Source organism: Rhopalosiphum padi, chromosome 3 (assembly GCF_020882245.1).
Source record: "Rhopalosiphum padi isolate XX-2018 chromosome 3, ASM2088224v1, whole genome shotgun sequence".
NCBI lineage: Eukaryota > Metazoa > Arthropoda > Insecta > Hemiptera > Aphididae > Rhopalosiphum > Rhopalosiphum padi.
In genome coordinates, this window is record NC_083599.1 from 41836853 (window position 1) to 41897800 (window position 60948).

Here is a 60948-nt window from a genome sequence, read left to right on the forward strand (position 1 = left end):
GCACTAATCATTATTAACATTTTGTACAAATAATGTTAATAATGTAAAAAATGTGAAGGTATAACTATGTTACGATGATGTTGGTTGCTTACAATCTATAAATTATTGATAATTTATTTGGGGGAAGAGTATGGAAAGTAAAGGCCGGAATAGTATTGGCAATGTTGCCAAGAAAATCTTAAGATATCATGTATAATGTATATATTATTTGAAATTGCGTTATACTTGAAATTGTTTTTATTCATTACGTAAATTACGTAATTAAGGGTTATTATTTTTTTTTAAATCAATTTTCCTTTCATTCAGGCTTAGGACTGGCAAAATAATTGTATTTATATTATTAATTTTGTTAAAAATATTGGTTTTACTATTTATTTTGTTTATGACTGAAAAATGTTAAAAATTAATAGTTAAGTAACTGGTAAAAATGTGCATAAATGTATGGTAATTATCGCACTAAGTCTATACAAAAATCATTTTTTTTTTAATTCTTAAATTTTTTTCTCGATTATAATAATTTATGTATTTATTTACTTAATTGTATTTCTTTTATTCCTTAATTCTCCAAATTGACATATATATTACTTTATGTTTTTTTTTGTTTTAATTTCACGAGACACAATATACCTATGCAGTTTATAACTGTTTTTTTTAAGGGACTCAATTTAAATCTCTAGTTCAAATTATCTACCTTAAAATTTAAACGAAATACCCCCTTAAAATTTTATCAATTTTACGTTTGGTTTGCAGTTTGCACTTTCGTAGACGCTGATCACTTACGCAGTAAGTACGCGTATATATGAACATTTTTCCGAATAAAATCATCGTTATATTTTGATTTATTTGATGCTAGATATGAAATGAAATTTATATACACTTTCAATAATAACTTATATTAATATAATATAAGATGTTGAAAAAACCATATATTTTCTGCTTTTGGATGTACTCAAGTCTTATATTATTATAGTATGCATAGTTCTAGGTAAACTGGTTTTTAACGTTTCCAAATTATCGTTGTGTTCAACAAGTTATTTTTAATGAGTATAATAATTAAAAAATTATATTATTTATATACATTTTTATTATGTTGTTTTTCGATGTATTCGATGTTTTTGCATTAAATACAATGCTATATAGGTGGGTATATTATGTATTATATTATATACATGCTTCGTATGTACTTAACCATATTGCAGTTTAGTTAAAAAAACATTTTGGTGAATATTCATGTTCCTGAATAACAATTCCTTGATTATTCAAAGTATATACATACATTATGATGTATACACACATACATACATACATACATATCGCCATATATGTATGTATAACATTTGCATATATTATGTATACACAATATAATATTCGTTAAGATACAAATTTTATTTTATTTATCACAAAAAGGCTTAACCAAATATCTTATAGATAAATACAACTTTAAATTACCATAAAGTTTATACACATTATGTCATTACACACAAAAACATAATATAGTATTTAAAAAAACATTTTAAATAATGCCTATTTAAAATTAAAGTTTATTCGTTTTACGTATCTGTCACACTAGTTTTTTAAATATTAAACAACAAAAATACGATTAAACCCTAAATTATAATTTATAATCGGACGTAAATCGTAACATATAATAATATTCCAGTATAACTGACTATATCGAATTTATATAGATAGGTGCAAACAAAATTATTAATTTATAAACCAATCCATTATTTCTTTAAAAAAAAAAATTTTTAAAAAATACTTAGGTACCTACTATTTGTCTATTAGATACTCTATTATCGATCTAAAGCAATCTATTAAGCATTTTATACTTACAAGTTAAATATGTTAAATAAAACAGTTATTTTAAGATATGCATCTTATATATATATAATATTTAGGCATGCCAATTTACTTCGCCAACACGGCACAGGTGTTATGTGTATACACTGCATAGTGTATAAGTATATATATATATATATATAATATATATAAGCATTACACCACGTCTATCCCCGAATTGACCGAATTGAGCCATCGCTTAAAATATGGGGCGGATATGAGTATTTGGTTATAATATTATGTTTTTATGACTATGATAAATTAATACTAGCATTAGCAAAAATATAATATTAAATCAAATTATTAAACCATACAGTATCGTAGCTGTAATAAAATGTTAAAAATCCTTAAACTCGGTAATAGACCTTACCTATATGACGCTGATAAAGTCGATAACTGGACAACGTACATGACACTATAATAGCGCATTAGCGCAGTAAGGGATGAATAATTAGAAAAACGCAATTTTAATTCGATCAATTATTATAGTAATTAAATTATTATATTATTATGTATTTTAGTATTTATACCATCGACAAAAAAACGACAGCATTAAAAAAAGTTATTCTATTAAAATAGATTATTATTAAGTATTATAAAATTCATGAATAATTTTATAACATAAACACAATATAAAATAAAAAATATTTTAGCCGCTGATAAGTGATTAATAGTACATAACCACTGCAATTAGAGAAATATATTATATTGTATATTTATATTGTATAATCTACACTATGCTTCATTATTAAAGTTAAAATACGAGGGGGTACATATAGGCGTTGGTTTCAGGTGCAACAAGCGAAATCAAACCAGCCCATTTCCTATTTTTTTTCTGAAAATAATAATTAACCAAAAATTACCTTTTTACTTTATTTTAGAACCCGCAACGAAAACAAAATAAAAATGATTAATTAAAAAAAAACTAATGTACACAATATTATATTTATAAGTTATTATTATTTCATAATTATCATTAAAAAATACATCACAACAACACAACATAATATATAACTACAACTAATAACTACTATATAACAATAATAAATTAATAACTAATAAGTAAAAACAATTTTACATAATATATACTATAATGATATAATATACACGATCATATTATTATTTAATTTTCTATTAACATAATAAATCGATAGGTTGTCATATTTTCTCACTATTATATCGCGAAACTAACGAGTATACATGATTAAGTATTAAAAATACTTGAATACTTAATAATATAATAGTATTCCTAAAATATATACCGATACATACCTAATGCGCTTTTAAAATAAATTAGCTAAAACTAACTAAAATTTACAAAAATAATTCGTTGGTAAATTATTTTTATTTAAATTATTGTATAATAATCACATTAAAAAAAGTTATATATATTAATTGTAGAATCTGTAAATATTCCACTGTTACTTATTTTCTATACTCGATGATTTTTAAAAATATTAAAACTACTTTTAAGTTATTTATAGTAACTTAAAATTATCAATTATTTTTTAGTGTTTATAAAAATATTTAGGTTTGGCTAAAAATTTGAGCTATAATACAGGTTTCCTACACATAAATTGGTCTTATAGAAATTAAAAAATATTAAAAATACATAGGCACGGGTTTTTATAACCTTTTGGAGCTCAAATTTTAATCATCTTTATAATTTATTTATATTTATTTGAACATTTATAAAATGATCAATTTATATAGCTATAAAAACCTAAAAATCTCGAACAATATTTAAGCATAATTTTTTTATATTATAGACATTCTAATATCTCTCATTTGGACGGAATTACGATTTTTGTTATATTTTGTAATTCAAAAATATTATTCGTGGAGACTAGAACTTTTACGTAGATGTATTATTATATTATTTTATATTAAATATAATGAAATTTTTGAAGTGTTTAGTGCTTACCTTAATATTAATCTATATATACCTAGAACCATTCAACGATAAATTGATATTGACTTATAAGTTAACAATAATAATAATAAGCTATTATATCTATATGATAATAATATTTTCTATAATACAATAATTAAATATTATATAGCAATATAAAAATGCAAACTAACAATTAATTCAAGCTACTGTATAAATAATAGTAAATAAATTATTATAATAACATTATAAATTAAAAATACGACATATTATTAAATCATAAAATAGCTAGTGATATAGGCTGATAGTCTTTGCTCAGAATCGTTTTTCGTATGCAATTATGTATCATTTAATTAAAATATAACACATATCTATTATAATAACTTATTTAATTCGAAGTACACTCCACTCCTATTATATTTTAAGAATATCTATTTAATACAATATTAAATTATTGTATATTTTTACTATTTAAACAAAAAAAATGCATGTTTTATGATATATATATAAATGAAAGTAGTGTACAAAGCTAGATGCCATATCATATTATGCCTATAGTTTAATGTTCAAAAAAAAAATGGGCAAGTGGGTATCGCTCTGCTGTATAGTAGTGATGGAGAGTAGGTCACTATAATGGATATGTTAAATTTGAATGCAACGACTGAAATTTTTTCTTTATCGACGCTAGAATTTTTTTTTACAATTACTTAAAGAAAAACTTAGGATAACCTTGTATTGGATTTTTGAACCTTAAGTACAAATCAAAAAGATTTTATGAATTTTCAACTTCAAAATTCCTTGCAAATTTTCACGATTTTGATATATTTCATAAATATTTGAACTATAAATGCTTATAAACAAAAATTGTGACTAACGATTTTTGATTTTTTTTTTTTACTACGATAAGTTCAACTTATAATAAACCTTGTATTAAATTTTAAAGATTTTTTGGATAGCCAATTTTTTTTTATCGGCATTTTAAAAAAAAAGTCAAACATTTCAATTGTCTATAAGAAGCTTAAAAAAATTCTAAATATTTTAAAAATTGAATCGTAAATATATAACGCTAATATAAACATTTGATGAAAATTTCAAGTATTTACAATGATTTGTTTTTGAGTTACAGCAAAATCAAAAAATCGATTTTGTCAAAAAGTGGTTATGCGTAAAAATTCCCGTTTTTCCGTAATTTTTTCAGGGTTTTTCCCGAAGCTTTTGAAAACTATTGAAAATTTTTTACTTTTGACTCCTCAAAGTACCAACTAGATGAATTTTCCTTTTCAAAGAGGGGCTGAAGTCAAAAATCGAAGCATTATTACTACTCCAAAAAGTGATGACAGACACAAAAATAAAAAAAAAAAATAAAAAAAAAACACATCATTGTAAAATAAATACATTCATCACTCCGTTCAGAATCTAAAATAAGTCTTTGAAAAAAATTTTATTTAAAAATGATAAAAAAATTATTTGAAAGTAAGAAAAAATAACAAAAATAATTTATTTTACACAAATAGTAAATGTATTCTTTTTAAAATTATCAGAAACTTCTTTTCACGAAATGATAGTTTGAAAAATATTGGTAAATTCATTGTATAGGTATATTTTATTATATAATATATTTACTACATATTTTATAATTTTATGTTACATATATTATACATCCTAACTCTACAGAAATGATCTTGCTATTTTATATAAAATTCTAATTCAAAATTGAATAATCACAGCGTGATTTCAATTATATTCATGTTATTAGATGGATTTTTTTTTCATTAAAAATTCATTTTCATAAGCATTTACATAAAAAGTTTAATATTCGTATACTTAATATTGTGTTTGGTATACTAATCTAACTGTGCTAATGAGTAATGAGTAACGGCCGATTTTATGAAAATAATTTTTATTTACGTAGGTAAAATATATAGTTGCCCCTTAAAATAACTGGCAATTTTGATCAGACGACCCTCGAATAATTACTAATAGCAGTATTTGTTGCATGTGCTGCCGCCGTGCGCATGACTGGTGTAGGTAATAAGTACGCAAAGTGGACAGATTTAAAAATCGAATTCATAAATTTCGTTTAACATTGAGCTACAAATATTTTTTGAAAATAAACAAGAAAAACAAAAAAATATATTTACGAAACAGGTTTTAGGAAAAAAATATTAATAATAATATAAATATTAATATTAATATTTGTTTTTGTTGTAACTCAACAAAAAAATTAGTAGGTATAGAGATTTGAAATCTCAACAAATATATATATTTGAATTTACTAAATAAAACATTTTCAAAATATTTTGACATATTTATAGATATATTTTACATTTTTTTTTTATCAATTATATTATGAATAAAATGATTTTTCTCGAAATGCATTAAAATTGCCTACATAAAACTCCTTTAAAAGGAAGTTTAGCCTTCCTATGTGATAAATAATAATGGAACAAACTTAATTTATTAAATTTTGAAAACAAGCATGATTATAATATACATAATTATTATATTACTGTTAAATGTTTGCAGAAATGCATGAGAAAAAACTTGATCACAAAACTCAACTAATTATTGTGAAAACTTTTCATAATAATATCCTCATTCATACAAGGTTTTAAGACTAAATAATGTTGTGTTTGTGATTTTATTATATATAATTTGTTATGTTCTATTCATTAAACAATTATTTGTAAGAAAATTTTTTTTTTTAATTCCGTAAAAGCGGGTTACTCTGCTTCTAGAATTAAACTTAACTCTAAAAAAAATTATTGTACAATATTTTAACAAGCTTTAAAATATAATTATCTACAATCTAGAACTTTTAATACAATATCATAGAATAATAACTGAAATGCATAATACTTATCATAATCTACATGTAGTTTATCCACATTTCTTTAATTTTCAAATTTAATAACCAATGAGTGAAGTAATATTTCTAAATGATACTATAAATGATAGTTTAATAAGTTACTAACCCAAAAACCAAAATGAACTATTGATAAATTTATTTATATTTTCTACCACCTACTCATTAATTAAATTTTTTTTAATTAAAATGTATTTCTTTACAATTATATGATTTAATTCTTTCAGATTTGATCAATAAAAAATCATATCTTGAAATTGAAGATGACAATTATAATAATATTAATAAAATTGTAAAAGAAGTGATTAAACAGATCAAAATAATGTTTGAAACCTAGTGAATCTATTTAACAGATAATTTTTTAGAAATTAAATAAACAATGACATTTTTGAATTTATACTTTTTAGTTGTTATTATAGAGTCAGACACCACTAACAAATTTTACTTGGCTTAAGTTATGGTTCATCACTATAGAATAATTAACATATTTTGTAAATAAAATCTGTGATTAAGACAATTAAGTATCTACCTATGTAGGGTTACCACACGTCCGGATTTCAAACATGTGTGGATTTAAGAGATGTCCGGATTTTACAAAGTTAACCATTTAACATTGTTAAAACAAACTTGATACAAAAAGTTATGTAATTTCTATTTATGTTCATATTTTTTCCTGGAACATCTACATCACAATAAGCGACTAGGTACCCATTATTATTCCAAAAAAAATTGTTAAAATAACACCCTAATAACTCTTATGTAGACATTTATAGACCTAAATAAAATTGTATTAATGAAATAAAAATATTGTTTATCTTCAATTCCCCCCCCCCTATGAAACGGAACTGATGTTCAGACTTTGTCTAAAAACATTATGGTAATCCTATAAATGTGATTTGGTGCTAGACAATAGGTACTAAACAAAGCTTTTACTCTGCATATCAAGTAAGCAAAAAAATCTGTTCATTATTTCATGTAATACTGAAGTCTGAAAAATGATATGAATGACCTAAAATAAATATAGGTAGGAATATATCTACCTAGTTATAATTGTTTTCTTATGATAGTAATTCAGTTTATATGAGTTTATATTCAGTTTATAATATGTGCATATTATATGTTCCTTAACAATTAATTATTATCTTATACAATAGGTATACTAAATGAGTAGCTTTAAATAGTTAATTGTATTAATTTGAAAATATTTTAAAAATTCAAATAGTTTGCAATGAAAAATATTTTGGAAAAATGATCTAACTTTTTTTACTGTATAATATTAAAAAGAGGGAAAATAGGTAAACGTCATTCAGTAACTCTCTGTAATACATGTGTTAAATTTGAACTTAAGGATAAATCATTCCATATGAAAACAATTTTGAATGAAGACTGAACTAATTTATTAATTTTACTTATTTATTTATTTATTGAGCCTATAGTAGTATAGTACTAAGTATATGTCATATTTTCATGTTTTGTTTTTTGATGCTACTATTAAAGTAATTTATTTTACTATTAGTACCTATAACAGTAAGTTGATTTAGTTTTTACCAAAAACATTACAATTCTGAATTTATTAATACCTACTTAATTATTATAATAGTGTATTTTTACTAAATAAGTTCATCAAAATTCTATCATAAAAAATTATTAATATTACCTTTCATAATCCATACTTATTTACACAATTGATTCTACTTCTCGGCTTTTTTTATGTTTGCAGCATATTTTTCATGATATATTTAAAGAAATATTACAAAAATATATATTATAATATTATATTACATTATTTACATTAGTAGTTTAGTACCAACCATTGAAAAGTTTTTTACCATTTTCAAACTTCAAAATTGTATTATGTATATAGTTTAGAAAGATAATTTAGAAAACCAGTCTTATGTGTCTCTTTAAAGAAAAAAAAATTGAATTTGTATCCCTTTAAAGGGCATCAGAACTTTTTCTGTAAGACATGTTTTTGAGAAAAAAACAGGTTACGATTATGCTATTTAAAATGAAAGTTGTAACAACACTGAATCCAATAATGTTAAAAAATTATTATCAAATTATATTACAATTATATTATAATATTTGGAGATGCTATATTATTATATAGGTCCCAATCCATAAACCACGGGCAACGTGGAACTGAGCCATGGACCATACAATATTAACATTATTAAAGTATATATTTAAAATAAAATTATTATGTATTTTTATTAAATAGTTATCTAATAATATTATATATATCATATACATACGTATATAGGTGTGCTTTTAATCATTAGTGGGCCTCCAAGATTTGCTTACTAAAAAGGTTGGGAACTGCTGGTATAGATATTTTAATATAATTATTATATAGGTACATACCATAATGAAGATTTAATATTGTGACAAAATAATATTTTTCAATGTATTCCATATTTTTATTCAGAGTAGACGAGAATTTAGATGTTTCTCATATACCAATGAGTATTTATCTAAAAATGACCATTAACTGACTACCGATTTTAAATTGTATTTGTATTTCAAATTGATTATATAAATCATAAATGTCAATAATTGTTTACTAATTTTGCTATGACGCTAGTAAAATTCCTTAGCGGTACCAAACACCAAAAGTACATTTTTTTTAGCCGTTAATCATTAATGTTTTATGTGAATTAAAAAATAACGCAGATGCTCCACTTCCGAAAAATAAACGAGTTTTCGAAACAAAGAAAACTGCCATTTTAGCGTTTTAATTTTCTAGAACATTTAAATGTAAAATAATAATATCCTAATAAACATATTTTAAATACCTATACAATATTATTGTCAATATTTTGAATTCTATAATATGATAATCCGTATATTTTCGTGATAACAGTTTGTGATAACGGTAACATCGTTATCGTGCGTGCGTGGACGCGAAACGATAAGCGTCAAGCAATAACTGAAAATCGAACTGATTGCTGCAAGCCGCCGGTCTTAAGTCCCGTTTGCTACGTTCTGATGCATTGAACTACAAAGTCCTTTGGCTCCGATCATCCGTCGTGTTCACAGGACACTGTTCGTGCGCTTATGCAATCATCGTAACCGTTTACGTTTTCACTGGATACTGTGAAAATGGGTAAGAAGAACGTTTGCGTGGTGGTCTTGGGCGACATTGGCCGAAGCCCAAGGATGCAGTATCATGCGCAGTCTTTGATCCGCCTAGGTTTCGACGTTGACATCGTCGGGTACACGGACAGCCCCGTGTTGGACGACCTGAAGGAGAATGCCACGATTATAAGTGTCCGGAAACCGTTTCCGTTTGACGAATGTGAGTATGTCTGCTTAACTCAATGTTTTACTGCTGCACTGCGGCCCCATACTAGTATACAAATTCCAATTTTCCAATAGTATTTCACAGTTGCTTTCTACTTCTTTGAAAAATCGATTAAATTTGACCATGTCCGTCATTTATAATCCTGTAAGGCTCGTGACATGACTAAACATTCTGTTTGTACTCCACAGATGTTCCACGGATCATAGCATTCCTGTTTAAAGTCGTATGGCAAACACTGACACTATTTTGGGCCATATTGGTGAAACGTAAGTCTGATATCGTTCTAGTTCAAAATCCGCCTGCGATTCCAACACTCGCTGTTTGCTGGTTTTACTGTCTGCTCGTCAATGCAAAATTTATAATCGACTGGCATAATTACGCATACTCAATACTTGCTCTGACATTGGGTTCCAATGCACCTCTGGTAAAACTTTCCTTATTGTATGAACACTTTTTTGGCAGACTAGCTGATTTTAATCTTTGCGTAACCAAAGCGATGAAAGAAGACTTACATGAAAAATGGAATATTGAGCAAGTATTTTTATAGTTACAATGTACATATTTTTATAATTTGTCAAAAAAATATCATATTGTATATCTATTTTAGAGCTACGACTCTGTATGATCGTCCGGGACCACAGTTTAAAACAATAACCTTAGCTGAAAAACATTATTTACTTGAAAAAATGAATTTAAAAGATTTCACTGAGCTATCAGAATCTGGAGAGGTGCGATTAAAATCCGACCGGCCTAGTCTACTTGTGTCCAGTACTAGCTGGACCCCAGACGAAGATTTTTCAATTCTATTGAAAGCTCTACAAAGTATACACAAAATTACCTACATATTATATTACTGATTTATTTTAATCAATTGAATGGATGACTGTTTAAATGTATTTGTTATTCTTAAATTTATCTTGCTATTTATACTATGGAAGTGGTTCTGGGTAATTGTTGAGGAATATTTTACTATATGTGTACGTCTAAATCTCTATTTATTTTATGAAATAACAAGATCACCACAATATTATATACATTTTCTGTTTCAGAATACGATGAAAGTGATGATATCTATCCAAAACTCATTTGTGTTATAACGGGTAGAGGCCCATTAAAGTGTCACTATCAACATATGATTTCAAAATTAAAGTGGAATAAAGTTTTAATCATTACACCTTGGCTAGAGAATAATGATTATCCACTTCTTTTAGGTAAAATTGCAAGATTATTAAAATAAAATATATTATTTTCCATATAATATATTTCCTGAATTATTTCAGCGTGTGCCGATCTTGGTGTATGCTTACATGCATCCTCAAGTGGTTTAGACTTGCCCATGAAAGTAATTGATATGTATGGTGTTGGCTTACCTGTTTGTGCATATGATTTTAAATGGTAATAATTATTTAACTGTTAGAAAATACTAGTTTTTTGCAATAAATTATACCAATTTTTTTAAGATTTTAAGAAATGCTTTTGTGTTTCAGCTTAAATGAACTGGTTCGACATAACGAAAATGGTCTTGTATTCTCTAATGAAAATCAGCTTGCAATGCATATTATGACGTGGTTTAAAAACTTCCCTTTGCAAATCTGTGAGAAACAAAGTAGATTTTGCAAAGAAATTGATAATTTTCGATCAGTTGATTGGCATACTAACTGGATGAATAATGCGTATCCAATTTTTTCTAATGACAATGAATAGCTCCATTAGTATGGCTATTTATATTTAAAAACTTAAATACATTTGAATTCCTTATAATGCAATATTGTAAAGATATTTATTTTCAATCATGCATGTATATAATGAATTTGTTTAAAAAAATTAAATTCCTTCCTAAGCAGCATTTCTAAAATCTGTCCAATTTTAAAAATAAGAATTAATTTTATAGATAAAATGTTTACTTCATAATATCTTTAATTTGTTTACCAAAAATAATTAAATATTTAATAGAAAATATTAAGTTGTTATTAGATTAGTGTTATAATAATTAATATTTATTAGCTAATAGTGAATATTTAAAATTAAAATAATTTATTTAACATAAATTTGTTTTATGTTGTACACATTTATTCACTTTTACCACTTTTTCTAGCTATCTCATGCACTTAATTGCCTGTATAAAATACATTCGTGTTAAATTTGGTTGCCTAACATTTAGCGTTACACATGTGGATGAATTACATTTTTGGTTTTCTGATTTAGTGTACAGAATATAGATTATTTCCAACATATTATATTAATAATTTAACAGCAGCATTTTTTTGTAAATTCTTTTTCTTCTTTTGTTAAACAACCCAAATTTGATATCCTTTTCAAAATGTTCATTATTGTGAACCAAAAACAACAAAAAAGTTTTATACTGTTATATTACATGAACTATTCACTAAAATACTAATAACTAATAACTAATAATTGGTTACACAAATGCAAAAAAATATCTTTATATGCGTATTTGCCAATTATTTTGTAACTAATGACTCAATTTTTCATCAATCAGGGATAGGCTTAAAACTTGTTCCATGATGTACTCTATTATTTAAAAAAAATCAAGATAATTAGTAATTTCAGAAAACATGCGTGACAAAGATTTCTATTTTCATATTTATGTGAATATAGTCGGCTCACGTTGATAAATCTACACATCAGCCCATTTTTCTCAGAATTTATTGACAAATATTATTAATTAATAAACATTATAATCAAATATAGACAATGAAACCCAGGAATAATATAGCTTTCTACCGGTGAAAGAAATTTCAAATTCCGTTCAGTAGTTCCAGAGATTACTTCCTACAAACAAACTCATAAACTCACAACTTTACCTCTTTATAATATTAAGTATACATTGTTTGCTAACCTAACCTTGCATATTTAACCTATTAAAAATATACCATACCTATAAAGTATCTAGTTCTAATGCCTATTATTGTAACCATTTTTTATTTATAAATCAATAAACATACCATCAATCAACATAGTAATTTAGTAATGAAAAACATTTGATACACTTATTAAAAATATTTTAGTACAATATTTGTTTTCTCTCTCAGTATCAGTGCATCATATTAGATAAAATGCATTCTTCTAAAATAATTTTTTAATAATTTTAAACCTTAGGGCAAAATCACCTATCACAAAAATTATATATGATAATATTTTTAGGTTTTATATTTTATTATTATTTGATTTTATATTAAACTTTAAATTATTGTAAATTCAAATAAATAGGTATTAAATTATTTCAAGACAATATCTAGACAAATCTATATGCTAACCCCTCAGAAATATTATTCATACATTTTGTAATGGATGATTTTACTCTGATTGCTCAAAAACTTAAATTATAATTTTAGTTGAATTTATTTAATTTGCCAGAGAAATCAAACTGGGTACAATTGGTGCATTGTTATTAGTAAACTGTTCACATAAATCATAATCTATATAAAATAATTTATTGGTACATGTTGATTATTTTTATTAAAATAGTTGTTTGCTTATGAGAATATCTAAAGAAGGGACTTGATTTGTATTGTCTATTTTTCCCAAACATTGTATTACGAAACGCAAAAAAAGAATTTTAATACATACATAGCCTTTTATTCATTTCTAAATCTATACATAAATTTATTTCATGATTCACATATTTAGTCATCTAAATCTAATATTCAAATTCTTAAAAACTATTTACATCTATCCCTTATGCTACAACTGCTTTATACACTTTATAACACTCTAAAAGGAAAAAAACAATTTTATTTATTTTAACAGCATTAATGTGTCAATAATAATTACAAATTAATATGTTGAAAACTCTACATTCAATTTTTGAAATCTAATTAATTTTTTTATTACCCATTTTCAATGATTATACAAAGAAACATTGGTAGACAATAATTATAACATATTATATTTAAAAAAAAAAATTAATACTCCTATAATATTAAGTTCATTTATACCAATATTATATGATTTAATTATTAATTTCACATAGATAACATACAATTATACAACAATTGTAATATATTATTATTTTGTTAATAGTTATAGTATTTTGTACAGTTGTACCAGTAATAACCTAAAGTGAAACTACATGGTGATACTTGGAATTGGAAAGCCATGTTATGGTAGGATTAAAAATTAATAAATTAATAAAACCATTAGTCATTATTAATATTTGTAATATAATTTTGTTTTGTATAAATATACATAAATTTGTATTTGTATAGATTATCATTTTTATAAATTGTATTTAAATTGTAAAATAATTTAATATTTCTATTTTTAATCATTAATGGTACCTATATAACTTATCCATAAGACCATAACACACATAAGTGGTATGAGAAAAATAAATTTGATAGCCTCTCGCCTAAATCAATTATACCTAGTTATAATAACGTTTTAATAATATATTTACCATATGAGTACATAAATACAAAATACTATTTAGTATTTATGTAGGTACTGTACAGTCTATACAAATACAATTGTATGTGTTTTTTCTGATTACTGTGTTACAAATGTTACAATAGGTATATGATTTATGGCACAAATTCGATAGATCATTTTATTGTTACACATACAATATTTTTGTTCATGTAATTTGTCATGTTGAATGTTGACTTAGTTATAATACGGAATTACAAATAACGCAAAATAATAAATTAAAAGAGCAAAACGGAAATAATAATAATAACAATAAACGTTGGTCAAATAATTATCAAGGTACCTACCCAATAATAAAGGACAGAAATTTAATAATTATAATAACAATTTTAGATAAAACTATAATCATGGAAATAATGGTCAAAATAAAAATAATTATAATAATAATTATCGCAATAACAACGGTAGGTAATCAATATTGCTAGGAATAATAACTGGTGAACAAAATCTTAATAAAGGCGGAAATAATCCGAATAATAATAATCAATTTAAATATAATAAATATTATAATGATAATAATAATAATAATAATATCCAATAGGCAAAATAACTCGGGACGTTTTATTTGCGGCAGAAATAATCATCATATTGCGCGTGATTATAGAAGTACCTAATGGACAAAATCAAAGACATGATAATAATACTTATTCAGTATTCACCAATCTAGCAGGGTAAACCTAATGTAAAGCGCTGTTGAGCATTGCTTGCGATATTGAGAACATTTTTGGGCTGTTAGAAGTACATTTTTACGTTCTTGATAATGTTATAATGATATTGCGGCCTACGGGTGAGGTTGGTGAAATGGTTCGAAAATTATATTTTTCTAAAACCACCTATACCGTCATTTTATGGGAATTATGCGTATGTTAGTGAAGTAATTTTCAAATTTAAAATATTACATATTTAATTATTTTACCAGTATTATGTATTAACTATTTTAAAGATTATTTTTCGAAAGTTGATTACTTATACATTTACACCGAACATAGACATAGACACATAGTTCCCATGTACCTGCACTATTCAGTAGGTAGGTATTATGTGCAGTATAGTAACAAATAATAATAATACACTATTTAAATGCGTTATAAATATAATATTATAATAGGTATTCCGAGTATGCGACATGCGGGCCTTAGTTTCTTTTGATTCAATAATTCCAGTAGTTCCACTGATAATTATTTTACAAATCGTCGGCTTTCTACTCGTTATACTGGTATATTCAATATTGTATTAACATATTTTGAAATACAATATTAGTTTGTATTTGAAAACCCCAGAAAATGTATTACTTCAATTTTTTGTCGTAATTTCTAGTTCATACTTATACTTCATAAGTCATAACACTCATAACAAATTCAACACTCATCGTGCGTCTTGGTCCCACGCATTATCCAATTTATAGTCTACTATTATATTGAATTCTTAGATACATTTAAAACTTATTTTTATAATTATATTACACACATTAATATTGTATATTAAGATATGTATATTTTATACTATATTGAAAATTTGTTGGTCAAAATATATTCATTTTTGCAAAGTTTATTAATTAATAAGTATATTGTTAAATTAATATGTTTTTAGTATATTTATAAAAAGTATGATATTTTTACATTTAGAGTAGAGTTATAAATGTGACCTTTTATAGTGGGACAGAAGGAATTTAATGCGTTGTTGACAAAATTCCTTAGAATAGAACCTCCGGACCCGCAGTAATCAGAATAATAATAATAATAATATAACGCCAATAACTTAAAATGTAATTAATAATTATTGTAGTAAGATAGGACACGATAGTCGGATAGTGCTAGTTGTTATGGTAAGGAAAGAGATGAACCTAATAATGTAAATCAGGCGGGAAACGGACAAACGTCAAACGGCAACGGCATCTATTCAATCAATCTAATAGTAGCCCGTAGGCCTGCCAGGAACAAACGTACAGCGGTGTTTCAATATCATTTTAGTAATTAATCAATATAATGTATTATTTTAATTTTCAATTAACCTATTAGAGTTTTAATACGCAAAATATAGATCTTATTTTAGACGCCGGTAGTGCATAAATTTAATAAAAATAATTAAATTAACAGGCGAAACTTTGGTTAACGAAAAAGAAAAAATGTATTTAAAAGGCATAAACGACAAAATATAGTATCTACCAATCTACCATAGGCTGCAGGCAAAATTACATACTAAAGGATGAGATTCTAGGTCACCACTTCCGTGTTGCAAAATAACGCAGTAATTGATTTCGCGCATAATATGCTAACTATAAAAAACAATATATTAAACGCGAATTAAATAAAATATGTTTCACATTAAAAGCACGAACGGAAACGGTAGTATGTATAGCCGATCTAAATATAGAATATCATAGTATTCATAGACCGTTATCTTGGCTATTTAATATAAAAGACCTATTATCTATAAATTAGTGAAATGTCGCAAACAATTAGAGGAATATGACTACGAAGTATAAAATATAAAATGGGAATACAAAATTCTAATATAAATGCTTTAAATAGAGTATATAGTAGATATCCAAAAAATAAAAACGAAAATTACGTGAGCTTTCTAGAAAAATCGGAAACAGCTATGATAACAAATAAAAACTTAAAAGAAGTAAATGGAAACTTAATAAAATCACCCACGGAATATTATATCGTATCAAAAATAGAAAAATATTATAAATTCAAATCGGGAATTAATTATGAATTTATATGAATACGCAAGTTCGGAAATAATAAAATGTTAAAATCATGCAAATAAAAAAAATTTGCAACGTAGTAAAATTTAAACATGAGGAAGGTATACATTATATTTATAATACCTAACTAAAGCAAAGAAAAACTGCAATTAACAAGGTACGCATGAGAATATTCATTTAGCACTATTAAATTTAAAATATTTTTACATCACAAAACATTCTTTAAATAAACTAGCCATAAATCAAATAGAACTAATAGAAGGATGGTTTAAATTTAAGATCCGTGATTAAATACGAGTATATATTTCGTAATTTCACTAATACAGATATAGAAATAATAATTTGTAGGTACTAAATTAGAATATACTATATACCAGGGGTGGCCAGCGAGAAGATACTCGCGAACCACCAAATATATTAATAAATATGTAAGAGCCAAAATATATATATATAAAAAAAAAGGTCATACATAAATTCATATAAAAAAATTTTTTGTAAAAATATTACGATAAGATGCAAGCCGCAAGTCTATGACGCGAGCCGCGGTTTGGCCACCCCTGGACTATATTGTACTAGACTTTGAAAGATTTTTGTCTTAAATACATAAACCTTTTTTTCGCCTTTCGCGATGACTATACATGCTCTGACATCTCATATTAATAATAATACATAATATACCTAGGCGTAGTCGCGTAGACAACAAATAATGTATAGCCCATGTCAGAATTTTGTCATTTGGACTTGATTTATTTTTCAATTATAAAACACTTAAAATAATTTCAATTAAAAAACACTGAAATATTTTCAATAAAAATAACACTTAGAAAATATTTCATCGTTTATTTTTATTTTCATCACTTTTACTTCACTACTCAACAGCTAGTTGATTAGATATTTGGAAAAAAAAGTCGCATCATAGGAAAAAAAAAGCTCCGTACCAACTAAATATACATAATTCGTTATTTTATTATGATTTACATAATCAAATATAATCAAAACATTTATCCATGTAACACTTCTTTAACATATCTAAAAGTATAGCTGCTGTCTGCATTTAACATTGTCGATAATTGTCATTTATGTACAAATGACAATTATCGTCAATGTTAAATGCAGATTGCGGCTATATTATACTTATAGATATGCTAAAGAAGTGTTACATAGATAAATTTAATGGCTTATGATTATATTTAATTATGTAAATCATAATAAAATAACGAATAATGTATATATCTGGTACGGGGCTTTTTTTTCCGATGAATGTTGTTAGATTTTTTTTCCTAGATTCGTCGATTGGCTTACTACACCATAAATCTATCGTGATTAACACACTTCTGTGTATGGTTATAACTTATAAACTATAAAGTACCTATATAATATGTATAGGTAGTCTTGATAGGTATATTATAGCTTAGGTCGAATACGTTACAGATTAAGACATTATTTGAAAATATGAATTAACTATTTTTGGGAGGTATATAGGAATAGGAACATCCGAACATTTGCAATTTATACACATGGCCATAATATTATGGGTACCTATAGCCTATATAGGTCCAGTATAATAGCCGTATAGGTCATACGGGCTGCAGTACGTTCGGTTGTTCGGTACATAGTTCACAGAAACACGTGGATTATACACGTCATATAGAAGTATTATAGAAGTATTATAGACGTGTTAACTATCTGCAATGTTAATGATTTACATCGGCTAAATAAATAATAAATTAAATAACTGTTGAATTATTATTATATATACCTATATTAACGACTATCTACCTCGGCATGAGAATCGATAAGTTTATATGGTATGTTCTTTATTTAATTATTAGATTAGGTGCGTGTACACATTTATGTATACTGTATACATATATACATTAACATTATACATTATATACACCATACATATAATATAGGATCACTGAACGTTGAACCGCTGCCATTTATCACTATATATACTATGATAATATATTATAATTATTTATTGTTGTATTTTTTTTCCCCGATAAGGTCTGTACAATATAATATTGTAATAAATTATTGTAAGTATTATTTGTATTATGCGTAGGTACCTACATAAACAAAAGGCACGTTAATGCCACAAACCGGGGTTATTATATTTCAAACATTTTGTTTTTTTCAACCCTGACACAAACTAATGACGAGTAATGTCGCCATGTCGGTAGTGTTAAAAATTTGCTAATAATGTAAAATTATATTATATTTATTAATTTATTTTAATATATTAATATACTATTAATACTGTTTCTTGATTGGTAAATTATGATAGCACATAGCACATTGATAGCAAATATAATATAATATAACATATAATATGATATTTACAGTCACCAATACATCGTTCATATTATTGTTATAAATTTAAAACTGTTTATTTTTTTATATGAAATCTACAATCTATACCACTTGGCACAATAAGTAAATGTGAAACAGATTTTATATACAAATTATTAAAAAAAAAAATACATCGTATCCTCTTAATAACATTTATATATAGTGTGACATTTTTGAGGAAAGCAGCCACCCATTAGTAAGAAACTGTTTATTTAATACTTATTTTATACCTATCAGGCTACCGGCTGCCATATTCACGTATATACTATATGTACATATAGTGTATAGTGTATAAGGTATACATTTATATGATATATATGTATACTTACATCGGTAGATACATTGTATAATGTGTAGGTCGTAGGATGTAGGAAACTAGGAACTTATACAATAACCGTTGCTTGGCTTGATATTTTTGATTATGATTAAATTTTTTATCGGTTATATACATAGACCTTATACTGTCTTAGTATAAGGTCTATGGTTATATATGTAACATTAACATATCTATTTATAATTCATCTGTGTAAAATAAATAAACGGTTTTAAATTAGCAACTACCTAGCTTATAAAAAAAAATGGTTTTAAATAGATAGGTACGTCATATTATGCGAGGTAGTTATTGAAATAATAATAATAATATTATACCCACATATATAAGTATAAGTATAATGTATATTGTATATTATGACTTAGGTAATGTTGACTAAATTATACTAAATATAAAACATGTTCATTAACTTTTCGTTTACCCATTAATTTAAAAATATAATTTACCTATATATTTATACCTACTATAGTACTATTAAAGTTTTTATTTATTTAATTTATTTTATAATGTACTTAAATTGAACTTAGGTTTATAGTTGTGTATTAATGGTTTTAATTTGAATATGTAAATTCAGCCATAAAGGTCATATATATTATATAATATATGTTTGATTATTATTAATTATTATTACCAATACCAAACAACGAGTTTAGGCAATAATAATAGGTTAAATATTTAACCTCAAATAGGTTTCATTTTCACATTTCTATACAGACATAAAGTGATTTGTAAAACGTAAAACTATCTGCAGAGGATATAAGTTATCTAGTTTTGTAAAATGAAAAATGTTAATGGTTTTATAATTTATACACATAGTTTTATACGTATATTATAGGTACCTTCGAAGCATATTTTATCAAATTAAAGCATTTTTAACATTTAATAGTATCATAATAATAATTAATAAGTGTGTACTTTTAAATACACACTATTTCATTTTAGTGGTATTACTGGCATACAATACATTTAATTTATTGTACCTATATATTTCGTTTATATTGTATATCAAACATTTTTAGAGTAAAAGTCCCGGACCCTATAAGTTATTAATAAAAACGTATTATAAATTATATTGCAGTAGTGCAGTATATACCTAATAATATTATCTAATAATGTCATATTTTTATTATGTCATAATCATCAGACTTATTAGTTGTACGTAACCTATCGTAAAATACAATACATTATAGTATAATTTATTTGGTTTATATTTTGTTATTTGTTAAATGCATTTAGATAAAAAATTTAAAATATTACTCAATTATTAATTTATAATCAATCTTTGTGTCTTCGTGTTGGACGTGATGGGCGAGATGCTACATTTAAACTAGGAGTATTTCGTAGATCGACTATTGTAATATTTTATAATAAGAAATTTTTTTTTTTCTAAGCATGGGTTATATTATCTGCGTAGACGCGTAGTCAATTAATTACTAGACTAATATTTATCTACACATACGAAATTAAATAGTTGATAAACCATGTTATTACTATGCTAACTATTTTACTATAACATCGATTATATAGAATTGGAAATTTAAAAAAACTATGCTGTTCTAAGATTTAAAATAATCATTTCAGAAAACAATCTGAATACACGCAATATGCAAAATCTATGCATGATCAGAACTTTTAAACGATTATATGATTTTCTTGAAGACTTAATAATATAATGTTAATCTGCTTTCAGTACATACTAATTAAATCGCACATATTATATTAAATATAACATTAATCACTCCATCACGATTCACCAAATAATACTAATTATAGTAACTAGGTATATAGTGTATATCATAGAGTAATAATATAACTTTTATATAATAATATATATAACTATTATAATTAATTATGTATAATTATTTTAATCTTAAATAATTTAATTTATGTATGTCGAGCACAATACACGGTGTTAGACTGCATACCAACTGTATAAAATGTCTATATATACCAATATTATTATAACAAAGGCGCCTTTGCCCTTCGTCCTTTACATAGACACGCAGTATTATGTATTTATGTATTGTGTCGTGTCGTATTTGCTTGTATGAATATTAAATACTTACCTAATATACGTTGATAACACATTATAATAGTGTGTGTCGCACCTTATAGGTACAAGCGTTACTGGCAAGTTATATATATATACATATTTAACTATAGAAAAACACGATGCAGACGATGCAGTGTTAAAGCTCTAGATCAAGGGTCTTCCGCAGCTTCCTGTTTTAAAATTACAACCTTTTTATGCAGCGGCACACGTATTATTTTTTAAAAATTTTGCGGGCCGCATTCGTAGTAAAAACGTGTATTTTATGTATTTTAAATATGTACATTTTTTATGATTATACATTTTAAATTACAAATTATTATTATTATTAAAACATTTCTATAGATGCTAAATTTCAAACGTGATCGTGGGCTGCCGGGCTACACATTATGACAAGGCGGACCCCGGGTTGAAGACCCCTGCTCTATATATATAGTATAGATAATATAATATGATACATTGATACCTATATCTACTCATCAAGATACTACAAATACCTTTGCGAGACAATCATATTATAAACTCAATAGATACATAATATCATTAGCTATAAACGACCTTACAGGTGTCAGGTGGCAATGCGTACCTATTATAGCTATTATTAGGCACAGTGGTGGATATTATAAATTATAATGTACAGCAAGGCCTCCCGCTCTACGCTTTAAAAACCAATAGCCCCATTTTTTAGGAGTTGTGAAATGAACGGTCATCGAGAAGGGAACGTTTATTGATTTTCGAAAATCTATTAAAGTAGGCGTCAAGCGTTGGACCAATGGTTCAAGACTTCAAGTAATGAAGTAGGCACTTATAAGTCGAGTGAAATTAATAATAGTACCATTAGGCCGTCACCAAGGCCGTATAGTTAGAGTAGTTGGACTTTTGTTTTGCCCCCAAGCATCACGATGTAGAGGCCCTGTCCCTCCTAAAACAACGGAGGTAAACCACTTAAATGTAAACTATCCAAAAACGCTGTAGGAAACAGAAAATGATCACAGTCTTTTGACACTGTGTTTAATATTAAAAATGTTTTTTCTTGCCCTGGCAACATATTAACGATAGCATTATTTATTTCATCAGTCATCACAATGTTCATTTTTAGGTGCAAGAATAGCATATTGTGAAAATATAGACAGATTTTCTAAACTAAAAATAATACCTCTAAATATGTCTTTTACTATATCACTTGATAATTATGATATAGTTTTATTTCAATTGAATATTTGTCTGTGTCAGGATTTATAAGTGGATATTCACCATTTCCAATTTCTAACAGAAATTTAGAAAATTCAATTTCATTTTCGTTTGGTTAGGTTAAGTTGGAAGGGGATAGATAGTGCCCACACCATACAGTCGTCGCCGCCGCCGACGATGACGCAACAGTACTGCAGTAGCCGTTAGAGTAGTGGGGGTTATAAACATGTGTGTGTGTGTGTGTGTGTGTGTGTGCACGGCAGGCAACGCACGCCGCTATACGTAACTACAGGGGAAACTAAATAGTTCCAAAAACTATTAAATTGATACATTTTCGGACTTTTCTCATTAGATGGCTCATCTTCACACCAAATACTTGCGTTCAAAAAAAAAAAATCGTGAAAATCGGCCAGGTAGAACTTCAAATATAACTGTCATAAGAAATCGCCTCACGTTTTAATAATTATAATAATAATAATATTTTTCCGCCGATAGAAAAAAAGAATTATCATTTATTTTTCTAGATACTAAATTATTAAATTGATTATATATAAAGTACTTCATGTATGTTTTTCATTTTAAAATAAATGTTTTGGTTGTTGTGCAAATCAATCGTATACAATAATATATATATATAAGTATATAACTACGTTGAATGACGATCTCATAGTAAATGTTAGCAAGACAACATAATAGCATGGCGGTTATCCAGATTTATAAAAGTAGTTACGGGTCAGCTTGCTAGCAATGATAGCTAATAAAGCATTTTATCGAAACTAATAAGCTATCAACTTATATACAATACTTTATACTGTTTAGGACGTTTAGGTACTAGGTAATAGGTATAGTATAGGTATATATAGATATGTTTAATGTGTTTAATACTTTTCCGTTAGGTATCCCTAGATTAGATTAAATAATAAATAATGATGTCGGCATCATTACCAACAATCACTAATATTGTCATAAACAGATGTATTTATGTCCCAAACAGACCAAACAGTACAAATTTGATCGATATGCCAACATATTCATCAATGACTTGGTGTAAGACGATATTACCCGGTGTTTGTTAGCATTCACAGTAACATATTATTATATAGAAAAAAAACTATAAACAAACACGACAACGTTTCACAGACGCAACTCAATTAATAATCATATATATAAGACACATGTTAAAATACGAATAGACTATACTACTATAGGCCTACAAGATATTTAAATGTATTCGATTATATATTGTTTTGATATATTTAACACGAGCTAAACACACTATATTGTGTTTTGCTCGCATTGACACGCAGGATACCCGACAGATAGATACAAACGTAGGAGAAGTTGACGACGGTTGACCGCAGACTATATATTATTATAATAATAATATCATTCTTGTCTAGGAGAGTTGGTCCGCAGACTGACATAGTCAATAGTGACATGGCTTTGTCAGCCGCGGCATCACAGCGCTTGAAGCAACACCTCTCAGACTACCGCCATATTATTGTATGTACTCTTTTTATTTTATTTTGAATTTAGTCATATTTCAATAAACGTAAACATTTAGAAAGCATTCACCGAACTTTGTTGAAATTATTCCAACTCCGTCCTTCGGCCTGTATCGCGTTGGAGTTCGCAACAATTCCAAAAACACGGAAAACATCTCCTAAAACCGTACTTTGGAATTGTTGTGTTATTCTGTAATATCTTTATAATCTACATTATCAATATTTTAGGCTTTAGCGTAGGTACCAACCAACTAATCGTTGAGCAGTTGCGATGTAGCCGCGCGTGCTATAAAATAATAGGTATGTTGCAAATAATTTTAAAGTGTAATATTCCAAGTGTGTTATTAATCGCAAATTATTCTACAAGTGTTTTACAATCAGAAAATTACACTAAGTCCTAGGGGCTGATTCGTGATGTAAATTGACGTGAAGGCGATGCTTGTGCAAATCTGGTAAATCACGTCTATCGGAGCCTTCTCCAGGGCCCTCTTTCATAGTATAGGTTTCGTCCTTTCTTACTCTTCTCCTGTAGCCCTGTCCCTTCTGGTCAACTGACCCGCGTCATTTGTGTTCGCACGTCATAACGCAGTTTAGCACGCGGATATGCGACCTAAATAGATTGTGGCAGGATGACACTTTCTACGTATCTTGTTCGTACATGTCCGTGCACGATGGTATAACTACCCAGTCGTGTTGCTACTGTGTAGTTTCTGATACGAACGAATCCGATCTGTTGTTAATCAAGGGACTATTATAATATTATTGTGTTATGAGTCTGGTATATTTTCGGAAAGCTGGATTTATTAGACCTATATCTCCGCTTTTTATGTTGTCGTTGAACCTTTGCTTTTCCTTGTTATATTCCTGGCGACCTGGCAGTCTGGCACCAGTTACGGCCCACGGGATATTTTGCCATTTGTGTATAATACTATAATATGTAGTAGTAACTGCAGTGGCGGATCTAGGATTTTTTTTTGGGGGGGGCCCATTATTTTTTTTTACATTAGTACATATTTTTATAAAAACACTTGTATTAGTATAATAGTATTTTAAAATGTATAATTATGTATAATGTATTATATAAATGTATGCACATAAAAAAGTATTAAAATTAAAAATATTTGTATATAAAAAAAAATATAATTAAAAGTAGTGTTTTATAGACAAAATTGTAAACGTCTCGAATGTTGTTTGGCAAACAAATCTATTACTTCTTCTGGTTTTATATCAATTTGATAATGAATATTTAATAATGATAACCCATTCAAACGATTTTCTTCCATTGTAGTACTAAACCAAATCATACAATATATTAACCTAGCTATTACTAATAATTGTTCATTTCAGATAAGATATTTGACACTTTCTGCAAGTTATGTCGTTTTACGTCAATCTAATAGGCGATCAGATAAGACGTTACATTATAGCAGCTATAGCATGTAACGTCTTATCTTATAGTATAGCTACAGCCTATTTAGTTTCAACTTTTAAGGATGACTTATAAATATAACCGGAATTTTTCGTGAATTGTGATTATAAGTTTCATGTCATAGTTATATTTTTAAACATCTTAGGGGCCATGGGGGGGGCCCAGGCCCCTCTGGCCCCCTCCTTAAATCCGCCACTGAGTAACTGTAAGTATTACTACTGTTTACTGTATTATGTATTTATGTGTCGTTAAACACCTAATGTATTTTTATTCTTATTATTATTACTGTCATTCTGATAATTGTCAGATCACGTAGCAATATTATCTGTATCCTGTATACGCATTCACAACCGGCATGTCGCGTTGTACGTAGAACCGTAGTGACATCATAGACATATATTTTTTTTGGGGGGCGATTGCTCCAAACAATATTATTCTATAGATATCATTATACATTGTTGAATAAATAATGAATGACATTATGTGTTGATTTTAATTCAGTGTGATAAATTTACAATAGGTATATTTTACTGATATACTCTAGGATGAGTCAGCCACAAATATATAGAATTATTCTATACATCTGTGGAGTCGGCAGATAGGTATCAAAACGTACACCATTGTTGTATACGTATTATGGTATAGAGAAACTGAGAAGATACTATAATCAGCATTGGGGCAAGTTCCTTTTTTTATTTTTATCATTAAAGTCGAACAATTTTATTTATTATGTTCAAAAATATAACTGGTGTTCAATAGATATATTGTAATTTATTAATTAAGTTATTACATGACAAAGAACAATATTAACTAAACTATGTAAAATTTTGATTTTAGAACCAAAGAAGACAACAATTTTGTAAAACACGTTATTCTATATTTTTTTTAACGACAATGCATTTTCCAAGTTATACTAATCTAAAATTACTACCTATCTACTTATTAAAAAAATATATTTTTTTTTTTGTCAAATAGTGAAGTAGCTAGATATTTTACAAAAATGTCGCTGTCAGAATTCGTACTTATTGTATGACAGCCACAGCCGACAGATATATTTACAATTTACATATACTATCATAGTATCATAACTCAATTGGTTCTTAAAATGTATTAAAATAAAATAAAAAAGTACCGAGTAATTTAGTACTTTTACTTCTACTACAGAAAGTCATTTAAATTATCATTAAAATTAAAATGTAATTAAATCATCTATCGCCATAAAATTATTTAAATAATAATTTTGTTACAGTATTTCAGTATTTGTCACTTCCAGACACTGATTATATTGTTTCAATAGGATATTTATTTTATACGATTACAAGCCGGAACTAAGGAAGTCATAGGTCAATTGATAACATAGTAAAATACCTACTTGCCTACCTACTACCTAGGCACTTAATATCAATATTTATTCATAATAATAATAATAAAAAATATCGTGGGCAGGTTTTGATTTTATATCCGAGTGGTATGGCGATGAAACGTTCGTGACGCCACTGCGTACAACTTACACAAGTCGCGGCAAAGGAAGTATATACAATCATCGCCGTACAACGTCGGCAACACGTCCGCGGCAGTGGCGGGACATCGTTATCTTATTATTTATTTTTTTCTTATCAGCCGCCGATTATTGTCATAGTCATCGTCGTCGTGCGAGCAGCGTGTGTCGGACGTCGATGGTAGTGGCGGCGGCGGCGGCGGTCTCTGATTTGTATCGCAATCTCACCACATAGCGTCCAGCGCGCAACGGCGCAACATTTCGCTCGTTATTCCGCATCGCCGCGTTAACTGTACGTACAACAATTTTAATAATAATAATAATTATTATATTACAGCAATCATCTAATTATCATAATTATAGTTATTCGGTTCTAATAAAACTGTGTTTTGTTTTTATGTCGTAAAGCTGTTGTACCAGCAGCGGCAATCGAACCACGACCGCGGACGTGAGTCGATTTCTTTTTCAGTCTCTTTCGATTCTTCCGCTCCCTCCTCGCCGTCCAGTTCGCACGCCGTTTGTCGGACGATCATCGGAGGCAGTCCACGCGGAAAACACTAATTTTTGATGCGCGATTCCCGTCCGACGGTTTGTTGTCGTGTCGGTTGATATTTAACAATTAATTATCCAACGCCAGTGCGATCGTACACTAACCTACTGCGGTAGAAGTACTCCGCCTTACGACAATCACATAGCGTTCGAGTGAGTATACTTTTAATTTTTTTCTTCTGACATTTCGAATCGTTTTGATTTCGCTTTTAACGACCGACATACATAGTGCACTGGTTTTTGACATTTTTTTCTCACTTGGAATTTCATATTTAAACCTACTCGCAAACATTGAGTCTAGTGCCTAAGTGCACTACAAATACTGCTCAGTAACTATCCAAAACCCATTGATAATAATATCAGAGCTTTTAGACATGGGCAGCTGCTTTCCGTTATTGTTACCTGTTCTAAATCAAAAATTATAACTACTGTGTACCTTTTGTCTGAACATACTCGTAATTTGAAGCGATGTTTGTTGTCTTCAATTTTAGTATCTCCATACAAAACTATTGATTAACATATTGGATTTTTTTCCCAAGGTGTCACAGCAACATAAAAATATCATTCGCTGTGTACAAAATATAAGTGCAGTTCCAATGGACATTCAGTTCAATAGTTATGAGTACCATATGATCAGGAAGTTTACTTCCATGTGTTATGGTAGTAAATGTAATCTTATTGACAGGATTAAAATACGCAACAAGATTAGTGTTTGGCATGAAATATTGACATACTTATTATCACCTGATGGCATCCTCAAAATTTATAAGGTTGAATGTACACCGGGTGAGAATAATGACCTCGTGACATCTGACTCGCTACCAAATTATGTGGTAAGACCTTTATTTTATTTAATGTTTATTTAACCCAACTTTATTAGTTTTTCACTTTTTTTCTGCATACTACTCATATACTACCTTCTAATAGAAGTTATAAAAAAATCATTAGGCAAACCTTGGTATACAATTTTAATAATTAACATAAAATATAAAATTATATTAGATCCGCCACAAATATAAATTAATAAAAATAACAAATTTTGTGTACTTTTATTCAGAATATTACATTTTATTAACCTCTGCTCTATACTGTAGGTATTTTCTTTAGTTATAGTTACCTAGTGATATATTGTTTCTTTATTTAACTAAAAGCAATTGTAAATACTATTTATTTTAATAATAAACAATTATACAATATTTGCATGCTAGTAAAAGGCTTTTATTGTTTTTACTCTAAATAATAAAATAATCTTGATCATAATCCATCATAAAAATATATTTGCATGAATTTTCTTTAATGAAATTAAAATAAAGTGTTTAAAAACATTTAGGTATTATTTATTGTATTAACTATTTATTATTTTATTTACTTTTATATTGGTTGTTCGTCATTTTGTACTGCTAAACTAGACTTAAAAATATTGATGACTTATTTTATCAAGTAACCATGCTTACCTTATTTAACTTAACAATTTTTTTTTATCAAAATTATGTTGGCTATTTATTAATTATAAAAAAATTTATTTTTTAGTATATATATAATCCAATCCTTGTTACAATATTATTACCTAACCTTTTCTCAATTGAGATATATAAATGCTTACAAAAGAAAAAAATATTTTTGTTTGAGTAGTTGTAAATAAAATAACAAATATTACAATATTACAATACACGTAATTTCCTAACGTATCGTTTAAACAATACAACATTGATCATTTTTAAATTATACTTTTTAAAGAGTTTACCAACAAACGGTATTTCAATTTTGTACATTAAAAAGTAACAAAATATGTTCTTTTCAGATAAAACGAAAATTAAAAGCTGTGATACGAGGTAATGAGGGTCATATGGTGAGCTCAAATGTTCCATTAAATGTAAGTAAAACAATGATAACTAAGAGTTAAAACTTTGACCACCAAGTGCCCGACAATGCGGGAATTTGATAATCTTTTTCTGCAAGCCACAGCCTATTTAGAGAGTTATTCATAGAATATTTTTTTTCAATATTTCCAAAACTAACCATCAGAAATTAATGATACCGATATCAGTATTATTTTTATCTCGCCTTAAAGATTATAGCATTAGATTAAAGTGGTACTTGACAGGCATTTTTTGTCATTTCTATATCTTGAAAATATTTAATTGAGGTAAAACATATACCTTTCTAATTTTCAATGCTTAATTGTCTTCTCTATGCAATGGCCATATCATTCGTATCATTACTTCAGCACTAGTACAATAAAGCTTATTTGAAAATTATGGGATATGACAGCTCGCAGTCACTTGGAGTATAGTAATATGGTAGTATGACAGCCGGCAACCAAATTTTCATTGTTATCACCACTGACGGCAACTACATGGGAGTTAAAGTGTTAATCATTAAACCAATATTCTGATGATATTTTAGCAAAAAAAATTTTTTTAATATTTTTGATTATGGTAAATTTAATTAATAAGTAATTTATAATTGGTTTATAATTTAAAAGTTTAAAGGTTAATGCTTTTTGAGTAATTTAGTATTTTTTTAAATAATACCATGGTTTAATTTTATTCTTATTATTTACAGTTAGGTTATCTATTACTAGATGATCCACGTTACATAGAAAAAACTATAGAAAATTATCCATTACGCTTACTGACATTCTTGAAAAATGAATTAAACCAGTATCGTAGATCATTAAATATTCCTTATTCTACACCATTATCAAGGTATCTACAAAGATATAATATTGTTGAAATGTATTTGGACAATATTTTAGAAAGTATAGATGACAGCAAGCTTCCATTTGAGGTAATTTAATTATTCAAAATTTATAAAATTATATATATTTCTTCTATGTTTTTATATTTTAAATGATAAATACATTATATATATATATTTTTTCAGATTTTTCAATGTCAGAATGTTAAAATCTTATCTCTCAAACATAATCATTTACGTCAAATACCAAGTGCAATTGGTCGACTAACAAAGCTTGAAGTGCTTATACTGACTGATAACTTATTAACTGTACAATCAATTCCTTTTACTCTAAAGTTTTGTGTTAATCTGAAGGAACTATATGTTGACGATAACCAACTTGAAGCATTACCTGGATTTTTAACAAGCATGAATCATTTAGAATTAGTTTATAGACTGGGTAATCGTAATTACTTCAAGTCGTTTTTTTTGTGGTATCACACTGATTATGATCATAGGTAATTGTAGCTTTTTAGAAAATATTTAATTAATATAATATTTTAATATTGTATGTTTATTTGTTATTGCAGAGCTCGTAAAGAAATATGGAAAAATTATTGGATAAGAGGGGAAACAGGTTCAAAACAAGCTGTTTCATCTCTTTTAGACATTTGTGTTGAACAAATATTTTCAAGTGGGATTAATTTTTTTAATGAAGAAATCCCAGAATCCTTAAAACATTATATGTCTTTAACTTACCTTAATTACAATATATGTAACTTCTGTAATGTTGCAACAGACTGTTCAAAACCAGGTTATTATAAATAAACATTTTAAAATACAAAACGAAAAACTAATATTCTGTTTTCAATTACAGGTTATAGTACAGTAACATTTCTAACTCCTTATCTAGGAAATACCTGTGTTCCATTTCAACACTGGGCATGTTCAAAAGAGTGTGTTCTTGCTATTGAAGGACCTGCGAAAAAGTTACAGCTTGAAGGAGCAGAGAGGCTGGATCATGAATATTCTCATTACATAGCAACTTCCAATAAAACTGCTGAAAAGTCTAATAAGAAACTAAAACGTAATCAATGTTGTATAAGTTAAATTCCTTAATTATTCGACATGTTCATAAATAACAAATATGCATTTTGTTAATCATTTGTATGAGACTGATTTATATTTTTAATATTTTAATTGTGATAGAGTGGCCATTTCGGTCGCCAACTATTTAAAATATAATCTAATAAACAAATTTAATTGTAAATATTTGTTAGGTAAGATAAATAAAATTTGATATTTTTAAAGTTACAAGTAGATTGATTTTACTGGTTTCATGAAATAAATGATATAATAACAAATATGAATTTAGTAAAAATAAAAATACTTGTAAAAATAATTATTTTATGTTTTTTTTTTATTATTATGTTTTACTACTGACCTGTATGCATAGTTTGATATTTATATAAAAAAAGTGGGCAAGTGGGTATCGCTCTGCTGTATAGTATCAGTAGAGATGGAGAGTAGGTCACTGGACACTATAATGGATGTGTTAAATTTGAATGCAATGACGGGTAGCATTGTATACGAAAAACGATTCTGATGATTTGTCAGTCAATGATAATTAGTTGGATATATTATATTATTACACCTATATTTAAATTGTAATATATCGTTATTTTACGCGATTTCGTAAAAAATTAAATTTCATACGCTCATAAAATGTTTTCTATATTGACGCTGGAATTTTTTTTTACAATTACTTAAAGGAGTAAAAACAAAATTGATTTCTTCAAAAATTTGATTTGTAAAATATTTGTTTTCTGTAATTTTTTTTTCATATTTTTCCAATTATTTGATAAGTTTTAATCTTTTTTAAACTTTTACTTTTTACAGAATTATAAAATCAATAAATATCTCAAAACATAAAATAGCTTAGAATTTAGAAATTAAGTATATACATAAGTGTCACCAATCACCATTATACAAAAATTGCTAATAAAAAAAAATAATCATAGTAAAATTGTTGATATTAAATAATTAAATATTTCTATTGAAACAAAATTAATTTATTTCAAAATAAAAATTCAACCCAAGCAAAAATTGAACGTGTTATTAGAGACATATAATACAGGGCATAATTATATATTAAATAATACATAAAACACTTAAAAGCTTACTGATTACAATGTATTCAACAAATAATAAAATTATTCAATAATTAGATAAACTCAACATTTTTTTCGGTTTATAACTATTTTCAAAAAATCTACCTTTATTTGTATTTATTTCCATTGGTGTATAATATCCATAGCAAGAAAATTTTAACAGATAGTAGTATCGAGCAATGTGAACTTTTTTTTACAAATACTATATGTTATAGTTACATCAACTTTAATACTACTAGATTGAACCATTTTCTTAACTGCATTCAAAATATTGTTTAGAACTCCTTTTTATAAAGCATAAATATCTCAACTACATGCCTACTACACTTGCCTCTATTGTGGTATACAATTTTCTGTATACATGGCGTTTGCATCAACACACCGATGAATAACAACAGTCATCAATGATAAAATGCATGGCGTTAGCTTAGGGTAGATCAGCGGTCCCCACTACAATTAAATTATACATTCTAAAATCCTAAATTCTATAAACAGTAAATAAAATGAACATCACTTTTTATCTTATATTATTATTTTTATATTTTTAATTATTATCATTAAAAATGTATGCAGCCCCCAATTAATTTTCAAAAATTACATTTGGCCCTTTCTAAAATCTTAGTGAGGACCGCTGGGTTAGATAGTGATCCATGCCACAGTCTATGCATGCAAAAGCGGTTCAATCTTAACCCCAATAGAGTATAAATATCTACTTTTTAGTTTAGACTAGTGGTTTTCAACCTTTTTTATCTCACGGCACATTTTTTATAACCAAAGATTTTGACGGAACACTAAGAAAATTAAGTACTGAGAAATTTCTATTTTTAACACCTATTAATACTATACCTACAGCTAGTTCACAGCATACTTATGTGCCGTGAAACACCGGGAGAGAAACACTGGTTTAGACCTTAACAGTTGTTATATGGTTTGAAAATTTCAATACAGAAAAATTATAAAATTTAAATCATGTAAAAACAATTAATAATCAACTTCTCAGCCAAGAAAACCAAACAAAGATTTATTTTATTGTTGTTAAAATAAATATATAGAAGTTGTTTACAAAAAAAAATTAAATTTCACCTCTGGCAATAAGAATTTTGTTTCTATTATATTTAATTTTCACTTTAAATGCATTTTATTTTTAACATAATTTTTAACAAAATATTTTAAAACATTTCTTTTTTAACTTTGATAATTTATATATTAAACATTGGTTTTGTAGACGATCCTCGTTTATTTTCTGTACTTGTAAGACACTCATAAACCATCTTCATATCTTTTGTGCCCAAAACTTCTTTTATTTTCCTTCTGTAATTTAAATAAAATTATCTTTAATGTAAATTTCAATAATAATAAATTCAAAAAGATAGGCTGGTGGACATTAATCTGATGTATATTAGATTTAGGGTGTCACTATTATAGGTGTGATAAATAATAAATTTGAATTTGATGATATGAGTATCATTGCATACAAATAATAAATCTAAGCAGTGACAATCTGTCACTGTATCACTGAGTATATTTTATGATGTTTTTTTGATATAGTTATCAGTCATTTATTTAACAATTAGTATTACAGTAAGTTTACAAAAAATTTTCCAAAAATATTGCATTTATTATATTATTAGTATTAAATTATTTAATTATTATAATACTATATATTTATACTATACGATATCAACTTCTGTAATTCAAAATGTAATACATCTTTCTGTAAATACCATATAACAGTAAAAATAGATTTATATTATAAATAGAAAATATCTTAAGATAAACCAAAAATGTCATTGTTTATAGTAAAATTCATAATAATGAAAAATATATGTAAGTTTAAAGTTCTCACGAATAGTGTTTTTAAATATAATAATCTTATAATAATTGTATTATTCTGTGTAAACACATTGTAAATATCTTTAGAAATAATTGTCCAAATAATATTTAGATTTGATGGTTTCAGTGCGTATGAACTACTTATGAAGAACCTTGTATTAAATTTTCAAAACTAAATATAAAATTTAAGATTAAAAGTTATTATAAATTTCTAACGATCAATTAGTTTGCAAATGTTTGCAATTCTATTGAATTTAGTCATTTAATATTTTTGTACAGATATAAGAGCAACTTATGTAAGATTTTGTGTTAAATTTTCAAGAATTTTGACCCAGCAAATAATTTTTTGTTAAAAATTACTGTAAAAAATTGAAAATTAGTTATGCCTATAAATAATCCAAAATGTTATTTTTAAACAACTAAATTTCAAAATTGTTTAAGGAGAAATAATTATATTACGTGTGAATGTTGCAAAAATTTGAACTTCAAATGCTAATGGTAACATTTTTTATTTTGTCTATTGATTAATAATTTTATAAATGTCTAACTACAAAATATATTTTTGAGCTTTTGTCAAGATTCTAACTAAAATTCTTATAAAAGAAATATGAGTATAAATTTTCATTATTTTTTAAAACCACTCTTGAAGAGCTTTATATTAAATTTTCAAGCATTTCTATCCAATGAATAATTTAGTTTTAATTTAAAATCAAAAATTTCTCATGCCTATAAAAAACTTGAAAAGAGTGAATATTTAAATGATTTTATCGTAAATAGAAATAGATAAAATAAACATTTGGTGAAAATGTATTCAATGTTCAACGATTTTTTGTTCTTGGGTTATTGGTTAAGAGGACATAGAACCCGCATATGTTGTCTCAGTCTTACACACGTGCGACATAGCAAATTTTCGTTCACAAGTTTCAATATTGTGCTGTATAGTTTTGATATTAGAGCAAACTGACCTATTATAAAATGTAAAGGTAAGATTATTATCCAGGGCTCAATGTAGCCTTTTATTGATATTGTTATTTTTAAGTATGTTAAGATCATTTTAAAATTTGCTGTGTTCCACGTGTGTAAGACGGAGACAACACATGCGGGTACCACGTCCTCTTAACTAAAAGAACTGAAACTATTTTGTCAGAAATTTGATTTGTGTAAAGACCTGCGTCTCCTTCATTATTTAATTTTATTAAATTAAATACTTGAAATTTTAAAGTAATTTTCAAAGTACCTACTAAATCCAGTTTGCTATCCTAAACTATTCTCAAGTTAAAAATGAAGCATTTTGTTGACTACTTATCGTATACATACATTAAAATAAAAAACTACATCATTGTAAAATCAACATATTTATTGCTCTGATCAGAATCTAAAACATATTGATTATTTATATTTATTGACTAAGCATGTAGGTTTGTAATTACTTATTTCTAAGACATAAAATATATTGAATTAATAAATTGGAACCAAATTTAAATTTTAACTTGATATATAAAAATGTAAATACATTACAATAAATCATTAAAAAAAAAGTTATGCTAATGTATCTTTAATACTTTTAAATTATTATAATAACAATTTGTAATATACTTTGTATTACATATCAAAACCTTTTTAATGGTATTTAATATTTATAGAAAAAAATAATCAAAAATTTCAAATGCCAGTTTGAAAAGAGTCAAAATATTTTACATTTAAATTGAAAATTGAATACAAAATAAGAATATTGATTAGATCAAAAATAAAATTGTTCTTACTGTAAATGTAAGGGGGTAAATGTTGCCATACTTTACTATCGGTAGATATTTGCAAAAATAGTTATTGTTACATACCCAATAGCTATAATGTTGATCTTATTATCTTGAGATGCATTGTTTGTCCATACTGATAGTTTAATTCCTTTGTTTTGTACACTAATTATAGCTCCATTAATTTCAGAACTCTCATACACTTCACCAATCATACTCATTATCTAAAAATAATAATAATTATAAATTTAAATTAAATAAAAAATATTATTTCTCACTATTTTCTTCCAGTATTCATCTACAAGATGGAATTTTTTTTTTTGTGAAAACTCCAATAACCAACGTCCACCAGAAATATTATTTTCATCATCCCAATTAGGTTTAATTCCATATTTAAAATAGCTGTAATGACTTTGAGACGGAAGTTGACTTGGACTTTTAATGTGATTAAATAAGCTAAAATGTTTATAATTAGTATTACAATTTATTTTTTTTTTTATAACAAAGGTTTATATTTTAAAAATAATTTACATAATAAAAATTAATTAAATCTATACTAAGTTACGGTTTCAAAATAAAATGTTGGTACTTTTTAAATGTATAATATATACATATTAATTATAAATATTTTACATCTTAATTTTTTTTTTTATTATTATAAAGAAAACTTACCACCAAAAATCTTCAACAGTATCAAAACTAAATACTTCCTGTAGATTTTCTTCTAAAATTTTACTCTTTTGTTCATAAAACCAAAATGTCCATTTATTCGCTAATAAATGTTTATCATCTAATCGAATTTTTGCAATAGCCTTTTCAGTCTCATTAAGTTCTTTGTTTTCAACTTTTGTTAATTCATCCTAAATGAACATAACATAATTAATTAAAATATATGATTAAAAAATCATAATTAATTACCTACAAATACTAAACAAATAAATTATAGGGGCAATCCAAAAAACTTACTAATTTAAAAATTTCTGAATTAATCTATATTTCTAACATTTCTAATTTAAACTAATCTAATTCTATGAAATATATAGATTTAATGTATACTTATGCAAAACGCAAGAATTTGAAAATATTTTGGTAGATGACTTTTTTATAAAATCAATTTGCACATATTATTACAATATGTTTAGTTAAATTTGCAGTTTTAAAAAAATATATTAATAGTTGAGGAACCTAAAATTATGTTTTAGCCTAAAGGTACTATTAAGGATAAAACTATAAAATAATTATTTATTTCACATTTATAACAAATTTTATCAAACATTTAAACTTTAAAGCCTATAAAAAAAAACACTGTTTATATTTTATATTCTATATTTATAAAGAAGTGAAATAACAAATTATGAGGATCCTTGTTATAAATTCAAAGAATGGAAGAACAAATGTTGTATTTTAGATAAATCAAAGTGAGTAACACTTAAAACAAATTATACTTGGATGGAATGATGAAAATCTAAAGATTTTTTATTTCTAAAAAATTGTATAAATTATATTTTTGAATTTTTTTTTCTAGTATTTGTGTTTACATTACAGTATTATACAGACACAGACCAGCACAAACCAGACTGTCAAAACATTGATTCAGATGATAGTTGGTTGGCCTGGTGCTATATCACGATATGAGCAGTGACGTATGCATCAATGTGAATATCTTACACAACTACACAAGTTAACAATATAATATTTTGTCGCTTTGTGCCGTGTCAATCAGGCTTAAGACTCATACTTGTCGAAGACTTTGTCATATCCACATAACCACAAGCATCTAGCTTTTCTTAGTCTTGGAGCTTAAATAATTATGTACTACAGGCGTAACTAATGGGGGGGAGCCCCCCCAGAATTTTAGGGTAAATGTATGTGCATATAAACATATTAGTATTAACTTTATTTTTGCCTATAATATAAAAAAATACATTGTTTCATTTAAACAAATAATCATTCAAATCAATTGTAAACACCAATAGAAACAATAAATAATAATCAAATTAAAAAAATGTGCTATAGCTATGGTGACCAGATATAAAAAATTTAAAAAAAGTACATTTTAAAACTTAGCTCCTTCTCTGTCGTAATTGTTCAATGCATATACTATTCTACCCGTTTTACCCATATTTCCATAGGTCATCTCCTTCTATAAAACTTGTTTTTTTTTTCATCTGATTACTCTATTTATTTTATTATGATTATCAATTATAAAAACCAATTATTTGGAGTTATAATGTTAACTCATTTAGTGTGTGTCTTTTACGATGAAAATACTTTGATATTGAAGAATTTAAAGTAAGCTTAAACTAAAGGATAAATTTTTTTTAAAGATAAAATTACCAAACGTAAAACATATATACACGATTTAATATATCTTAAATCGTGCTACCAACCAATAAGAATGATTTAGGTCAAACCATAAATTATAAATTTATAATCAAATTATAAAAAACAGTAAAAACACATAAACACGTATTAGCCCATAATAATTTTAAAAAAATAGTAAAATATCATGTACTTAACACTATTGTTAAGGACACTAGGACACACATCAAAAAGGAGTACAGTCCTACGAAAAAGAGTACGTCTGGTCACCATAGCTATAGCCTCCCTAATTTAAAGGACTAGTTACGCCTATGTTATGTAGTATACCTATAGCTATTTTGTGTTCAACAAAATAATTTAATTCTATTTTATTAAAAAAAATTAACAAGTGTTTAGTTTACTGCTACAAATAACAAATACCTATCTTTCTCGCAAACGTATTATAATATGGCCGTTAGGTACAAACTCGCTACATCGTTTAAGTAATAATAAATATGCAATGTCCACACAGCCATCATTATAATGGTCATAATATACATTTGAGATTAAAAATTGTATAGCTTAGAGTTTAGATATTTAAAATTATTAAGAAAAGCATTTCTCACCTCAGTCATATTCATGCGTTTATTTTTCCCTAGTTCTTGGCTCATCCTAATATTGATAAGTGTGAATTTTAAAATTAAAATAAGAATACAAACACAAAATAAATGAAATTTTGTGGTAGTCACTAGTACTCGGTAAAATATTAAAATACGTCTACTATTTAACGGTGTCCGGCATCCGCATGCCTTACGTTTGTGTCATTCACTACAGAACGGAACTGCGGAACAACTAACAAGCCGAACGCGAGTGGCGAGTCTTTCAAATAGTTCAAAGCAGCTGCCAAGGATTCGGTGATTCGGTCTAAACCGCAAAATGTATTTATGTGTGACCAGGTTTGTTCACAAAAAAAGAAAATTATATTTCGTTCATGGTTACACTGCCGAGTTTCTTTCTTGGATACATGATACAGAAAAGATGAAGTAGGTACCATACTAGTATTATACTATTTATACTACCATGATAAAATACTAATAAAACTTGGCATTTTGACAATAACCGTTTGATTAGAATAAATTTGACTGATAGCACCGCGGTTTTCTATGACTTACAATCTAAGTCCTTTGACTCATTTCTATATTGTTTCTAGCATTTACCGTACTGTAAATAGGTAGGTAATAAATATTGAAGCAATTGCAATACAATCTAATATAATAGACGGAATAAAATTAATTTAATGTATTTAACAGGATACCTACACATTTTAAATATTTAAATAGTTTATGATTTGTAAGAATCTGTTTTAAAATATTAATATATTTATACAGCATAACTTATTTATTAATACCAATATTAAATACTCAATAGTCAATACATTTTATTGAGTTGGCGTATCGCGTATGATATTATGTGGTGTCTGTTGTACTAATAAATAATATGTAATTTATAAAGTGAAAATCAGACTTCTTCCTTTGACATCGTTACAATTATAATTCATAATACTATATAGTTTTAATTAAATTGTCTGATCGTCCTAACAAACCTTAGCTCCTCAATTTCTCAAAAAATTAAACATATACATATATTATATATTTATATTAGTCCGGCTCAAGGTGACAACATTTAAGGGGCAAACATAGTGCTTTATAGTTTATAAATTACATCGTTCATCTATATATAAAAAAAAATCTTTATTTTATATTTACGAAAAATAATTGTATAATAATGCAGATATAGGTACACCAGACATATATTTTAATTCATTATAATTTATAGTCAAAATAAATTCGTAATAATAATTCACATGTCTTATATGCGTTGCATATAAAGGACAGTTTCTGATAATAATAAATATAAAAATAGACGACGCACTACGCCGGCCGCTAAACCAGGATATTGGATGTCAGCCGTGAGCCATGTTGGGTATACTATTTATGAATTAATTTATGTTTAAATTTAATTCAACAATTATATAACTGATGGTATTGCTCAATACCAATATACATATACTATATTATTGTTTATTAATATGTATACACCCGATGGACCAGCCGGACCAGGATTTTCATCCATTTTGTATAAAGAAAAGGTAATAATATAATATCAAATAATTATCTTACGAAATTATCAAAAATATCGAACAATAAAATTATATTGCTTACGTTATGAAAATAATTATATTTATTTCTACGAAATCAATAACGAAAAACGAGCACTCTGTATTACCGTTCGGCGTTCATAGAATGTGTTTTACGTTTTACTAATAATAATTGGATTCGGCAGTAGTAATAATAATTTTATCGTTGACAAATGGGCATCAAAATAAATATGTAATAAACTATGTAAAAATGTACCTTATTCTATGAGCATAAATACACACTTATTGTTATTATAGAATTATAAATCCAAGCAAAATACCCAATACATTATAAAAATAAACTAATACATTATTTTTAAATTAACAACACAAATAATATAATAAATACTTAATAATATAATATTATCGGCATTATAGCACCATCGAGTTGTTGATATCGCTGTCGCCCTCGTCGTCTTTCGGATAAAAATAATTTTTACCCACTAAGCAAAATCCAAATATACCAATGAAATCATGAGATCCTACTGAATTAATCATATATAGAAATCGAAACTGTACGTTTAAAATCATCAAGTAATATAGACCCGTAATGATATACATATCATTTGTTGACACGTGTCGACTGCGGCATGCCGGCATTCAAAATGTTAAGCCAACAACATTATGTTAAATGTTTTATAGTTTGATAAGCACTAAGACTAGGGTAATCATATAATTTAATATATTATAAGTAAGATTATATTAAAATATTTAAATAATTTAATTAATTCTATCAAACAGTTTTATTCTGAATAAAAAGTTAGAAAACTTAAATTTTAATATCAATTATATTAATATTATATTATGTTTTAATACTAATATTTATTATAGAAGTATCAAATTTAAAATTACTATTATTTTAATTTTATTTTTTACGCAATGCAAAATTTTTTTAAGTATTAACCTTATTACAATATTGTAGCCTGTAGGTAATAAAGTTTAAAGTTATAATACAAAATACAGTCGAGTAGCGATAACTCGAAGTTGAAAGGAGATAAAAATTTGCTTCGAGATATGTATTATTCGAGAAATCTAACTCGAATTTATTTCTAGGAATAAAAAAAAATTCTAGTTGTAAGTTTTTAAAGTTATCGAAGTTCGAATCGATAATACATACTAATTTTATTAAAACTTATTAAAAAACTTAATGTTAGTACTAATATACTCACACTTGGGGGGTATAAGGGCGCCAATATTTCTAGCGCCGCCGGCCCAGGATATATGTGAATGAAAAATGGAGTGAGTGAAACACATTAAAACATAAACAAAATTATAAAATTATCTATACTATACTTAGGTATTTAAATGCATTGTTTTAAAAATATACTACAGAATGATGTTATAATTAATTTAAAACAATGTAAACAGTATTCTAGAAGACAATTATATAGGAAAAAAATTGACTATAGTCTATAGTAAAACAAAAAAGTAGATCCAAAATTTGTACTCTCAGTTATTAGACATTTTAATGTTTTTAATTGTATTATTTGTGTCAAATATGGCAATACTTTAAAAACAGAAAAACTGTAATCTCTATTATAATTTTAAATATAGGTACCTATGGTAAGATTTTATTAAAGACATTGATTCAATAGGAGAAAAAAGATAAATTAAAAGTTTATATAGGTACTCAATTATTATTTTATTCCATATCATTTTTTTCGGAAATTATAATTAAACATGAATAAATAAACATTCCTGTATCAATACAAACTTGTAACTTGTTAGTTGTTTTGTATTAGTTTAATATCATACTTTTTTATAAGACGTATTTTTTACAAGGATATTTAGCTATTTTTTGTGCATATTTGTTTTTTGTTTTATTTTAATCAATAATAATCTAAAAATTACAATACAATGATTATCCATCTCTTATTTTAAGCAGAGCTTGAGTTAGAGATAGAGAGTGTAACAATATTATACTAAAAACATCTAAAACAATAAAAATTTACAATTATATAAATAATGTACAGTATTATTAGTTAAGTGATTGAAAATAATTATAATATAGAGAAATCAAAATTACAAGAGAAATAATAGGTTTAATTTTTAAACCTATTTACAATTTAAATAAAGAATTATAATAAAAATAATATAAAAATCTAACTATTATTCTCATATTATAATTTAAATTAAATTGAATTGAATGTTTATATATAGTAATATATTAATAATATAATAATAGATTAAATTAATTCTAACAATAAATACTTATACACACATTTTTTAACACTATTTTGATGCTGATGAATGTTTTTTTTTATATTCATATGGCATTAAGTTAAAGTACGTAGTACGTAGCCCCTAAGTAGTCCACAAATGATAGACCAAAAGATTTTTTTCGCATATTTGACAGGAATATTATAGATTATATTATTTTCTCTTTTATTTTCAAAAAATGTATTATTTTTTCCTTTTATTAATCGTTTAAATATAATCATAATTACTATTTTTTTATAAAAGGATATTACTGGTAGAACACCCAAAAATCCCTATAATTTTGACTTGTCCAACCTTCAAGAGCACACTTATTCAAACATATTCTTTCTATTTTGTTTTGATTTACTTGTAACTGTTTTAAAATACCATCACCTAGTCCATCCCATATTAATAGCAATAATAGCCCATATTAATTAATCGACTGATACAAAGCAAAATATATTATACGTTTACGAATTGTTTGTGTATAGGTATCAAATTCTTAAGCTTTATAAATTTGTATACTATTAACCTATTGTACGTAACTTTCTTAATAAATTATGCATGACGTGTAAATTCCATTTTAAATGTTTAACAAAAATAATACTTAAATATCTAATTCTAGAAACTTCATTAATTATTTTACATGCATGTGTATTGTAAGTTTTTTTATTAAAGCATCTATAGATGGTTATTGAATTACAATTAGTTAACGTTTTATTAGTAGAAAAGGTCATAATCATAAACATAGTTTTATCTTCATTTAATGTTAGATTTCTTTCACATATAGACATTTATAAACTTTGTTTAAACCAATAAATGCATACATTTAGGAAGATATTAGTATCATAATTTATTAAAGTGACATTAGTGCATACAAATCAGAATTCAGAGTCATACATGATATATATAGGTATAATATAAGTATTGTACTATTGTCTATTGTTTACACTTTTACAGCGACGGATAAAGTCATTAACAGTTAAAGACGCAAGGGCAAAATAAATTTTCCAAATAGATTATTCAATTATTCAATTATTGGTACTAAAAATAGTTGACACTGTTCTTAACATAATATGAAAATGACGTCGGAGGCAGTTGCCCCCTTTGCCACCCGTTAGACACGGCATTGATCGTTTATATTATTATATTATATAATAATTAATAATATATAATCAATAGAGAACGGATTTTAATTTAAATAAATATTTTTTATATCATTTTAATATCGGAGAGTTTTTAACATATTATGTGTACCTACGTTTCATTTAATTTTGAATAAGCTGCAGATGCTAATTTTATTTTAAATATATTCAAATATTTTAGAATAATTAAATATTTTATAAATAAATATACGTAATCTGTATTATTGTAGAATTTCCTAAAGAAATTGGAGTTTTAACCAATTCTAAATTACAAAACCTATTGTAAAAAAAAACCCCAGGATTTAACGCCGAAATGTCGATAAGGGATATACTATTAAGTAAGACTCCAAAAAACAATTTAGAAATATAATACAACCTAAAAGAATTCACGTGTATGGGTGTATCGTGTATGAAATATGCACCTATCACTTCTGTTGATGTGGAGAGGTCATTTAGCATTTTAGCCATTATGAAGCAATATTAAGATTTTTAAATTTGAAAATCTCAAATTATATGTTGGTTCTAAAGGTACACGGTTTCCATACACCGTCCATACGCGGCGTCTAGCGTCAACTACTGGTCTGGACATAGTAAGCGTCTGGACGCTTCGTCATGACGTTGTGCTGTTCCACTCTTTGACGCTGCAGGGAAACCGTATATTATTATAATCTTATAACTATTAGGTATTAAACAATTTTTTTTAAATAGTACCTAAGTAGGTTTATATTACCTATCTATAGTTGTTATTTTTTTTTAAATTATATATTCAGATGAAAATTAATTAGATACGACTTAATAAGTTGATTTATCACCTACTGCGTTTAGGTTGTTTCAACTCCAACAGCTTCAACTCCTGGTAATTCCTTTGATAACTAAAGAATTTGTAGAATTATCGTTAATTATATTATGATAACTGTTAAGTATGTATCAAATATAAAATAATATTGAAATTAAATCATAATAATAGGTTTATTTTTATTTTTTTAGCATGACTATTGACTACCTAGTTATTCAAACAATTTTTGAATATAAAAGTGCTGGAAAAACAATATAGTATATAGATAACTTTATTAGAAATATATGTGTATAAAAGATTAAAATATAATAACGTATTTAAGTATTTTATATGTTCAAATGTTCTGCTTCTGCAGTGGATATTATTATGTCTCACAAGTCACAATTAGTAATTATTGTCAATTACATAATTACAGATACCTATTATAGCTATGCGTTATTTATTGGTGGCTTTATTGACTTAATTATTCAACGGCTACAATTATGTAATATTACTAATATTATGAAAAATGGTATTTGTGTAGCAAGTGATTTACCATATTGTATTAGGCGTGGTTGGTGATTTTGTACATACGTTTAGTTTGTAGCTTCATATTTACGGTTGGATATAAAATTATAAATTACTTTAAATTTACTAATAACTGATTATCGGTAAATGATTACGATTTACGATATAAAAAGTCTCATATAAGCATAAATAATTATCAAACAGTTGTTCCCTCGGATGACGAAGTGTATATTGTCTATCTGTCTAGTTTAAAAAATTTAGTCGGAAACTTAAGTATATACTAGGACTAGTATATCCTCTATGACCTATGTGGACGAGTAGGTAAAATAAAAATATTTCAAAAATGTATTGAAATTATCCGAATTAAGAAATAAGTGATAAAATGAATGTAATATTTGTTTGTAGATCGTTATTTTTAAATTTGTAGATCACTACAACAAGGTAAAATATTATTACAATTAAATAAAAATATTACTTTTATAACTATTAACGTTGTAGATCAATTAATTGTAAAATTGTAATTGATCTTTAAATTACGTTATTACAAGGGTTCGGGACTTCTTGCATTTGCATGTTTTTTTTGTAGTCTTAGAAATTAGGTTTACGAAATGGCAAAATTAAATACTAAGTTTAAATTTGTACATTTCGTCATATTTTAGGAAAAGTGCATACCTGAGCAATTTGCGTTTTCAAAAACAAAATAAAAAATTAGCTGCATATTTTTAAGTATATTTTGATGATTTTGACTGCATATTTCAATAATTTTAAATGCAACAAGTTCCGAACTTTAGTTATATCTAACTAGAGTCTAGATCTTAGAACAGATAATTTAGAGTAAAAAATAATGCTTAAATCCTTAAATTGAGATACAAGCTCAATATTTGAAGCGGAAATAGAATAATTATAGTTAATTGGATTTTTTATTAAATAAAAGTGCATAAATTTACATTATTTATCAACGTTCAAAGATAAGTGATTCCTATTACATACCATGAAAGTAACTATATGTACATATTATAAAATATATAAGTATATATTATCATCATTAATAAAAATAAGATAAATATGTTTGTTGACTAGCTTAATTATAAAATAAAAAACGCTTTCCGAATATGTGGACTGTATAATGTATATTATGCCTTTTACATAATTATAATATTAAAAATGATCGGCCGACGGGACGAATACGTGTTTGGTCGCAAAGTGCCACAATAGACTGAGTAATAAATAATAAAAAAAACAAGATAATCAAAAATGACCAACTTGGTCATCGATACGATCATGGGCGCCCGCAGGAAATTTATCAGGGAGGGGCATAATGAAATCAAACACCGAAAAATACACTAAAATAAGTTTATTCCTTGTAAACTACAAAATGTGTTAGAATTATATGAAATCAAACACCAACCTCACACACTAAAGTAAAAATATCGATGAAATGTTTATAGATCAAAATAAAAGTTAAAATGTTCAACATTCTATTTGAATTCCAGGGAGGGCAAATGCCCCGTCTTGCCCCCCCTCCGGGCGCCCATGAATACGATCGACGCGAAGGTGCGGCGGTGCGGGTCATCTCTCGTCATAACACACACGCGCGCCTATCGTTATCGACACCGAATACTATAATATAATAAAAATAGAATAATACCAAACAACAATGTTGATAAACAATTAACTGCTAGAAATGTTTATAGCGACGGGATTGGCACATAAATTCGGCCCGGGAAATCTGTACCTATGCCGGCCATTTATGAAAAAAATATACTCTCAAATTTAGTTACACAAATATATTAATAACTAATTAATACATTAATTCTTTAGTTAATGTTTTAGACTTTAGAGGTACTAGCTACTTTATTGATTACGTCATCTGTGTCGTGTCTATATTATAAAGTACTTATTGTTCAACGGACATTAACATAAACGACACTAATTTGGATTCCGATAGTGTAAGATACTACATTAATCTGTTTTTAAATTAATAAATTTTAAAGTCGAAAATGTTCGCTCACATGCTACCTACGCAAAACGTAAACGGTATGAATCAACATTTATAGTGTATTTAAATAATTTATAAAATATATGTACCTGAGTTGATGGCAGTGTTAAAATATATATGTTTGTCAATATCCTAAATTATTATAAACATTGCTATACATATTATACTTGAATAAAACACGAAGACAGCACACAGTACAATTCATGCAAAACCCACAACTTGTTTTCATTGCATTTTGGGTGTCACATTCTTCAATTTTATCACTTTAGATTCATCATTTTCAAGTATTATTTTTACATTTTTGTTTTCTAAGTAAAATTCGGGTAATGTTTTTTTAAGGCTGTCCTAATTTTTTGAAAAATTTAACAGTTCATTTTTTAATGCAATGGTGTTAAAACGATTATCAAGTATTATAAGCTTTTTACGGAGTTAATGTAATGCTGTAGTTGATAAACCATTAGTTAGAGTGCTTACAAGTTACAATTGATAAAATTCAAATCAGTCAACGAATAAACAATAAAATATGATAATTATATAGTCTATACATAGTTAAAATTTATAATAATTATTATTATTATTATTAAAATCTGTTATTCTCAACAACAACAAAAATACACCACAGGGGCCTCCACCAAGAAAACTCCCGTCGGCCCAATCCGTGCCTGTTTATAGCCGTACAGGTTATAACCGTGTATACATGTAAGTACATAGTATATATACTTAGTAATTAAATTAATTTCATATTTTTCAAATAGTATAATAAATCACAAACACATAATTATTATGTTAATAATTTATTGCTAAATATTCACAAGATAATTGTATACCTATAATGAATATTGGTCTAAAGACATTATTGATAAGAATAAAATGTTAATAATAAAAATTATAATGCCATTTAGCATAAAAAATTATTAAGTATATAAATACCTCTATTACAAATAAAATTATAAAATACTATGTGTTAAAAAAATATATGTGTATAAATCTGAGCACAGATCTGTGGATTTGATATGTTCCACATTATACATTCCATGACCCATGTATAATAAGCAAAATAATATCGATATATATATTAAAAAAAATAAGATTAAAAGAATATTTTACAATTACAGACGATATTAATAATACATAGTTTTTATGAAATTCAAATATGTTTAGGATAACAGTCTTCATTAAGTGGAGTCAGTAAAACGACAAAACCACTGAATGGACGAGAGGAGATAGTAAAAGCACAGTTCACCAGATCAATAAAATGTGAAGACGATGATAATGTCGGCTCGGCGACGCGTGTCTAAGGAGCCTCTTGCAACTTCTTCAAACCCTTGCAGTTTATGATTGACGAGGTAGAATCACGATTTTCTTGGAAGAAACAGATGTTCATCTTCGGAACGCCGTTGATTAGGTCGATGCCAAAGAAGATGATATTGACCGAAAAAGCGGAAACTTTGAGCAGTACGGACACGTCGGCCTCGGGCTGTACGAACTTGTGACTGATGTATTGATGCTGCGGATTGATTTTTTCTGCGAACTGCAAGCACATTCCTAAATTAAGCACACTGCACGGTGCCAGAAATGTGTACCCCTTGACCGACCGACTAGCGCCGTCAGTCTCGTTGACCACCATTTCGTCGTCGAACATGTTTTCCGGACGGGACGCGTGCTTCTGGTACTCGGCCATCAGAGCGACCGGTTTCATGCCAAACTCGCCGATGGCCCACAGCGCGTACTGGTCCATGGCGCATCTTTCGAGCCCGTATATGGTGCAAAACTCCTTGTCCACCTCACAAACGTTCGTCTCGCCGAGCCTGGCTAGTTCGGCTACACAATCGTTGTGCTTTGCGGACAGCTTTTTCGCCTCCTGCAGGACGCGCTCTACGCAATACTTGATCAGGGCTAGACGGATTGATCTATTCACCGCGACCTCGCGCAGACTTTCCAACAGCACTACCATGCGCTGGCCACGCAAAATATACTTCACGCTCTCTTGCTCCGCGATGTTTTCCACCACGTGCCGCAACATCTCGTCGACGCCCAGCTCGGTTATTTGTTTCTGATAGTTATCAAATATAAGTCGAATATTTTTCCAAGCAAAGAACAAATTCTGTGGAGTGATGTTATCCTCGAGAAACATTGTGACTCGTTCCACAAACACTGCCAAATGCTTTTTGATAAAGTAAACCGACTGCCAAAGTATTGAACCCATGCAGTAAGGAATTTTCTCCATAGTCTTGTAAATCGGAAACCAAACAGCTTTCTGGGATAGTACCTAAAGAAATTATACAATTAGACCCATCATTATAATATTAATTTGAATTATACTATAAAATGTATGCGAATATTTAAAGGTGGAAAAGACAATGCAAAAAAAATAGCTAGAGTTAACTAAGTCAACGAAATTTAAAATAAATTTAACTTATACCAATTAAGAAAACATAAACTATAGTTGAATTACATTTTAGATAAAATATGCTTTTTAAAATTATAGCACAGCTAAATTATGAAAATGAACAATTAGAATTTAAAAAATTCCATTTTAAATTTAATATAATAAATTTGTGAGAAAAAGATTTGATAATTAAGATATATTTTTAGTAATACTGTCTTTTATATTATATTATTTTTATTTATTAACACAATAGATAATAGAATACAATTATATAATAAAAGAAAAAATGAATTATGCATAAGAAAAAAATATTAAATAGTTCTGAAGACAAACAAGAATAAAAGGTAATGAAAAAGTAGCATAAGGAGCAGCATACTCAAACTCAGTGGCGAAGCTTATGTTTTTAGTTGGGGAGACATTGAATAAAATGACACTGTACGCTTGGATTCCTCCCTTTTTATTTTACCCATTCGATAATACTTTTTATTCGTATGAGTAATTAATAATTCCATTGTTCAAAATTACATACATTAAATCATCAACCATGAGGACAAACTATAATATAATAACAACAATATTAAGAAACACGTAGGTACCTATCGACTATCAGTAACAGCGAGACATGTCTCATAGCGAAGATAGTAAACCTCACTTACATTAAAATCTCCCCCGTACCCGCGCGCCCATAATTTGGAGACGTTGCATCGTAACGTCTCTTTGGTATAATATAAATATATAATATTTGGAATGACCCGCACAGCCGTATCGCGGGCATCTAATCTATTTTAATATTTTTTAAAGTCCATAACTGTACAACAAAAAACCAATTTTAACAAATATTAAAACATATATCATTTTTATAATATAAATTACGTTAAAATTTGTAAATATTTTATAAAACAAAATTATTTGTCCTGTGTTCTAATTTCTTAGTGGGTAGACGTTGTTTCATTGTCTCCTATGACACTTCTCCACTGCTCAAACTGCACTTCACAGTTTCTAAAAATCACGTCTTACTCGGCCATCAAAACCCAAATTAAATACTTCATACTAATAAAATGATAAAAATGGTAATCACTGGTCATAACAACAGAAAAAACTCAGAAAAATCAAAAATACAATTTATCTAACAGAAATGAAAAACTGTAATTAACCATATCTGATTAGGCCATATTAAGGATATGTAATATGTGGTGTTAACTTAGCAGTAAAATATAAATTAACAGAATGCCACTAATAGGTATAATCTTAAGAAAATACAATATTCAATTCAATATAGGCCTATTAACTATTAGGTCCAAACATAGAAAACACTACAAATATGATAAACTTCTTAAGAGACACAGACTTATAAAATCAAATTTGACAAAGAAAAAAAAATTATGCATAATGTTATCATTTTAAAATTGTAAAACTATTACTGTTATTGTAAAATTTTAAAACTAATTACCTGTGTTATTATAAAATGTTATTTTTTAAAGATCAACAAAAAACATTTTTTATAGTCACCTTAAATGTATTGCATATAATATATCTACAAGTTTTTATTAATTAAGACTATCAGTTTATTAATTATAGGTTAAGTCTGGATTTGTATACATTAAGAAACTATTTGCTATCTATTCTCTATTATACACAATTGTTTGACATTTTATACTCTCATTCAATTGCATACTCTCAGTAAAAATATGAAAATGCATAGAAGTGCAGACTTTGGTTATTAGTTATCAATACTTAAAAATATATATTAATTTAATAGAATATGTAGGTACTTACATTTAAAATATTTTCAATTTCACTTGAAGCCATTATTATTCCAGTAATAAGGAATAAATCCAAACGTAGGTTTAACACATTTATCAATGTTACTTCAAAATTATTGTCTATTAATTCTAATGTAAAACGGAAGACTTCCAATGTACATTGAGTAATACAAGCACTTTTTTGAAAAATTGTCAGAGCTCTTCCTGCTTTTTGAATAGATGAGATTTCAGTAGTTATTATTCTAGAAAGTAATTGCGCTGGTTTTGTTATAATGCCAATTACAGAAATTGCTAAATCAATCCATTCATGACAAGCTCGTGCGACTGAAATTTTATTGTCATATTTGTACATGTTTATCAGTTGATTAATTTGTCTACCAGCTCCATATACAGAAGAACTTGTATATACTGCAACGGTTGGTATGATCACAGGCGCTAATATGGGGAAAAAATAACTACCTACCACAATTAAACAGCCAGCCCAATCTACTATTTTTGAAGATATGTCAGCTGCTTTTAAAATTTTATTGCTCGATTTGGAAGCCGGTGTTATACTTTGAAATATTGTTTTTGATGCATCATAAAACCCAGAAATAGGGTAGAACATAAATCCTTCAGGAAGATTATTATTGTCCAAATATTCATTCCAGTTACAGTATGTTCTATTGTGTTCATAATCAATAAAAATACATTTATTTTTGTTCGATTTTATTCGAAGTAAATACCATTTATGTACATCTTTATCAGGAAAATTTTGGCAGATACTACACTTTTGTTTGCAAATACTATGTGTCATAGTAAAACCTACATTAATGTTACCATAAAAATCAGGTTCAATTTTCTTCTCTATATTTTTTTTCATATTTAAAATAGTTTCTTGGATTTTATTATTATATAACTTAAATAATATTTCTTCATTGTTCATATCACTATATTTGTTGTAATCAATTACTTTAGGAGATGGGCGTTCATAATAAAAGGATGCTATAAACAATTTCAGTTGATTCATATGTATGGTTATCCATTCTGGCCGCGAATTGAAATATGAATATTGTAATTCTTCGAGGCGTTTAATGAACAGGCGTCCTCTCTGAAAAAATATAAATAAATAAATTGATATATAAAAATACAAATGGCTAAATAATAATGTATTAATAAATTGTCTTAGACAAATAAATTTAAAAATGTTATAGTTGTTATTGAAAAGAAATATTGTTGAATGAATTAAAATAATAATAATAATATAGGAAATATCTTTTAAAAAATAAAATAACATAATAAACTACAATGGATTGAAAAATATTTTTTTTTTATTCAAAGTAAACAAAAGTTGGCTATTTGCCAAATAAAAATATTAAACAGAAATTGTAGAATATAATAACAGTGTTATGAAATAGAAAATAGAAAATTAGAAAACTTGCTTTTTTAATTATTAACTAATTAAACTAATTAAACATGATAAAAATATGAATAAATAAATAAATATTAAAAGAGTTATATTAATTGTTTTGTACTTACTTTAAGGTTTTCTTCAAAATTGTCGTCCATACTGAAAATCAATCAAATATTTTCGCCAACCACCAGTTAATTTCCTTAACAATATATTATAAAAATATGAATGATGATAATCTTAATATTACATAATTTTACTAATATCTCAATACTTTAAATATTTTCAGGTTATATTTTGTTTTAGAAAATATACTAATACTAGTTTAGGCTGTGTGAACACTGAATAAGGTTTAAAATTAAGTTATATTTAAAATAATACAGTAAATGGGATGAATTTTATAATTACAACATTTATTTAACGACAAATGTGTGAGTATAAAAAAAGTTATGTAATTAAATGTAATGTTTCATATTAACCTATCTAGGGTAGGATTTATATGCAATGGCATGTTATATGTGATTATGATTTCTGATTATTGCTTTTATTTATTATGTCCAGAAATCACGTCACATTGAAGCAAATAGTGGTCATATTTTGAATAAAATGTATTCAAATTTAAACACATAAAATATATTATGGTATAATACCATATATAGAATATAACTTATAATATATTATACACATAACCTACCATAATACTTACAATAAAATAAATTACTTTAAGAGGATGTCGCACTCTTAAGTGTTGTCTCCATCTTAAACATGAATGACATAGGTCATAGACAATATGCGTTTACACAATTTGTGTAGAACTCGCTCTATTTTGGTTCTAGAGTAAATATACCTATTATAAAATTAAAAGATGACAATATTTTGGAGGGCAAGATGCTGAGTATTTTTCATTATTTCTAATATAACTTTCATTATAATCGTTTTAAAAAAGCTAAGCATCTTGCCCTCCGAAATATTGTCAACTTTTAATTTTAAAAATAGGTATATTTACTCTATAACCAAAATTGAGCCGGTTTCTACTCAGACTGCATAAACGCGCTATGTCTAAGTCGTACATGTGTAAGATGGAGACAACACATACAAGTGCGACGTCCTTTTAATAGCAATATCAATAAAAATATCATAATATAGGTACTTAGTAATATAGGCTAATAGACCATATTTACTAAGAATCGTTTTTCATACGTAAAACATAGATTTATCATTGGTTTTAAATTTCACAGTTATATATCTGTGACTTACCTATTTAATGAATCAATATATTGAATAATTATATATTTTCAATGGGAAATGGCGCATCTATGAAAATATAAAGCAACTATAAAATTTCTTAATAACTGATAAATATTAAATAATAAAAATATTACTTATTTATATAACTAATAACACGATTAACTTACAATCATAGTTAATAAATGTAATTACACCATAGATTACACAGATAGGTAAAAAAAACAATAATTAATAATTATATTTATTATTTTCATGTAAACACGAATCGTGATAAGGTAAAGGTGAAGGCGTTGTTATATTCTGTGGTGAAGGTCAGTTGACAAGCGGATCACTGCAGCCGATTCCACGCTCCGCACGCACCATTTACTATCAACATCATATCATATCAATTATTAATACAAGTGATAAGCACTTGTCCAAAAACGGATAAGAGTGGACATTTAACTTTATATCAGTCTTTTTAAGAATACTTTTCAAATGTATTCAGAATACATATTCAAATACTTGCTTTTAGAAGTATTTAAATATAAATACAAATACCTTTTAAAAGTATTCAAAATACTTAGACAAATATTTTTTTTTTATAAGTTCAATAACATAGTAATTTGTTTATTGGCAAAACCTTGTTTATATATTCGGAGTAGATCACTTAAATAAAAAAAAGTATTTAGTATTCTAGAATAAAAATATAAATAAAAAGTATTTTCTAAGTATTTAAAATACATTGGTCAAAAAGTATTTAAATACAAATATTCAACAAGACTGCTATATATAATATATATACTATATAAAGTTTAAACAAGTATATACTCAATCGTCAATGGTTAATATAGTCACACTATTTACTAATAACTCACAATCACAAACGTTTACAGGACACAATACAAATAATAAATTTGTTATGAAGGTATTGAAAGCTTATTGTACTTGTAGGAAAATTATTGATGGTCATCTGGATTCATTGTACCTTTGACACTTGTTGTTTATTTGAAAAGTTATATTGGTCCAAGATGTGTCAAGATGATTGTCAATGCACATCCTGTAATATCAGTTATAAATATATATGATTATTTATATTTGAATATCATTACAAAAAATTCAGCTTAATATATTATAATTGTATGACATAATTAAAAAAAAAAAAAAAAACAGAATGTACAGAATTCTATTTATAAAATATTAAATTATAACAAAATTTCCAGCTATGAGTAGCTAATAACAATAGAACAATAAAGATTAAAGTTCACTTTATTTTATGGATAGTCCAATACTTTTATATTTGAAAGATATTATATTATTAGGTTATTCATCACACAAAATAAAAATATAATATCATCCCATATAGTTCCTAGTGCAGTTACGCGTACAATCAGTGTTTTATAAAAATACTCTTAGTTGATGAATTTGAAGCTGGTTGCCCGGTTGCGTTCTGTTTAAGCAATAGAATTGATTCAGTGGCTATGTCTATGTTTTTTTCGTCTATAAAAGAAAAAGTAGGTTTAATTTCAATTAAAGTTTTGATGTCAGATGATACCTCAACATACATTAATGCCTGGTCTAATATAATGTCAAACCCGCAACATCACTTACTTTGCAACTGGCATGTAGACAGAAGTTGGAGAAAAAATCTGAATAAAATTAAATCTCTTGCTAAGCAGTGAGAAGTGTATAAAACTTGTCTTACATTGATGTTGATTTTGGATATTGATCAGTTTCAGAATTCCTTAGAGTGCTTTCTTGCAATGTGTGAAGACGATGCCGAAACTAAAGATTTTGGGATTTACTTTAAAAATTATTATTTTCAACGACCCAAAGCATGGGCATTTTTTTATAGACTTGATCTATCTTTAAATACAAACATGTACCTAGAAGCAATGCACAAGAAATTAAAATATTGTTCTATGAACGGTAAACAAAATAGAATAGTTGACAAGTGTATTAGTTTACTTATGCGTTTTGCAAGGGATATGATGTTTGAAAGAACTATACGAATGATGAAAAACAAACCTAATTTTCGAATGGAACAAATAGCACACAGTCATCTCCGAAATATTAATATTGAAAGCAGTAAAATCAAAAAAATTGACAATAACACATGGCTCGTACAATCGAAAATGCCACATAAAAATCCTTATACTGTTTCATTTAATAATTCGGAAAATTGCATGGGATGTCCTTTGGCATGTCCTAGTTGTCATATCTGTGTCCATCAACTTACATGTACATGTGTAAATTATAAGATCAAAGGAAACTTTTGTAAGCATGTACATGCCTGCGTAAGAGTATCTGATAAAAAAGATATTGTAATAAATATTGATGAAGACAGAGCAACGTCAGCCTTTGTAGAGCACAGTAATTATGTTGCCAAGGATCTCAAATAACATCAGTAGATCAAAAAGAATCGGTTTCCATTTTTACTCGCTTTACAGCTTTAATTAATGCAACAATAGGAATCGCCAGCAGTGCAACAGATGAAGCAAAATTAAAAGGCATTAAAAAGTTAGATTGAATTATATTGATAATAATTGGTGCGCGCATGCGCGTGCGGAGCGTGGAATTAGTTGCAGTGATCTGCTCGTGTCAGCTGAGCTGAGTGTGGTGATATTCAAGATTTTCAAGGAAGAAAATAATACGTAGCGATACGTACCGACTCCTATCGGACTCTGACTTCGATACGAGGCGGTACGTAACTATTCTCTGTCGATACGTAACGCATTTTTCTTCTTGAAAATCTTGAATATTGTGATACGCATATTTCGTATTTATAATTCGATACGCGTGTTCTTCCTATCGAATAGTTCTCGGGAACTGATTAGTTGTATTTTTTTATCAACATTTTAATTTTCAATCATTTTGTACAGAATGATGACAATTTTAAAATTTCGTTGTGGTATAATTTATTTTTATTACACTACATTTTATTGTATAATATTATTATTGTTTACATTGTACGTCCTTCATTAGTTTTTAATACTTAAAAGTCTTAAAATGAAATATGTGAACTTATTACTAAAACACTTTTCCTTTATTATTTATTTATTTCTACTATCCAACATTCGTGTATAGCTACTGATTGTTGAGTATGTACTTCAATCAATTGTGGATATTTATTAGCAAACAGATTCGCAGCATATCGAACAATAAATTGATCAACCTTCATTAAATTCCATTAAATTATGTTAGTGATTATAATTAATACTAGTTGAATTTTTCCAATTGTAGTAATCATTATAATTTTGTTCCCCATATAAAGTTAAGGCTTTTACTACTATATTAGAAAATAAATGAGCTGATAGTTTAGCATTATTTATACACTATGACTATAAATTGTTAATATTCTTTCAAAAAGTTTTTAGGGTAATTTGAAGTTATGTAAGTATGTTTAAATTTTATATAATTTCAAAAGTATTTTTCCAATTAATTTATCATTTACTTTTTCATGGATAATATTTTGTTAATTTGTTACCAGTTACTTATTATCAGTATATTGTGCCTGTTATATAATAAAATAAAATAAATAAATAAAAATATTATAACACTTATTATTATCATATCATGACTACTGTCATAGATGTAATATTATAAAAAAATGTTTAACTTAGTATATTCTCCCACGTACGTATCTCTATACATACGTTACATTCATGTATATAGGTAGAGTTAGCAGTAGCCATGGAATCCAACAGGCAGAGAGTAGGGTCTAGTAGAGATCATGGTCTTTGGGACTGTATAATACCACAACACTTGTAGTGAATTTTGAATGAACTTAGGATGGGTTGCATAAATACCAGTCTGTACGACTGTAAATACTTATGTAGGTACTACACTACTACCTATATCTAATGTAAATTTTCCGTTGTTACTTATTAATTCTGTACAGTTTTAATCTTAAGACTATATGATCCAAGGTTTTAATCATGATTAAAGATCTGTAGTTGTGGTTTTAATTGTATGACCTAGTTGAACATAATACAAAATACATTTATGTTATTGATAATCATAATTACTAAATACATTAAACCCACAGACACAGAACAAAATAAAACAAATCAATTTTGTTTTATATGTCTTATGTCTATGATTAAACCATATTATTTTATTTTATAACAAAATTGTATCAATATTATTATATCAAATATTTTTTAATTGCGATTATTTCAAATTCTTTTTATAATCTCATTCCATAATAAATAATGAGAATAAGATATAATTTATTTTGTTTTTATTTACAGTTTACAAGATATTATCTTTTATTTAAAGACAAGTATAATGAATAATGACTACAAAGCCAAGACCTGTACAAACAAGAAACTTTTCCAAAAAAGAAAAATTGTTAATCATATTAATAAATTTGTTAACAATTATAGTTAAAAACATAAAAGTATGTATTTCACAAATATTCTTATTACTTTATGTAATAATAATTCTATTAATGTAAAAAAAAAAAATACAAATCGTCTGGATTCTTGAGTGGTTATCTGAGTTCAAAAATTGTTCAGAAACTGGGTTTCAATTGCACCACAATTGAAAAAACCACTTATAATATTGTAAAAAATTATGACAAGAAATATTCTGAAAAATACAAAGGATGTCTTCTGTCTTAATAAAGATATTTATATAATATTAAAGATATTCTGGACTCATATCTTTACATTCAAGTCATAGATGATTTATAATTATGAAAAAGTTCAAATATATTTTGGAAAATTTGAACAAAATTGTTAAAATTTAAAATGGACCAGATTATGTATGATAAGTTATAACTAGAGTTGTTAATTTAAAGTATTTTATGTACGTATTGACGTATTTTTAAATACTATAAATTACTATACTTTTCAAGAAAGGCTAGTGCTGAATTGAATCCTGAGTTCCTACCACATATCATATGCCAAATTGGTTTCTATTTTAAAAAGGTTTTTATTAAAGTGAGTTAAATTGATTCCTGTTAGTTATTTAACTAATATCAATATAAATATTTCAATTTTAAGAAAGTTTCTGTAATACAAAATCATAATTAAGCATAATTTGTGTGAAATATAAATTAGATAGTATAAAATACAAATGTATACTTAATAATTAATAGTTTAATTATATTAAATTTTGCTGTAATAATACAATGTAATTTACCAGCAAACCAAAAAAAAGTAATACTTTGAAAACTGTGTGATTGATTACATTAATGAGATGCTTACATAATTATATGATTAAAATAATTGAAGAGGTTAGTTTCAAATTTTCACCTCAACAAGTTTAAAGTTAAAGTTCAGTTCACCTAAATTAACTTTGCTAACTTTTAAATATTATTTTTTATATTAGATAAGTGATGACTGGATACTTTAACAATCAATAACACATATTTTTTAATCTTACTTACATTACTTCTAAGCTGAAAGTCTTAGGTTTATAAAATTTGGAAGGGAAAAGTGTATACTTGATCATCTTACTGCCATCAAAGAAGGAACCAATTATAATAATAATTAGGGCTAGGATTTCTATGGAGTAAAAATTACAAAAACGATTTTTTTTAAATATTAGTTAATATTATTACATTAAAATATTAGTTAATATTAGTTTATATTAGTATTTAAAGTTATTGCTATTACATGCTATTATTAAATATGTTTTTTTTTAAATTTTCAAATTTAAGATTTTAAGATTTATATTGGCTGAAACTCGTTTTCACATCACACAATGTTGTTGGGAGCATATTTACATGACATGATTTGTCCTGAAGTAAAAGTAATATTAAAATCTTTTTCTTCCGTTTTATAATCACCATTTATAATGTTACACATTTTTTTAAATGTTTTAAATCCCTTATTCCTCTAATATCAAGTCCATCTTAGTTTAGATAGGTAGTAATACTACCTAGTATATTTACGATAATTCGACAAATAAACCAATAATTATAGACATTCATTAAATAAATACCATTTAAAATTAACAAGACTCTCAAAAATGTACCTCTAACAAACACAAGATAAATATTGTGTTCATTTTTTTATGTAAGCTTTGAGTTCACTAAACCCATTTCTAAACAGACGAGTGGTACAAAAAAGAAAATAATATCAGTTTATCACTTTTATAATCGGCATTTTAAAATATTATAATTAACATTTAAGTTTTAATTAACATATACAAGAAGTGTTAATTGAACAGATTATGATTGAATTTATTTTATTTATGTTGTGTTGTATTTTTTTGATGTTATGATGTTATGTTTAAATCCTGATGTGCATAACAACAATTGAATTTAAATTAATAATAATATTCTTACTCAAAATGCAGATTATAATCTAAGATTTTGTGGATATTTACACAGTAATGGTTTGATTGATGAAGATCTCAGATCTTAAATTGCAAATAATTTCAGTTGGTATTATTAAAGAGTAATTAATTTAATTTTAAGAGTAAAATAATTAAGTTTATTTATTTTAATAGGTTTCTTTAGTTGATAATAGTTTCAAGATTTAAAATTAATAATTTATTTTGTTGAGTGATGGACAATGTTTTATATTTTTAATAACATAACTAAAAATGTAACTTAAATAAAATAGCTTAGAGATACAATTACAATGTTCATAATAATACAATACATGTATAG

At 26.5% G+C, this 60948-nt stretch overlaps 4 protein-coding genes across 7 annotated transcripts; 2 read left to right on the forward strand and 2 right to left on the reverse strand.

The window, feature by feature from the left end:
- Window positions 1-9503: 9503 nt before the first annotated feature.
- Window positions 9504-11862, forward strand: LOC132927080 (chitobiosyldiphosphodolichol beta-mannosyltransferase). Its single transcript, XM_060991531.1, has 6 exons — window positions 9504-9897; window positions 10092-10434; window positions 10511-10725; window positions 10953-11114; window positions 11184-11298; window positions 11391-11862. Exons 1-6 carry the CDS (start codon window positions 9702-9704, stop codon window positions 11605-11607), a joined length of 1248 nt encoding a protein of 415 aa, XP_060847514.1. The 5' UTR covers window positions 9504-9701; the 3' UTR covers window positions 11608-11862.
- Window positions 11863-27472: 15610 nt separating this feature from the next.
- Window positions 27473-32054, forward strand: LOC132927135 (uncharacterized). Of its 3 annotated transcripts, XM_060991594.1 has the most exons (8): window positions 27476-27716; window positions 27833-28126; window positions 28513-28806; window positions 29775-29846; window positions 30539-30763; window positions 30860-31170; window positions 31243-31466; window positions 31530-32054. In XM_060991594.1, the coding sequence occupies exons 3-8, from the start codon at window positions 28570-28572 to the stop codon at window positions 31760-31762; spliced, it is 1302 nt and encodes a 433-aa protein (XP_060847577.1). In that variant the 5' UTR covers window positions 27476-27716; window positions 27833-28126; window positions 28513-28569; the 3' UTR covers window positions 31763-32054. The 3 variants fall into 3 exon arrangements, with proteins under 3 accessions (XP_060847579.1, XP_060847577.1, XP_060847576.1); XM_060991596.1 differs by lacking the exon at window positions 27833-28126 and having other exon boundaries at window positions 27473-27716; XM_060991593.1 differs by having other exon boundaries at window positions 27476-28126.
- A 1762-nt stretch (window positions 32055-33816) lies between these two features.
- LOC132927734 (eukaryotic translation initiation factor 4E-1A-like) lies at window positions 33817-39603 on the reverse strand. Its single transcript, XM_060992320.1, has 5 exons — window positions 39338-39603; window positions 37083-37270; window positions 36689-36866; window positions 36495-36634; window positions 33817-34134 (listed from the first exon to the last, which is right to left on the reverse strand). The coding sequence occupies exons 1-5, from the start codon at window positions 39380-39382 to the stop codon at window positions 34023-34025; spliced, it is 663 nt and encodes a 220-aa protein (XP_060848303.1). The 5' UTR covers window positions 39383-39603; the 3' UTR covers window positions 33817-34022.
- An 8729-nt stretch (window positions 39604-48332) lies between these two features.
- Window positions 48333-54599, reverse strand: LOC132924421 (uncharacterized). 2 transcript variants are annotated; one of them, XM_060988730.1, is made up of 5 exons: window positions 54512-54599; window positions 54354-54410; window positions 53225-53298; window positions 51720-52796; window positions 48333-49823 (listed from the first exon to the last, which is right to left on the reverse strand). In XM_060988730.1, exons 3-5 carry the CDS (start codon window positions 53252-53254, stop codon window positions 48849-48851), a joined length of 2082 nt encoding a protein of 693 aa, XP_060844713.1. In that variant the 5' UTR covers window positions 53255-53298; window positions 54354-54410; window positions 54512-54599; the 3' UTR covers window positions 48333-48848. The 2 variants fall into 2 exon arrangements, with proteins under 2 accessions (XP_060844713.1, XP_060844712.1); XM_060988729.1 differs by having other exon boundaries at window positions 54354-54529.
- Between the last annotated feature and the right edge of the window lie 6349 nt (window positions 54600-60948).

Excerpts from the sequence above, each read along its gene's own strand:
- LOC132927080 (XM_060991531.1), top strand. The coding sequence starts at position 9,702 with ATGGGTAAGAAGAACGTTTGCGTGGTGGTCTTGGGCGACATTGGCCGA. Across the intron at positions 10,435-10,510 it reads CATGAAAAATGGAATATTGA|AGCTACGACTCTGTATGATC; the intron begins GCAAGTATTTTT and ends TATCTATTTTAG. Across the intron at positions 11,115-11,183 it reads TGATTATCCACTTCTTTTAG|CGTGTGCCGATCTTGGTGTA; the intron begins GTAAAATTGCAA and ends GAATTATTTCAG.
- LOC132924421 (XM_060988730.1), bottom strand. The coding sequence starts at position 53,254 with ATGGACGACAATTTTGAAGAAAACCTTAAA. Across the intron at positions 52,797-53,224 it reads ATTTTGAAGAAAACCTTAAA|AGAGGACGCCTGTTCATTAA; the intron begins GTAAGTACAAAA and ends ATATTTTTTCAG. Across the intron at positions 49,824-51,719 it reads AAATTGAAAATATTTTAAAT|GTACTATCCCAGAAAGCTGT; the intron begins GTAAGTACCTAC and ends TAATTTCTTTAG.
- LOC132927135 (XM_060991596.1), top strand. The coding sequence starts at position 28,570 with ATGGACATTCAGTTCAATAGTTATGAGTACCATATGATCAGGAAGTTT. Across the intron at positions 28,807-29,774 it reads ACTCGCTACCAAATTATGTG|ATAAAACGAAAATTAAAAGC; the intron begins GTAAGACCTTTA and ends TGTTCTTTTCAG. Across the intron at positions 30,764-30,859 it reads ACAGCAAGCTTCCATTTGAG|ATTTTTCAATGTCAGAATGT; the intron begins GTAATTTAATTA and ends ATATTTTTTCAG.
- LOC132927734 (XM_060992320.1), bottom strand. The coding sequence starts at position 39,382 with ATGAGCCAAGAACTAGGGAAAAATAAACGCATGAATATGACTGAG. Across the intron at positions 37,271-39,337 it reads AACGCATGAATATGACTGAG|GATGAATTAACAAAAGTTGA; the intron begins GTGAGAAATGCT and ends ATGTTCATTTAG. Across the intron at positions 36,867-37,082 it reads ACTGTTGAAGATTTTTGGTG|CTTATTTAATCACATTAAAA; the intron begins GTAAGTTTTCTT and ends TAAACATTTTAG.